At 42.0% G+C, this 67,290-nt stretch overlaps 1 non-coding gene across 1 annotated transcript; it reads left to right on the forward strand.

Moving 5' to 3' along the window:
- The first annotated feature begins 36,472 nt into the window (after positions 1–36,472).
- On the forward strand, positions 36,473–47,546 carry LOC100667580 (uncharacterized). The gene is made up of 3 exons (XR_010318820.1): positions 36,473–36,554; positions 37,869–38,589; positions 43,394–47,546. It is a non-coding gene; the product is annotated as an uncharacterized LOC100667580 (transcript).
- Positions 47,547–67,290: the final 19,744 nt, after the last annotated feature.

Below are 67,290 nucleotides of genomic sequence, written 5' to 3' on the forward strand. Positions count from 1 at the left end.
CCCTTCACTTGAAGATGGCCAAAATGAAACAGAGAATGATCCGTTTAATGTAATTAGTCCCGCAACCTGAGGTCCTTTTGGCTCCTCCTGACTTCATGGACACATGGACTGATACGTATTTTCATCACTATAGCACTTTATCCTGCTGTAGTATTTTACTGACATTTTCCCCGTCTCCTTCCCCCAGAACAGATTGCCGTAGGCATCACGTTTCACTTTAGCTCTTCAGAGATTCCTGGGTCAAAAGAGAACTAAAGTGAGGAAAGAAATTGGGAAACCTAAATTCTTGCCTGCATTCCAGTGTTAACTTGCTGTCTGCCTCATTTGTAAAATAGGCAAAATTATCCGTATGGGATTTTTAGACGCACATGAATTATTTGTCAAAATGCTCTGGAAAATATAAAATGGAAGAAAGTATTATCTGATGAATACGGATTTTTTTTAATCTTGAAGATAGATTTTCATTCTCTAACTTATTTTTTTTAAATCTCGTCCAGGCAAACAAACAGCCAAATTAAAAAAACAAAACAAAACAAAACAAAAACCTACTTCTTTAAATACTTACTAAAGTTTTTTCTTATATTTTATAGATCCCTATTTTTTTTTTTATTGTTATTCTTTAAACTCTCGTTAAGCTTTCTGTGCTTTTCTTAAAAAAAAAGAAAAACACTTGGTGAGACATTTACAACAGGACTCATTTAAGGCAGTGTAAACTAGAAGGAAGCATTTAGGAAGCTAGTGTCTTAAATGGAACTAATTTTCAATTTCCATTAGTTGCCAAGACAGAATTTAGGTTTCCCTGTAGAACTAGTGGATTCTTTAACCTTTTATGGATGGATTTCATTGTTAGAGAGAACATAGAGAAGCACCACATGGGATTTTATATACATCCACAGCTTCTTGTCTATCTGAGTTTCCTGATATAAGCGCCGTGGGGAGCCCTTACGTTTTATGATTTGCATTCCCCACTCTCATATTCTGTCTCTGGACCTCAGAGGCATTTCAGGAGACCATGGCACACTGCCGAGTCCTCAGAGGGAGGAATGGAAGGACAGGCCCTTTTCAGGAATAATTATCACCCAGTTCTTGTTCAGGAAGACCTGGAACCAGTGCCCCTCCATCACTTTAATGCTGCCTTAGGGGCTCCAAGAGGAGTCCCGAGGTGGTACAAATGGTTAAACGCTCAACTACTAGCTGAAAGGCTGGGGCTTCATACTCACCCAGAGGCACCTCGCAAGACAGACCTGGTGATCTGCTTTCTAAAGGTCGTAGCCTTGAATACCCTATGGAGCAGTTCTCCTCTGCACACGTGGAGTTGCCGTGAGCCATAATAGACTCAAAGGCAACTAACAACAGAGCTTTAAGGAGCCAAATTGATATGTGTTCATTGACCGCTTATTTCCGGCCCTAAGGTTTTGCCCCACTGTTGCCCTTTTCTTTGTGTTTCTCTCCTCCCAGTTCACTCTCAGATATCACCAGTCTGTGTCTCCCAATTTCTTTGCATATAGTTTCTCCTCAGATGGCGTCAAAGATTCTACTAATATCCTGCTTCTATAACTTGAGCATATCTTTTCTGTGGGGGAAGGAATGGTATACAGTTTACCTATCAGCTTTCTTTATCAATCTTTTCCCCTCTTATGGATCAGGGCAGGGAAAATAAAGTGTAACTTTTATAGACCACTTTCTAGTATTTTCCTAAGGCTTACATTAGAGTTAAACTCCCAGATAATTTGTTGGCAATTAGCATTACACAGCCAAGGAAATAAGGAGCCCTGGTGGTGCAGCAGTTAAGTACTCTGCTGCAAACCAAAAGGTTGGTGGTTCAAACCTACCAGCCATTCTTTAGGAGAAAGATGTGGCAGTCTGTTTCTGTAAAGATTTACAGCCTTGGTAACCCTATAAGGCAGTTCCACTCTGTCCCATAGGATCGCTATGAGTCGGAATCAACTTCATGGGTTTGGGGTAACCAAGGAAATTAAAAAATCATGATGAAAAGCAGGCACTTCCAAACTTTTCGTTTTCTCTGCAGTCTTTGTCACTGTCTTGGAAGCTACAATCATATCAATTAACCACCGATCTAGAAACCAGTAGAAAATACGGCATCTGGAAAAAGTCTCTCTTTTCTGATAAAATTGTTTTTGAACTGACTCATTCCGTTTTGAGGCTTAAAGATGTAAGCTTGGGAGCAATTCGACTTCAGGGCTGTGGGGCAGTGTTCAAATATTCTTGTTAGTATAAGCTGCTCAGAACTAGAGGCTGTTTTAGCAAGTCATTCAAATGTAGAGTCATTTGTCAGAAAATAATCGAATAAATGGTTTTCTAGATTTTTTTTCTCACTGAGTTGGTGTCATTCATTGCCATTTGCTCTTCCCAGTTATTTTTGTTCTAACATATCTTCCACGTTTGTACTGTGCCTTTTCCTAGTAGCCTCCCACTTCACATCTGCCAATTTCCTAATCTACCCAGTTGAAGAAGAAAATTAGGTGGCTTATTACCACTTGTCTCGAAGTCAAGTAATCTCCCCCATGGACTTTTGTCCATTCATTCAACAAATATTTGAGGCCCCACCAGGAGTAGTAAAGTACTGTGCTTACCAAATTTGGGGTTTAATATATCTGGGCTTTACTACCTTTTTTTGGGAAACTTAGCTCCTAGATTATAGTCAGATATACATTTCCTATATATTCTGTTCTTCTTTGAAGATTCTAGAAACTTATGAGTAATTAATAATTAGTGAGCCCCTGGGGAAAAGGAACACTGGTGGTACAATGGTTAAATGCTTGACCGTTAACTGAAATGTCAGTGGTGTGAACCTGCCAGACCTGGCGATCTGCTCTCATAAAGACTACAGCCTAGGAAACCCTATGGGGCAGTTCTGCTCTGTTCTATAGGGTCGCTATGAGTCGAAAGCAACTTGAAGGCATGCAGCAACAGTCAGCCGCAGGCAGTTGCAAACCGTCAAGTGCTCAACTACTAACGTAAAGGTAGGCAGTTCAAACCCCTCATAAGTGCCTCAGAAGAAAGGCCTGGTGATGTGTTTCTGAAAGGTCCCAGCCTTGAAAACCCCATGGAGTAAATTTCTGCTCTGCTCATATGGAATCACCATGTCAGAACTGACTCGACAGAAATGAATTTTTATTTTTTTAAGTATTGAATGGAGTTCCTGGGTGGTGGAAACGGTTAATGTGCTTGTCTGCTAAACCAAAGGTTGGAGGTTCAGGTCCATCCAGAGGTGCCTTAGGAGAAAAGCCTGGTGGCCTACTTCCCAAAAATCAGCCCTTGGAAACCCTACAGAACACAGCTCTAGTCTGACACACATGAGGCTGCCATGAGTTGGAATCGCCTTGGCGGTGACAGGTGGTGTGAGTGTTGAACAGGCAGCATAAAGTTTGAAATTACTATAGTATTGCTTTGTAGGGTGTAATTCTAAACTTATTGCCCTTCCTTATGTTTTTCCAATTAAGCTGTTCTTTCTGTAGTATGAAAGTGAAAAATATAAACATATATTTAAAAATATGTGTGTAGGAAGGCAGTGGGAGTACTGGAGAATCCTATCATTTCACTTCTTAGTGAGAAATCCTGATTCAGAGTCATTGTTGCCCAGAGATGGCGTGGAGACAGGCAGAGCAGAATGGTGGCAGATTGACAAGGCCAAGCAGGTGGTGTGTGGGTCCCTTGTCCCAGCTTTTAGCAAGCACAGACTCCCTTGGGATCAGGTTTAAATATGAAAGTTCTGAGTAAAGCTTCCCCTCCAAAAGGATTGAAAACCACAGATTTAGAGGTTTGTTATCTCTAGTTCAGGAAAATGAGTAACCAGAGAGGTATGTGTCCTATTCCTGTCAAGGTTGATTTGCATACATCTTGGGAGCCCTGGTGACACAGTGATTAAGAGCTAGGTTGCTAACCAAAAGATCGGCAGTTCAAATCCACCAGCCACTCCCTGGAAACCCTATGGGGCAGTTCTACTCTGTCCTATAGGGTCACTATAAGTGAAAATCAACTCGACAGCAATGATTTATGTGTGTGTGGTAGGGGAGATAATCACTCCGCACCTTTGCCTTGGTGTTATGGATTGAATTTTGTCCCCCCAAAATGTGTGTCAACTTGGCTAGGCCATGATTCCCAGTATTGAGTGATTGTCCACCATATTGTGATTTGATGTGATTATCCTATGTTTTGTAAATCCTAACATCTATGAGGCAGGATTAAGAGAGTTATGTAAATGAGGCAGGCCTCAATCTACAGGATCAGGTTGTATCTTGAGTCAGTCTCTTTTGAGATATAGAAGAGAAAATTGAGCAGAGAGGATAGGGATCTCATACCACCAAGAGAAAAGCACTTGGAGCAAAGTGTGTCCTTTGGACTGGGGTCCCTGTGCTGAGGAGCTCTTAGGCCAGGGGGGATTGATAACGAGAACATTGCCCCAGAACTGACAGAGAGAGAAGACCTCCCCCAGGAGCTAGTGCCCTGAATTTATACTTCTAGCCTCCTAGACTGTGAGAGAATAAATTTCTGTTTGTTAAAGCCATCCACTTGGGGTATTTCTGTTGCAGCAGCACTAGGTAACTAAGATACTTGGTTTGCCAGTTTGCAAAATGGCCCAAATCAAATCTAAGTCCACACCACGATAGAAATTAAATTCTTCGTCTTTTATTACCATAGAAGACAGAGTCAAATGCTTTTATTTTTTGAAAACCACTAGGTTAAACCTAGTCTCTTGTTTTTGAGCTTGAAACATTCTAAGCTGCTTCCTTATGAGCCCTTTGTTCTGGGTTTTAAAATTATTTACTTGGTTTTACTTTGCTCTGCAGTATTTCCACTTTCCTTTTAAAAACTCTGGCCATAGTTAGGAATACACTGTACTGATTAAAGTGAGAAAATTACTCTCATAATTCTCTTTACCCTCAAACTGTGTTTATTGAATCAGATTTTCCCAATGTCCTAGAGTTCCCTGGGCCATATGTAGTATATTACTAATTATTATCCTGCTCTCCTGAAAGAATGAAAGCAATTTCCAAATGCCTAAACTGTCAACAGGGATTAGTTTTATAGTGCTGGAGAATCTGATTTACTGCTTCACAGATAATTTCTGCGTCCTATGGTCTAGTCTTATTAATATGATTAGTTTGTTCTTACTGGAAACCTAAGTCCCAAGATCCCTGCCTCAACTGGTTGTTTGTATAGGTGGGAAACAATTTCTGACTCAGTACGGTAACCAGCTACTGTTTAAGGTGTTTTTCAGTCCAGCCCTCCCCAAGCCAGCTGGTACTAATTCACTGATAGTTTCTTTTTCTCAAGAGGCCGTGTGGCGTAGCACTTAAAAGCTTTGACTTTAGCCAAGACTGCCTGGGTTCAAATCCTGGACCTGCCACTTTCTAGCTGTGTGACTTCAGACAAGATACTTAAAATTTCTGTACCTTAACTGCCTCGTATGTAAAAAGGGAATAATAACAATAAAAATGGAAATAATAATGATGGTAAATAAGTTGCAGGATTGCTACTGAGGTAAATTAGATAATGAAGTGGTTATAGTATTACCTGGCATGTGGCAAGCTCTCCCTAAGTGTTAATTTAGTTATGACTCTCATTACCTCAAGTTGTTCACCAACCTGTGAGAAAATATTGACATTCCTAATCATGTATGAATGTGTCTGAGAAAAGCATCTTAATAAAATAATGATTGAAATATTCTCATCTCACAATAGCTTATCTAAGAGGGTTCTAACATCTTCGGTTGGTCATTGTTATGGGTTGAATTGTGTCCTACAAAAAGATACCTTGAAATCCTAACTCCAGTACTTATGAATGTGGCCTTATTTGGAAATAGGGTCTTTGCAGATGTCATTAAGTTAAAATGAGGCCATGCTGGATTAGGGTAGGTCCTAGCCTGATGGCTGGTGTCCTTCTAACAAGAGAAAATTGGGGCCCAGAGACACAGTAAGAAGGCCATTTGATGGTGGAGGCAGAGACTGAAGTAAGGCACCTATAAGCCAAGGATAGCTGGCAACCAGTAGAAGCTAGGAAGAGGCTAGGGAGTATCCTCCCCTAGAGCATTTATAGAGAGCATGGCCCTGCTGACAAATTAATTTCGAACTTCTGGCCTCCAGAACTGCGAGACAATAAATTTCTGTTGTTTTAAGGCACCTACTTTGTGGTATTTTGTTACAGAAGCCTAGGAAACCAATACAGTAATTTCGAGTTCCTAAGCATTTGCTAAGGAACCCTGTTGGCACAGTGGTTAAAGCGCTCAGCTGCTAACCAGAAGGTTGGCGATTGAACCTACCAGTCGCTCTGTGGGAGAAAGATGTAGCAGTCTGCTTCCATAAAGATTTACAGCCTTGGAAACCCAGTGGGGCAGCTCTACTCTGTCCTAGAGAGTCTCTATGAGTTGGAATCAACTCAGTGGTGGTGGGTTGGTTTGGAAGCATTTCCCAAGGAGCACTGGTGGCAAGAGCAGTTAAGGGCTTGGCTGCTAATTGGAAGATTGGTGGTTCAAGCCCATCCAGCGGCTCCATGGGAGGAAGACCTGGCACTTAGCTAACGACTGCCTTGCCTGCAGCCAGGAAAACCCTGTGAGGCAAACCATATAGGGAAGGTCTGCTCTGTCACATGAGTTACTACGAGTCAAAATTGACTCGATGGTGCCCTATAGAACAGAGTAAGTATAACTGCCCCATAGAGTTTCCAAGGCTGTAATCTTTACAGAAGCAGACTGCCACGCCTTTCTCCTATGGAGTGGCTGGTGGGTTCAAAAGGCCAACCTTTCAGTTAGCGGCTAAGCACTTAACTACTGTGCCACCAGGGCTCCTTTTTGGTTTATTTGTTTGTTTAAGCATTTGCTAGATGTCACACTCCATCCATCCCATGACAGTTGCTCTCTGCTTGAACTGTCACCTCTTTGCAAGTGGTTCCCAGACCTACATGCCAGGTCCAGCCCCTCTCCTAAGATTCATTCACATGTTGTCAAGCTCTCACCTGCCTTTGGCTAATGTGTCCATCTGCCTACCTGCCCAGACTTCTGTTTGCTGCTCTGCCTCTCCTCCAGAGCCTTATATAATAAGGTGCTCAGTAATTGTTGTAGAAAGAGAGATGTGGTCTCTTTTTTTAGAGATCGGAATGTAAAAATTTCACATTCGCTGGGCTCTCTCTCTTTGACAGCAGGTGGCTGGTTTTTTGTTTGTTTTTCCCAGTTTTCTCTCTCCTCATCTCTGCTTCATGAACTGAAAACAAAAATTAAGTTGCAATGATATGCCTCAGATTGCCTTGGGTGCCACAGGGTTTACTCATTTGAGAGCATGAAGCTTTGTGTAATAACCCTTCAGCAGTCAGTTCCCTACTCAGGGCCCTTCCCACTCTGCACTCAGTTTCCCAGGTTGGGCATAAAGGTGGGTGCTGACTCCCAAGAATCCATCTGACCTAGGAGTGCCATCTTGTGGACGCCTTGACTACTACCTCCAAGAAGGTGCTCGTCAGAGTACGTACTTGACGTACTCAGTAAGAGTGTTGCCTGAGTACTGTTGCCAGTAAAGTGTTTTTGCAAGATAGATGAAGAAAATGCACGTAAGCATCTTGTGACCATGACCTAAGCATCCTGTGAAACTATCTGTAATCACTAACTATACTATTAATCATCAGAAATCAATCAGATTGTTACAACATTCATTGATTTTCCTATAACTGCCCTCTCTGTAGTTTAGTACCTTATTTACCTCATAAAAATACTTATATGATGAAACTGCTCTGGACTACATGGTTCCTTTTCAGTGCGCTGTGTAGTTCCCCAAGTGCAATTGTTTTAAACCCTTAATAAACCTCTCAGCATTCAAGTTTTTCTCTACAACAAATATAGGGGGACATTAAGATCAATAACGCTTGCATTTTGTACTAGCTGTTATTAGACAATCTGCTTTATATTAACTAAATCATCAGCTGAGCAGATATTCAACTGTAACCATTTATTATGCTTCAGATAGTGTCTCGGGAGATTTCACCAAGTATTTCAGAGGTCTCTCTCAGGCTAGTCCAAAGCTCAGAATAATAAAATTATATCCTGTTTTCCTTAAAAAGACCTTTCAAAACAACGTGCCTTCCTGGAACCTCAAAAGTGTTTCACCTGTTGAGCCTAGTAGGTGCCTTATGGGGCACAGTAGGTGCTCAATGATGCTTGTTGATTAAACCGCTAATTAGCAGTCAGCAAGGTCCAAACACTATTCTGATGTCCTTCACGCTAATCCTGCCATTTATGATCGTCAGATTATTTACGGCGTTAGAAACTTGGCAGAACTACCCGAGGACTGTGTCTCACTATTATATATCAAATATTCACTAAGAAATAAGCTCCCACTGGCCGACAGATTCCTTGGTAGTACACACAGATTGAAGTATGTGAGTTCATTAACTGTTTTCAAGCATCTTTCCTTTACCGTGAAAGGAGGATGAGGGAACAACAACAATCAAAAAAAAAAAAAAAACAAAAAAACTGACGGCAAAATATTACTCTCTTCTCCTTGCATGCATTTTAAAAGAAAAAATCAACAGCAATAAAGTTATTAATAAGTAGCTGAATTTTTAAGAAAAATAGATTCTCTGAACTCCTAAAATTGAGAAGAGATATTAACACGTGTTGCCCTCCTGCCCCAGTGGCTCCTGTCCCTAAAGAAATAGGTATTGTTGTTGCTGTTAGCTACCATCCAGTTGGCCCTGACTCATGGCAGCCCCGTGCACAACAGAACAAAATGCTGCCTGGTCCTGCACCATCCCCACGATTGGTTGATCCATAGTGTTTTCATTGGCTGATTTTCAGAAGTAGATCACTAGGCCTTTCTTCCTAGTCTGTCTTAGTCCGGAAGCTCCACTGAAACCTGTTCAGCATCATAGCAACATGCACGCTTCCACTGACAGATGGGTGGTGGCTGTGCTTGCGGTGCATTGGCCGGGAATCGAACCCTGGTGTCCCACATGGAAGGCAAGAAGTCTGCCACTGAACCACCCCTGCTCCCATTGTAGTAATGGATACTGATTGTCAAATAGTGAACTGAAACATTGAGAAGAATGATGTATTTCCCCACCAATCTGAGGCACTAAAACATTGCATTCAACCTTTGCGTTGTCCACAGTTTGTGAAATTAGGGACTTTTTGTCCCTAATTTATTAAATACAGTGGAAGTATGCTACCTGTTTTCTTTTTATCTGTTTCATTGAAATTAGCAATGTTCTTTCCAATCGTTTAAAAATCTCAGAGTGTCAGTGCTTCAAAATTATTGTCCTTACTTAGTACTGAAGCTACTCCTGAGGTACACACTTTAGCCAGAGATTACAAACCCATTACTGTCAAGTCAATTCCAAGTCATAATTACCCCACAGGACTGAGTAGAATTGCCCCCTAGGGTTTCTAAGGAGCAGCTGGCAGATTCAAACTGCTGACCTTTTGATTAGCAGCCGAGCTCTTAACCACTGCGCCACCAGGGCTCCAGCCAAAGATTAGACAGGCCCATAAACAATAATACATGTAGCTCAACCATATATATAAGACTAAATGAGCACACCAGCCAAGGGGCAAGGACAAGAAGGCAGGAGAGGAAACAGAAAAGCTGGACGAATGGAAAAAGGTCGAGAAGGGAGAATGTTGACACACCACGGGGTTGGCAACCAATGTCACAAAACAATATGTATATTAATTATTTAATGAGGAACTGATTAGCTCTGTAAACCTTCACCTAAAGCACAATAAAAAAAAAATGTGCTGTCCTTAAAGTGAAAAGGCAGTTATAAAAAGTTTATGTAGGAGGGAAAATAAACACTCCCGCCTGCACACACACAGATAAAGTCTATCAGAGGAGGACCCTTGCAACCTGTTCAGTTCACTTCTAATACCTAACAATCCTAGTATGTTGCCTGTGTTTTATAAGAATGCATCTAATCAAAGCGTGTAATAGCCATAATTCTGCCTTTTTATTCTTTTTAACTTTTTATCTTGAAATTTCAAATCTAGAGAATCAAAACATTGTATATGGGGACACACCTAGAATCACTAATTGTTAACTTTTTTGCCACATTTATTCTATCTCTGCCCCCCCTTCTATCTTTCCCTCCCTCCCTCTTAAGAACAAGGAAGTGCTTTTACATAGTCACACCGAAATTATCAAATTCAGGAAAACTTAGCACTAGTAGAATACTGTCAACTGATACATAGACCTGATTCAGTTTTTGCCGCTTGTCCTAGTCGTGTCCCTTATAGCAGTTTTCCCTTGATTCCAGACACCATCCAGGATCATGTGTTGCATTTAGTTCTTGTCCCTTTGATGCACTTTGTCTTTCATGACATTGAAATTTTTTGAAGAGTACAGAGCAGTTGTTTTGTAGAATATCCCTCCACTGGGTTTGCCTGCTTCCCCACATTTAGATTAAGATTATGCATTTTTGGCAGAAATACTAAGTAAGTGATATTTTTTTCTCAGAGCATTACGGCAGTGGGTATATGATGTTGGTTTGTCCCACTATTGATGATGTATCTTTGGTCACTTGGTTGAGGTGATATCTGCTGGATTCTCTCTTTGTTAGTAAAAGTAATCTCTGGGTGGTGGGGGCGGGAGGTACTCTGAGACTATTAATGTTCTGTTTCTCAATAAATTTCACTCAGCCATTTCAGCACCCACTGGTCATTCTTGCCTGAATCAGTTATTACTGCTGTGGTTGAAGATGGCTTCTAATTCTTTTATTCGTTTGCATTTATTAGTTGGAATTCCACTGTAAACAATGGTCTTATCTTCTACTACCTCTGTGTACTTATCTATGCATTTGTTTGTGAGCATCAGTAGAGACGTGTGGACTCTTTTTATTCAATGGGTTATTACTCATTACCGTCATTATTCATTTTAATGCTCATATGGTCCCAAATTTGCCTAGTGGCTACTCCTTCAATCTTCCTCCTAAGTTTTTGACATATCCCCATCAGTTTGTGAATATCATTTGTTCTTTAGCCCTTAGCATATCTATTTTGTGGGTTTTCATTCAAGTCACTGCCCCAATGACAGATTTTATTCTTGCAACAAATATTTTTCGGGCCGTTGCTATGACCCAGCCACTGATGTTACTCATAGACCAATGGAAACCAGTCAATTCAATTGGCCCTTACAATACAGTGAGTTATGATAGTGGGCACCACGAAACATGAAAGAAATCTCCTAGCCACATTGGGTAAGTTGAGGGCTCCTGAGAGAATGTCTGTCACTTCCTAGACCTGAAAGATGAATAAACATGTGAGGAGGAGGCACAATGTTCCAGGCTAAAGGAACCACGTATTTCTTTGAGACACCAAATGTGTTAATTCTAGAATAGGATGAGTGTGTGATGTGTGGGGTGTGTTGGGGATTACAGGGGTGCAGCAGTGGGAGAGAAGAGTCTTGTAAGCTTCATTAAGGACCCTGCCAAATTCCTGCCCCTAGAAGAAGGAGCAGTTCTAACCCAGGCTACACATTAGTGTCATCTGAGCAGTTTATGAGAAATATCAAGAGGGCCGTATCCCAAACCAATTAAATAAGGCTCTGTGGGGTGACCCCTAGGGTCCATACATTTTAATTCCCACATGTAGCCTCTAGAGAATTTATCATAACAATGGTCTTAAGTGTCATAGAGCTAAACCCTTCAAAACCCAAATAAAAAAGTTTTGTTTTATTTTATAGGATTTTGAACTTGACAATGAATTAAAGATGAACGTCCTAAATTTACTAGAAGAAGTTTTGCGGGACCCAGACCTTCTTCCCCAGGAAAGGAAAGCCACTGCAAATATCCTGAGGTAAAAGCAATTGCAGATGCCTGTTGAATAACATTTATTTGTTCTTTTTTTGTATTAAATAAGATCCTATCAAACCAGAATGATAAATCCTAGACTCCTGGGGGTATCAGGGATACTAGGATCACTGGTAAGGTAAGATCATCTTCTTGGTCCTGAGGGCAGGTTGGGTCTGCTGCCTTGGAGAAGGCTTCTGCTTCAGAAGGTTCCCTGGACTTTAGGACTGAGTTACCTAAATTGCATGGAGTGCAATTGCGCCTACTTGTGTGGGAAACAGTAGCTTACTATAGCACCCAGAGTTAAGGCAGGAAGCTTAGGGAGCCTTCTCCTGGGAGTCCAGCAGGCATTGAAGACAACTTCTTTTTTTCCCTCCCTTATTTGGGTTCTAATTGTTTATTGTAAGCTGGTATTTATAAGCAAGGTGGTAGTTTTTCTGTGCTGCCACAAAGTAGTTAGTTACCTGGTCGTTTGCCTTACCTGTTTCTCTGGTCCTAGACCAATTTTTATGTCAGTTTTTTGGTTTAGGATTTCCACATCACAAAGGTTGTATAAATGTGGGTCCCACGCTTCTATGTGATAAAGGCTTGAACTTTTGCCTTCTCACGTTTGTTTGTGTCCATAGTTGTTATTCCCGGAATCCAGGCAGGTAACAAGATTTCTTATAGTTTCCTGAACTGGTGGGTGGATTTTCTTCTAGTCCATTCTATACGAGGAGGGCAGCCATCAATGTGCTGTGTGAAGACTGAAATGTCTGAAATGTTACAGTTTCCCATCTCATTCGTGGCTAAATTCTCTGTCCCTACTTGGGGGTAGAAAGTCTAGCATCTCTCTGCTAGGACCTGGTGCTCCTTTACCAGCTTGACTTCTAGTTCCCTCTTCATTTACAACCCCTGGGTTATCCCTTCTTTCTTCCAAGTTTGCTATATTGTTTTTTGTTCCGTGTTATCTAGAATGCCTGTGTATGGAGGGGAGTCAATTTTAGCTCAGTCCACTATGGATCTTAAAGCCCCTCCCTGATGCAACAGTGCCATATTTTGGACTGTAACTTTTTAGCAACCAGCCCATAAGCCCTTCTCAGCTCCTGTTAGCTCAAGATTCCATAGCCAGACCCTTCTTTGGTATAGGAGCCTTCTTTGCTTTTTCCGTTCCATGAAAAAATCTAGATAAACATGAAAAACAAAAATAAACGAAAAACTCTGGTGCTGTAGAGTTGATTCTGACTCATGGTGACCCCATGTGTTACAGAGTAGAACTTCCCATGGGATTTTCTTGGCTGTAATCTTTATGGAAGCAGATCACCAGGCCTTTCTTCTGTGGCACTAGTGGGTGGGTTCAAACTGTCAACCTTTAGGTTAGTTGTTTTTGTTAGTTGCTGTCGAGTTGAGTCCAGCTCATGGTGACCCCATGTGTGCAGAGGAAAACTGTTCCATAGTGTTTTCAAGGCTGTGACCTTTCAGAGGCAGGTCACCAGGCCTGTCTTCCCAGGAGTCTCTGAGTGGATTCAAACTGCCAACCTTTGAGCTTGTAGTTGAGCGCTTAACTGTTGTGACACCTAAATTACTGTGTCTGTTTTCAGATTTAAAAAATTTAAATACATATTCCGGGAAAACCTGGTTTCAGTGGTTGAATGATTATGTCTGTGAATGATGGCTGTTCCTTTTCTCTTCATGTAAACAGTGTATTTTTTATGTTCTTTGTATTTAAAACACTGATATTTAAAAACTACATTCTGGAAGTTTTTGCCAAGAGGGTCATTGTACTGATTAGCTGTTAGGGGAATGAGGGTGATCACACTGGGAAAGCCTGTCAGGATTGGCCCATATGAAGCCCTCTTGTTGCCAGTCCACTCGCAACATGTTAGACGTTACTAATCAATCCCGAGAGGCTTTCAGCCTGAGCCGAAAGCTGGCCTCAGAACTGAGTTATCTGGCACTACCAGCTAACTGGAACTGACGCAAGATGAATCCTATTTACCATCCCAGATCTTTATTATTCATCTGGCTTAAGTTGTGCCAATTCTCTTTGCTGAATAAATGACCCAAGAACTAGAGGTGTTAAGACTGTTAAGGAATCGAACTTTTAGTAAATGGTACAGTCTGGGGGTATAACATGAGCAGAATCTGATTCTAACTTTTACAGGATGACGCAGGTTTAAATCTGTGGCTGAGCCACTTATAGCTGTCAAGTTTCTTAACCAATCTGAACCCCAGTTTCTTCATCTATAAAATGAGGCTGACAATACCTGCCTTATTGGGTTGTTGTGATGATTATATGATCTAATATGTGTAAAGAAGTTATCATATAGCCTGAAACATAATTAGCACTCATATTGTCATTGCTATTATTAGTAGTAATAGTAGTAGCAGCAGTAGTAGCTTAGAAAGCACTGACAGTAGCTCTTGAGAGAAATGGTTTCTGCCACCAAAGCAAAATGGCCCAAGAGAAAACAGGCCTAGGTTTTAGTCAAACTCAGTTTTTCTTAGGCCTCATTACCTTCTATATACAAAAGAGATGATAATAAAAGTAAAACCTAATTCAAGGTTGCACAACTCTGTGAATATACTAACAATCATTGAATTGTACACTTTAAATGGGTGAATTATATGGTATATGAATTGTGTCTTAATAAAACTGTTACAAAAAAGAACGCACAGGCATAACCCACTTAATGCTATTTTTTAAAAGAAAAAGAAAATGATATATTGACTTGTTGCTCCCAGCTGCCCACAGAGGATTCTAGTCTCTTGCGAAGTCTTCCCAATGTATTCTCAAAGTACCAAGATGCATATACTCAGGAATACAGTCGTATTTCTGCCTCAGTGTCTTTATTCAAGCCCACTGCTCCCAGCCACTTCAGGGAGAGACCCTGTCAGGACCACTGAGGCCCGTGACCTCATTGTGAACACCAATGTTTTTGCAAGGACACTGTCTGCCAATCTTCTGAAGTCGCCATTGTTCTGTCAAAAAGCTGAGAAAGATACAGCTGCCCCATCCCTGTACCACCTGGGCCCAGAGCAGTCCTGTTCAGCCCAGAGTCTCAGTCTTTCATGAACACAGCTACTTCAGCTCCTGGTTCCATGTCTTGCACTATGTTGTTGTTCTTAGGGGCCATCAGGGATCCTTTATCTTTCACCGTAAGGATTCAAAATCCACACAAGGGGCCAAGCAGGGAAAACATGTTATACTACCCTGTCCATTTCCCATTCCTGATCATCTCTCTTCCCATGAGCCCAAAACAAGCCCTCATTTAGTCCAAAATAAACTTCCATGGGATAGCACCTAAAGCAATCAGACTCCCATGGGGGCCACCAGACTGTTAGCTGAGCCAGACCCTGAGTCCCAGTTTGGGTCATCTGGGTCCCAGGGTCACTGATTTGTCTTTCCAGTCTGCCAGTGAATAAATTTGGGCAAAAGTTACGGTGCAAGAAATTGATCCATGATTGAATTTTCCCTGCCAAGTAACTCACTCCCACTGAGCCATGTTTAAGGGATTCCTACCTGGACACATGAGATTGTGATTATAGGAGGAATAAGTGAAACTTCATGGGATACTACATGTTTTAAAGTCAGGAAAGGTGTGCATCAGGCTTGTATCCTTTCACCATACTTATTCAGTCTGTATGCTGAGGGAATAATCTGAGAAGCTGGACTATATAAAGAAGAACAGAGCATCAGGATTGGAGGAAGACTCATTAACAACCTGTGTTATGCAAATGCTTGCTGAAAGTTAAGAGGACTTGAAGCACTTACTAATGAAGATCAAAGACCACAGCCTTCAGTATGGATTATACCTCAACATAGAGAAAACAAAAATTCTCACAACTGGACCAATAAGCAACATTGTGCTAAATGGAGAAAAGATTGAAGTTGTCATGAATTTCATTTTACTTGGATCTGCAACCAATGCCCATGGAAGCAGCAGTCAAGAAATCAAATGACATATTGCATCAGGCCAATCTTCCGCAGAAGATGTCTTTAAAGTGTTCAAAACCAAAGATGTCACTTTGAGGATTAAGGCGCTCCTGACCCAAGTCATGGTATTTTCAATTGCCTCATATACATGTTAAAGCTGGGCAATGAATGAAGAGACGGAAGAAGAATGGACACCTTTGGTGTTGGCAAAGAATAAATATTGAGTATGTCATGGGCTGCCAGAAGAATGAACAAATCTGTCTTAGAAGAAGTACAGACAGAATGCTCCTTAGAAGCAAGGATAGTGAGACTCTGTCTCACGTACTTTGGACATGTTATCAGGATGGACCAGTCCCCCAAGAAGGACATCATGCTTGGTAAAGTAGAGGGTCAGTGAAAAAACAGAAGACCCTCAACAAGATGGATTGACATAGTGGCTGCAACGATGGGCTCAGCATAGCGACAGTTGTGAGGATGGTGCAAGATCGGGCAATGTTTCATTCTGTTGTACATGGGCTCATTATGAGTTGGAACTGACTCAATGGCACCTGACAGCAACAAGTGAAACATTTTTGTCACATGCCTTGATTTCTCTTAGGGCCTCTGATAACCTTTCATATCAGACATGTATGTTTATACATATGAAATTTATATATTTATATTTTTAAAAATCATGTCAGAATGATTAGAAAGTAGAATTACTGAGTAAGACCTGGGTGTAACCATCAACTGAAGAACTGTCATCATTCATGACACTTCTTTGTGAGAAAACATCATGTAGTATATGAGGGAAAAAAAAAAAGGGTTACTAAACAACCCTGAAACATAAAGATTTTCTTGTTAGTTCATTTTTTAAAATGGAAACAAACAGTACATTTCTTAATTGGGAAACAAACAGTAAATCACTTCTAGCCAAAGCCTGGAGCCTTTATTATTAAAGATTTTCATGTACTTAAGAACATGTTCCTTTTTTTTTTTGATGTTTTGTTTATTTTTGGTGGCAATATATACAACCAAACATACATCTATTCACAATTTCTACATGAACAGTTCAAGAACATTGGTTACATATTTCACATGGTATCACCATTCTCACTATCTCTACCCATATTGTTTTATCACCATTAATATAGGTTTCTGCCCCTTGAAGTTCTCATCTGTGCTTTAGATTAACTGTTGTCAGTTTATACTCATATAGATAATTATAAGAGCACAATGCTCAAGGCAAACATTCTGTATTAACTTGGTAAACTGTTGGAGTCATGTTCCTTTGTAACATGCCAGGGCATAAGTAGCCACGGGTCCGGGTAAGCCTGGAGAGAAGGAAAGACTTGCTTGAGACAGCATAGGAAGGGGGAGAGGGTCTGGCTGGTCCCAGGGGATGAGGCGAGTAGGGGGTTCAAACATTCACAAAGTCAGTGGAAGATGGTGGCACAGGGTCAATGGCCAGTTGTGCCATCGGCAGCAGGTCAGCAAGTACCAGTGACCAGTGAGCCACCCAGAACGTGTGGCCCATCCCCAAGCAAGGGCCATTTACTCTTAGCTCTGTTTTTAACTACTTGATCTCTACAATTGAATTTTTTGAAAGGAATCTTTCCATTTAGAGAACTTGTATAATCGCGTTTTCTTTTAGGATTCCCTGATGTTCCCCTATAAAGGCACAATTATTAAACTGATTATACTGTCTGATAGTTGTGGGGAGAACCCAGGGCCCTGGAGTGTTCATCAGAGCCTGAAGGTAGGCAGAAGATTAGAGGCAAATCTTTCCTCTGTGGCAACTGGACCGGGGTGCAGAGGCTTCCCCATCTGAAGGGCAAGACATTTCTGAACATACTACCAGCAAATGCAGGTTAGAATTGTGAGAGAAAACCCAGTCCTGTCTCAGTTAAATGTAGCTTTGACATTAGAGACTTAGATACAGTCTGTCAGAGAACTGGGAGATGTAAGCATATAAACGTGTGTTTAAACACTCATCAGGTGCTATCAAGTTGATTCCGACTTATGATGACCCCACCTGTGTCAGAGTAGAACTGTGCTCTGTCGGGTTTGCAGTGGCAGATTTTTCAGAAGTAGATCGCTAGGCTTTTCTTCTGAGGTGCCCCGGGTGGCCTCAAACTGCTAACCTTTCAGTAAGCAGCTGAGCGTGTTAACTGTTAGCATCACCCTGGGACTCCATATTTAAACATATATGACAGTAATACATCCCTGTGCACCTGTGTGGGTCCTGGGCTAAATCCTTCTGTGATGAACCATCCCTGACTCCGTCTCACAGGGGCTTACCTTATGGTGAACATGCTTAATTGCTGTAGTTTGTTGCCCTCCTTGTGAATAAAAACCTCTGCTCAACACTTTCATATTTCCAAAATACCATCCTCCAAAGTTGTCTCACCAGTTATCTTCTGAATCTGTAGAGATTCAGAATCGATACATTGTAAAGATTTTTTGTAGATACCAGACATGACAAGAGATTAAAAGAAACAGTGATTGGCCTCTTGGATGGTCCCTTTATTGGACTGAGGTCATGAAAAGGTCAATGCTGAACCTCACAGAACCCAAAGTCGCACCAACAAGGCCCTTTGGAAGATGGAATATGTCAGCTAACTTAGCAGAACCGGAGTTTATCTTGGAACATGAGGCTGAGATCACTGAGGGGAGGAAGAACATTTGATAGATGCTAACTTCTTGACCATTTCTTTCCAAGAGAAGGCTATTTTCTAGCCTAATAAAATTAAAAAAAAAAAGGAAGACCTTATCCACTGGTGCACATAGTTTAGGGTCATAGGACTCTTCCCAGCAGCCTAGAGTGGATAGAATGACGTACACTTCGGGAAAGAGTCATTGTTATCTTCAATGTATAGTTCTTAAACATGATTTAATAGTCTTTGGAGAAAGATTTGTGTTTACTTATTTTCCCTCTCAATCTGCCCTTTACCATATGAGCAGTACTTTTGTTGTGCTCACAAATGCAATGGCAAATTGCTGACAAGAATCTAGAAAGAGCCTGCTCCCTGGTAACCAGCGTTGAGCTTTTGAAAAACAAAACAGTTGATGTCAAGTCAACTGTGAGTTATGGCAACCTCATGTGTGTCAGAATAGAACTGTGCTCCACTGGGTTTTCAGTGGCTGATTTTTTTGAAGTAGATCACCAGGCCTTTCTTCCAAGTTATCTCTGGGTGGACTCAAACCACCAGCTTTTCGGTTAGTAGCTGAGTGTGTTAGCCATTTGCACCACCCAGGGACTGCTTTGAATGGGAAGGGAAAGGGAATTGATATTTATCGACTGTCTACTCTATGTGGAGTCCTTAGAAGGATGGTCCAGATGCCTGCTTATGAGGAGCATTGAGTAACAGGGAGAACACAGTAGAACTGAAACCCTGAGCTTTAGTTTCCTCATCTGTAAAATGGGGATAATAATGCCCACTCACAAGGGTTTTTCTATGGTATGGGAAATAAGAAACATGAAGTGCTCAACACATGCCCAGCGCATAGCGGGCATAACAATAACAAATCTCTGTTGATTTGGTGTTTTTGAGGGTGGCTGTAGTGATTTTAATCACTTCAGAACACAATTCCTTTAAAACTAACTTCATCTGGCAGACAGCGGACATGGTTTTGGACCGTTTAAATATTTTAATACTTTTAATATGTGACTGTGCCTTCATTTTGGAAAATTGTAAATGCTTGGCCCAGATGGCAAGTTGTAGAGTTGGATGCCTACTCAGTCTAATTCTTCTGGAGTTGAACTTCCTGTTGGATAGAAAATGTCACTCCCACCCTAAAAACAGTATCCACTTACGTATTCACTTACGTATGTGTTTATTCATTTGTCATTTATCAAAAAAATATTTGTTGAGTGCTGAAAAATACTGTGCGTGGGGTTACGGGACCAAATGTGTCTGGGGGAAAGTCCATCTGGGAAGAAAAACAGAAAAATTTTATCTGCTGGCTTCTCTCTCGTATTGTTCAAACTTTGCCACATCAGAACTCCTCTGAGCTCCTGGTCTGCATGGATGGGAAGGTGGCTCCTAGCAGGTTCCTCTGCCTCTATATCAGTGGCAAAGGCCCAGGGTAGGAGCTAGAAGAGAGTGGAAGGAGGCACACAGGCCTATGAAGGAAGTCAGCAGAAGCTCAGACTGACTTTGCTTCTGAGGAAAGCCTGTTGTATTATTAGTCACTGGTATTATTACAAGAAGCCCACACTGACATCACAGATCCTCTCGGTAATGCAGAGCACATCCACTTACCTTCAGGTTCACTTTGACAGTGATTGTTTTATTTAACAAGCGAAGTCCCTGAATGGTACAAACAGTTAACATGATCAGCTGCTAACTGAAAGGGTGGCTTTACAAGTCTCCCCAAAGGTGTGTGAAGAAAGGCCTGGCAATGTATTCCCCCAAAAATCACCATTGAAAAACCTATGGAGCACAGTTCTACTGTGACACACTTGAGGTTGCCATGAGTCAGAATCAACTCCACGGATACTGGTTTTTATGTCACAAGTTGTCTCCTCGTTACAAATCAGCGCTCTTGATTATTCTCTTGTGTCTTTTATATGTGTCTTCGGTTTCGTCAATGACCTGGGAGAATCATACCTGTCTCCACAGCCTCCAGCTTAGCATCCCTTTGTGTGCAAAGCTCACAGCCTCACTGACTCGGACCCTCAGAGCGGCTAAACTGCATTTTTTTTTTCGGGGAGTGGGGGGAGCTGTATCCTTTCTCACTTTTCTTTTTAAATAGGCTTTATTTTTTAGAGTAATTTCAGGTTTACGGAAAAATTGTACAGGAAGTACAGAGCTTCCGTATACCCTTCCCCTCCCCTGCACACTGTTTCTCCTGTTATTAAGATTTCTTGCATTTCAAACTGCATTTTGTAGTTCATTCCCAGCTTAAGCAGCTTGCCTTTTTCTTCATGAGGACTGTTTTTTTTTTTTTTAGGGCCCTTTCACAAGATGATCAAGATGACATCCACCTAAAATTAGAGGATATCATTCAAATGGTGAGTTCAGCTACAGTTTTATCCAGCACAATGATGTGCAAGTTATCTCTCGAAGGCAAGTGATACACTTATAATTGATAACAGACTATTGACAATATGCTCGATCACTGAGATAATCCACATTTGTTTTGGTGTTTAGCAGTTAGTCCATGATCTGAATGTTGGCTTTCATGTTTTTTAGCTGTTAGCCATGTCCTTTCATAGCTAGAATCCACTGACAGATTCTGTCCTTCAGCAGATGCAGCTGTCTGCCTCGCCTCTCGGCCAGTGAGATGGCAGATGCATTGCTCCCAGCCTATGTTTCACCTCCCTCCCTCCTCTCTTGCAGACCGACTATCTGAAGGCTGAATGCTTTGAGACCTTGTCAGCCATGGAGCTGGCTGAGCAGATCACCCTCCTGGACCACATCGTGTTCAGAAGCATCCCCTATGAGTGAGTGCTGCCCTTCCCTGAGGCAGAGCTCCAGCAGGACTAGCTGGCTAAGAAGTTGACATTATTCCTCAGGCAGATCATACATGCAGGGGAGTGAGTCTTAATCCGTTCTGGTCCCACTTGAATGTCTTTTGGATCTGGTTGGTGTTGGAAATCTTTATTTGGGGACTCTCAACTCTGTCACTCTGTGCTTCTATATGTACTGCAGTTACCGTCAAACCAATTTCTCTGTAGTCTCATGCCTTTGAATTATAGGAGCCTTAATACAGAAAGCAGTTGCCATTGAGTCTATTCCAGCTCACAGCAACCCCATGTGTGTTAGAGTAGAACTGTGCTCCACTGGGTTTTCAACAGCTGATTTTTTAGAAGTAGATTGCCAGGCCTTTCTTCCAAGGCTCCTCTGGGTGGACTTGAACCTCCAACTTTTTGGTTAGCAGCTGAGCATATTAACTGTTTGGACCTCCCAAGGAACTATTTGGGAAGTTCGTTAAAAATGCAGATTTCTAGATGCACACATGCACTTGCCCCCTCAGAGATTCTGATTGGAGTAGATTTGAGTGAGGCCCAGAACACTCTTCTTTTACGCATTTTGTCATCTTTCCCTTCCCTTCCCTTCTTGCGGCACTCTTAGACCTATATGTAAACAAGGCAGAAAAAAAAATCAAAACAGGAATGTGGTCCCATTGGGCACAAAAATGAACCCTGTAAGAGCTTGCCTGCTAACCAAAAGGTCAGCAGTTCTAATCCACCAGTGGCTCCTTGGAAACTCATCCCATAGGGTTGCTGTGAACCGGAATTGACTCGACAGCAACGTTTTTTTTTTGTGTGTGTGTGTGTGATTATTTGAATACCCGGTTAGGAACCAGGGTGCTTCATCCAATCCTCTTCTGCTACTACCTCCACCTCACCCAAACTCCCTACAACCTACCAGTCAGGAGGGGAAGGGGAAGAGGAGGGGAAGAAGCAAAGCCAGAACTGTCCTGTGTGGCTTGGCACGGTCTCTTCCTGGGACCCTTCCTACCTCTCCTCCCTGTCCCTTCCTCTGTACTTGTGCGAACACCTATCAGGTATTTTCATCTGTGGAATTGAATACTTTTATGCCCACAGCTCTGCAGGATGGGAGCACTATCAACAACAGCAAGGGACAGAGTATGCCCAGGGATTCAGTCCACATTTCTGTATTAACAACCTGTCAGAATGATTTCATTTCGAATTGCTTTTTTTATGTTCTTACAAAATAATTCCTACATGCTTCATCTTAATTGTCCGTTGCTTGTGGAACAAGCATGTATTCTGCCTTTCCCATATACCGACACTGTTCTGGGCTCTGGGGAGAAAGACCCTACATTTAGAACCTGCATGTTCCCGGGGAATGTCAGCACAAAGTGGAGGAAAAACTGCTGTTTTTGATTAACGTGTTTAGCAGTGATAGGTTTTTTGGATCCTCTGCGAAGCCTTAGTGTTTTTTAAAGTTAATTCATGGAAAGTAGTCGATTTCTGAGTTAGTACTTAACGTCTTTCTCTTGTGCTGGTCATTATTTTCCAAGTTCAAAGAAACTGTTATTTATTTTCATTGTGCTTTAAGTGAAAGTTTACAGTTCAAGTCAGTTTCTCATACAAAAACTTATATACACATTGTTATGTGACCCTAGTTGCTCTCCCTACAATGTGACAGCACACTCCCTCTCTCTGCCCTATATTCCCTGTGTCCATTCAACCAGCTCCTGTCTCCCTCTGCCTTCACGTCTCACCTCCAGGCAGGATCTGCCCGCATAGTCTCATGTGCCTACTTGAAAAGAAACTTTTATAATTATCCTAATAGGGAGAAAGTTCCAAACAATTATAAGAGAAAGCTGGAAACAGAAAGGAAAAAAAAAAAAACTTTTTGGCATGAGTAGTGGAATGCTAGTGTTGAGCTAAAGCTTCTTGGAGATGATCAGTAGCAGCAGGTGCCAGGTGACATTCTGGACAGGGTCACATCACATCTGATATTCATGCTAATTATGCAGGATCATAACCGCATTTAAGGAAAAGTTAATTGGTTTTGTGTTTTGTTTCGAACTTTCAGAGAGTTTCTTGGGCAGGGGTGGATGAAGCTGGATAAAAATGAAAGAACACCTTACATCATGAAAACCAGCCAACACTTTAATGATGTGAGTAGCCTTCAGAAACATAAAACCTTGGGCTCATTACAGGAAGGTGAACATCAGGGTCTTAAGACTCCTTCTCTAAAATAAAGCAACCCTGCCACATGCTTTTTTAACGAACTGATGGAATATTAAAGACAAGATTAAATCTGTTCTAAGTGCCCACAGTGATTTCATAATTTTTAGTTAACTTCTAGATGTAAGAGGTTCACCTTTGATGGTACCCAAGTCTGTTAGGTGCTCGATAATGTATAGGTTGCTGTTATTGTCCTTATCATATCCATAATTACTTCATGGTCATAAATTGACCAGTTCTAACAGAAGCACATGTGGCCCCTGGTGATAGCTGGTGACAGTAAGGTTGGGTTGGTGCAACGTCTCATCATTACTGAACATTCAGCCCAAATGATATCTCCAAGTTGGAAGGGGCTTCTTTGTGCATAATTGCATTGTTGTTGTCGGTCTCTGCAATGGTGACTGGCTGTTGGTCTGTCTCCCAACTTTGCTTTTGTCCAGCAGTAAGACTAGGAGTTGCTTTTATATCCACAAACTCTTAATTGGTTCTGTCCTGATGGTCTTAGTCCTTTGGTGGAACTAGTAACAGATATGGAATTGTCTTCAGGCTTAGCCATTCAAAGGGAAGGCTCCCTTTCCAGGTCCACTAAATGACAGTAAAAGGAACAAAGGTATATTTATTAAAAAAAAAAAAGATTACCAGGAACCCAGTAGGTAAAGTAAGAAGTCATCCAGAATCAAAATACAAAAACAACAGTGCAGATTCCTAAGACAGTGCTTTGCACAGGGCCCATGCGCAGCACGTAAACGCTGAGTGAACCCTGTCACTTAATGGGTGTCCATGCCCACGAGCTGTCTAGGCTAGTCCCTGAGCAGCAGAGCCTCTGCTGTGAAAAATAAACCTCTATTGCCTGTGCCATATATACACTTGGGACATAAAATGGACACTCAAATCAGAGGCTTGATTCCAACCTCCATACCCTCAGACCTCCACTGGGATGACTGCTTGGCACTTTGCCCTCAATGTGTTGCAAATGGAACTTACCATCTGCATCCCTGACCTGCCAAGCCTGTTTCTTGGCCTTATTCTCTGTTCTCAGTCCTGATTAATGGCCTCACCACACACTCACTCTCCAAAGCACAAAATCTTGAGGTCATTTTTGATTCCTTCATCTTCCTTACCCATCCCACCCTCACCCCCAACGCACCAGGGAACCTTAAATCTGCATATGGTTCCTCTCCCCTTCTTCCCCACTGCCACACCTTGATTTGACCTTTTGCCCTTTGTCTCCTGGAGCACCTAACTGGTCTTTCCCCATCATCTCACAGCCCTCCAGTCTATTCTTTGCTCAGTACCATAAGGATAGCTTTTCTGAAAGACCAATCTAATTGTGTCACTCCTTTTTACAAAAATCTGTCAGTGACTTCCCCTCACCTTTAGGACACTGTCCAAACTGCTCAACCTGACATACAAGAGTCCTTGCCACCTGTCAGCCTCCCTCTCACTCCCATGCTCCTCGGACAACTGTCAAGTCCTTCATTCTGCCTTGCTTTCCACCTCTCTCCCTTGCAAATGCTCTTCCATTGATGGAAAAACCAAAAAGCCAGTTGCAGTTGAGTTGATTCTGATTCATAGCGACCCCACGTGTGTCAGCATGAAACAGAGCTCCGAAGAGTTTCCCATGGCTGATTTTTTGGCAGATTGCCAGGGCTTTCTTCTGAGGCACCTCTGGGTGGACTTTAACTGCCAACCTTTTGGTTAGCAGCTGAGCGTGTTAACCTTTGCACCTACTCATCCTTTAAGACTTAACATAGGCATTACTTTTTTCCAGAAGCCTCTTCTGTTCTTGGCCAGATGCCACACCCTGCCTCCATGTCCTCCAAGCCATCTGTGCATAGACTTAGCTTTGCATTTCACTGTGTGACGTTTATTTCTCTAACTAGACTCACAGTGCCTGAAGGTCAGGGACATTTATTTATTTGTGTTTCTGCTCCCAAACCTAAAAGAATGCCTGGCCTATAGTAGGTAATCAACACAAAATATGCATTTAATGAATAAGGTTTTTATTCATTTAATGAAAATATGTCCATAATGAATATCCACAGTGATAATTCTGAGGCACTGTGAAATCTTAAGTACCTTCAGAATCGTCAAAGAACAGGTGCACCCATCAGATTTAGTGTGTGGATACAAAGATGACAAGCCCATATTCCCTTTCTTTGTTAATAATTCTACCTTTCGTTTTCGTTTCCATTATTGCAAGTGTTGAGTTTCTTAAGACAACTCTTTTGCTCTTGGCTTCAACTAATGTTGTTAGGTGCCGTCCAGTCTGTTACTACTCATAGTGACCCTGTGCACAACAGAATGAAACACTGCCAGGTCCTGTGCCATCCTCACAATTGTTGTTATACTTGAACCCATTGTTATAGCCACTGTGTCAATCCATCTCGTTGACGGTCTTCCTCTTTTTCTCTCACTCTGTACCAAACATGATGTCTTTCTTCAGGGACTGATCCCTCCTGCCGATATGTCCAAAGTATGTGAGACGTAGTCTTGCCATCCTTGCTTCTAAGCAGCATTCTGGTTGTACTTCTTCCAAGTCAGATTTGTTCATTCTTTTGGCAGTCCGTGGTGTATTCAATATTCTTCGCCAACACCACAATTCAAAGGCATCAGTTCTTCTTCGGTCTTGCTTATTCATCATCCAGCTTTTGCGTGCATATGAGGCGATTGAAAACACCATAGCTTGGGTCAGGTGCACCTTAGTCTTCAAGGTGACATCTTTGCTTTTCAACAATTTAAAGATGTCTTTTGCAGCAGATTTGCCCAATGCAACGCATCTTTTGATTTCTCAACTGATGCTTCATCATGGGTGTTGATTGCGGATCCAAGTAAAATGAAATCCTTGACAACTTCAGTCTTTTCTCCATTTATCATGATGTTGCTTATTGGTCCAGTTGTGAGGATTTTCATTTTCTTTATATGGAGGTGTAATCCGTACTGAAGGGTGTAGTCTTTGATCTTCATCAGTAAGTGCTTCAAGTCCTTTTCACTTTCAGTAAGCAAGGTTGTGTTATCTATGTATCACACGTTGTTAATGAGTCTTCCTCCAATCCTGATGCCCCGTTCTTCTTCATATAGTCCAGTTTCTTGGATTATTTGCTCAGCATACAGACTGAATAGGTATGGTGAAAGGATACAATTCCGATGCACAGCCTTCCTGACTTTAAACCACGAAGTATCCCCTTGTTCTGTTTGAATGACTGCCTCTTGATCTATGTTCAGGTTCCTCATAAGCACAAATGAGTGTTCTGGAATTCCCATTCTCCTTTTTTACAATGTTATACACAATTTGTTATGATCCACACAGTTGAATGCCTTTGCACAGTCAATAAAACACAAGTAAATATCTTTTCAGTATTCTCTGCTTTCAGCCATGATCCATCTGACATCAGCAATGATATCCCTGGTTCCACATTCTCTTCTGAATCTGGCTTGAATTTCTGGCAGTTCCCTGTTGATATACTGCCGCAGCCGCTTTTGAATGATCTTCAGCAAAATTTTGCTTGTGTGTGGTATTAATGATATTGTTCAATAATTTGCACATTCAGTTGGATCACCATTCTTGGGAATGGGCAAAAATATGGATCTCTTCCTGTCTATTGGCCAGGTAGCTATCTTACGAATTTCTTGACATAGACAAGGACAGGTAGCTATCTTACGAATTTCTTGACATAGACAAGTGAGCACTTCAAGCGCTGTGTCCATTTGTTGAAACATCTCAATTGGTATTCCATTAATTCCTGGAGCCTCCTTTTTCACCAGTCCCTTCAGTGCAGCTTGGACTTCTTCCTTTAGTACCATCAGTTCCTGATCGCATACTACCTGTTGAAAGGGTTGAATGTCGACCAATTCCTTTTGGTATAGTGACTCCGTATATTCTTTCCATCTTTTTTTGCTGCTTCCTGTGTTGCTTAATATTTTCCCTGTAGAATCAACTCAAGGCTTGAATTTTTTTCTTTAGCTTGAGAAATGCTGAGCGTGTTCTTCCCTTTTGATTTCCTATCTTCAGGTCTTTACACATATCACTATAATACTTTGTCTTCTCGAGCTGCCCTTCGAAATCTTCTATTCAGCTCTTTTACTTCTTCAGTTCTTCCTTTCGCTTTAGTCACTTGACCTTCAAGAGCAAGTTTCAGAGTCTCTTCTGACATCCATTTTGGTCTTTTCTTTCTTTCCTGTCTTTTTGATGACCTCTTGCTTTCTTTATGTATGATGTCCTTGATGTCTTCAGTCATTAGTGTTCAATGCATCAAATCTATTCTTGAGATGGTCTCTAAATTCAGGTGAGATATACTCAAGTTCGCACTTTGGCTCTCGTGGACTTGTTCTAATTTTCTTCAGTTTCAACTTGAACTTGCATATGAGCAATCGATGGTCTGTTCTGAAGTTGGCCCCTGGCCCTGTTCTGACCGATGAAATTGAGCTTCTCCATTGTCTCTTTCCACAGATGTAGTCAGCTTGATTTCTGTGTATTCCATCTGGCGAGGTTCACATGTATAGTTGTCGTTTATGTTGTTGAAAAAAGGTATTTGCAAGGAAGAAGTCGTTGGTCTTGCAAAATTATATCATGCGACCTCAGGTGTCGTTTCTATCACCAAGGCCATATTTTCCAGCTACCAGTTCTTCTTCTTTGTTTCCAACTGTTTTCTTCCAGTCACCAGAAATTATCAATGCATCCTGACTGCATGTTCAATCAATTTCAGGCTGCGGAAGTTGGTAAACATCTTCAATTTCTTCACCTTTGGGCTTAGTGGTTGATGTGTAAATTTGAGTAATAGTTGTATTAATTGATCTTCCATGTAGGCATATGGATATTATCCTATCACTGACAGCATTATACTTCAAGATAGATCTTGAAATGTTCTTTTTGATGATGAACACCATGCCATTCCTCTTCAAGTTGTTCCCGCAATAGTAAACCATATGATTGTCCGATTCAAAATGGCCAGTGCCAGTGCATTTCAGCTCACTAATGCCTAGCATATTGGTGTTTATGTGTTCTATTTCATTTTTGATGATTTCCAATTTCCTAGATTCATACTTCATACATTCCATGTTCGATTATTAATGGATGTTTGCAGCTATTTCTTCTTGTTTTGAGTTGTGCCACATCAGAAAATGAAGGTCCTATCCAGCTCATTTAGGTTGACTCTACTTCGAGGAGGCAGCTCTTCCCCAGTCTTCTTTTGAGTGCCTTCCAACCTGAGGGTCTTATCTTCTGCCATTATATCAGACAGTGTTCTGCAGCTATTCATAAGGTTTTCACTGGCTAATGCTTTTCAGAAGTAGACCACTGGGTCTTTCTTCCTAGTCTGTCTTAGTCTGGAAGCTCAGCTGAAACCTGTCACCATGGGTGACTTTGCTGGAATTTGAATACCAGTGGTATAGCTTCTAGCATCAAAGCAACACACAAACTCCCACAGTATGACAAACTGACATATGTGAGGAGGCTTAACTAATAGAATAACAGTATTTAGCCTTGAAACAGCAGGTCGTTTTAACTGCTGGTAGAAAAAAATAAAATCAGCAAGGAGAAAATGTTCTCCCTTGCCCTGCAGTTAAGTGTTTGTGGTTTGAATGCTGGTCAGGTTAGAATATGGTGGGACTGGGGCACATGTGTTTTCTCTCTGTGTAAGAACCAGGCTTCCCACAGTGATTCTGTCCATGCTGCTGGGGGCCAAGGACCATGTGGGGAGCTGCCAGGAAGTGAAGCCCATGGTCTGCAAAGATTGCTTCTCCTCAGGGTTTGGTTAATTCTATTCCATTTTCTCAATAATTATTGACAATAATTCATCAAAATTATTGGTTAACAAAATCATGTTTTCCAAGCAGTTCCTGTCTTCACGCTAAGGATGAACAGGTGCTCATCCACCCATTTGTTGTTATTATTATTATCACGGACCTTAGTCTCTTCAGAAAATTGATGCATAAAATATGGAATCTGACCTCCATGTCAGCCAACACCCTGTTTTCCTGATGGTTCTGAAGGTAATTCAGGTGTTTTATCTTAACGCATTGTTTGGCTCTTAGCCTGCCTCTTTGGCTTTCTGATTGCCTCAGATGAGTAACCTGGTGGCTTCCCAGATAATGAATTATGCTGATGTCAGCTCCCGTGCCAACGCGATTGAGAAGTGGGTGGCAGTGGCCGACATTTGCCGGTGCCTGCACAACTACAATGGCGTGCTGGAGATCACCTCGGCCTTAAACAGAAGTGCCATCTACAGGCTGAAGAAAACCTGGGCCAAGGTGTCCAAGCAGGTGAGCGTCAGCATGCGACACATCCCGCTGCCGAGAGGAGAGGTTGGGAGGCGAGAGCCAAGATAAATATTACTAATTAGGAAATCATTAACTGAAATGAGCCACTCAGTTGCTAAAGAAAGGTGCCAACGTGGGGTAATTACTATGTTCTTACCACTTAATTGATCCCACTCATGTGCATTTTTAAATGTTTAATTTAGAAAATAAGATACAAACCAAAACAATCATTAAAATATTTTGGGGGGTAACCTTAAACAGTGTGGTTGTCAGTCAGGAAATGTTTTCTGACTTACTTGGGCAGGGCAGATTAATGCCATATTTGGCATTCTTTCTCCCCCAGAGTAAGGGTACAAATATCTTAGGGCCAAAAACCAGGGACAAAGGACCCCAGCATTCACTTTTTGGTCATGTATGAAGATTTCAAGTTCTGGCATAATAACATGGGTGTGCGAGGACATAACTGTTTTAATTTTTTTCAGTTGATTCAGCTTGCCCATGCTTATCTTTTTGGTTCAGATAATTTCAAGATTCAAACTAAATTACCCAGGGGGACCTGGTTGTCAGTGGGTGTTGGGGAGGGCTTCACTGGGCTTCTTGGTGGGATGTCTGCATCCCACTGGTCCCCTGTTGTAGTCTATTGGTGAGTGGTCATTGGGTGCAGGCCACTGTGAATTATCTGCGCCTGAGGTACACATAGGTCCCCGGGTGCTGCAAATGGTTTGACCTCAACTACTAGCCTAGAGGTTGGTGATTCAAACCTACCCAGTGGCACTACAGAAGAAAGGCCTGGTGATCTTCTTCTGTAAAGATTATAGCCAAGAACACTTCACGGAGCAATTCTACTCTCTGACACATGGGTTTGGAATTGACTTGATGGCAGTAGAATCGTGGGATGTTTTTGGTTTGGTGTACACATGGTCTGTCTACCCTACCCAGGAGTGGTGCATGGTGATTGAACTAGGGAGCTTGGCCGGCCTCACCTCCTCAGCAATCAACAGCTCTGCTGATCCTTTGAGACTGGAGTATGTCTTACCTCCAGCCCACACCAACCTAACAGCCACTACTATGGGCTATCCTGCCCCGTGGTGATCCCTGGTGGGCATACTGACTCTTCATTATTAGATAAGTACCTTGGCTCTCTCAAAGGGCCTTGGGGAACTTTCCAGACTCCTCCATGTCTCATTGGTGCCAGAGAGTGAAGGGTCTTCTTCAGGCCCTCTTTGTCTAACCCTCCCACATACACCACTATGCCTACCTTGCTGTGACCACCCAAAGTTGGTGAAGGTCATCTGCATGGGTCCCCACCTTCATGGTTCCAGGTGGGAAAAAGAGCATAAATACATTCTGCTCTCATGTTCTCAAAACTATCTGGTTTCTATTGCCTGTTCTGAGAATTTAAGCTCCCCTCACGGACTCTCACCATTTCCTGTTCTTTTCTACTTTTCTCTCTCCAAGTCTCTCTTTAAGGCTTTAACTCCTCCCTATATGGCCCCAAACCAAGCTTAAATCATGTCCTTCATCCCACCGTCTCTATTCCTTAGTAAAAAGAACCTCAAATTTGGCCCCTGAGAACATGCAAATCTTTTTTTCTGTCAACAAAGCATGGCTTTTGCAAATAAAAGCCACAACTTTCAAAACTTTTTATTTCGAGATGGTCGTAGATTCACATTCAGATGTCACAAATGATACAGAGATTTACTACACCCCATGCCCAGTTTTCCCCAATAATAATATCTTACATAAATGACAGACAATATCACAACCAGGAACTTGACATTGGTACAATCCACCAACCTTACTTAGATTTCACCGGTGTTACATGCACTCCTTGTGTCTATCTGTATTCCATTCTGTGCACTTTTATTACGTGGATATATTGGTGTGATCAACACCACAGTCAAGATACAGAGCAATTCCATCATAGGGATCCCTCGTGCTACCCTTTAATAGCCACAGCCACCCCTCGTCCCCGCTCCCTAGCTCCTGACAACCACTAATCTGTTCTCTATCACTTTAATTTTGTCATTTCCAGAATGTTATGTAAATGGAACTATGTGGTATGTGAGGTGTCTAGGTGGAGCAATAGGCTGCTAACCTAAAGGTTGGCACTTGGAATCCACCTAGCAGCTCCATGGAAGAAAGGCCTGGCAATCTGTTTCCTTAAAAGATTACACCAAGAAAACCCTATGGAGCAGTTCTACTCTGTAACACAGGGGGTCACCATGAGTCAGGGGCCAATTCCATGGCAGCTAGCAACAACATACAGTATGTGACTTTGAAATTGCCTTTTTTTTTTTCATTCAGCGTGACTACCTTGAGAACCACTCAGGTTGTTAAATGTCTCAAAAGCTAGTTCCTTTTCGATGTTGAGTAGTCTTCCACGAGTATGGATGCACCACCTTTTGTTTAAACATTACCACTTGGAAGACATTTGGGTTGTTTCCAGTTCTGAGCCATTGCAAATAAATCTTCTCTGAACATTCATGTACAGATTTTGTGTGAACATAAAATTTCATTTCTCAGGATAAATGACTAAGTGAATTGCTGGGTCATAAGGTAATCACGTGTTCAGTTTTATAAAAAACTGCAATAATCTTTTCCAGAACTGCTGTACCATTTTATATTCCCACCAGCAACTTATGAGTGACCCGCTTTCTCTACATCTTCACCAGCATTTTGTGTTATCATTATTTTTTAGTTTAGCTATTCTGGTATCACATTGTGGCTTTAATTTGCATTTTCTTAATGGTTAATGATGCTAAACATCTTTCCCTGTGCTTATTTACCGTCTGTGTATCTGCTTCAATGAATGTCTGTTCATATCTTTGGTGCGTTTAAAAAAAAATTTTTTTTTAATGTTTTAGGTGAAAGTTTACAGTGCAAATTAGTTTCTCATTCAAAAATTTATACACAAATTGTTTTGTGACTTTGGTTGCAGTTCCCCAATGTGTCAGCACTCTCCCCCTTTCCCTTTACACTATGGGTTCCTGTATCCATTCATCAGGTTTCCTGTCCCTTCCTGCCTTTTCGTCTTTGTTTTTGGGCAGGTGTTGTCCATTTGGCCTCCTATACTTGACTGAACTAAGAAGCACATTTTTCATGTGTGTTGTTGTTTGTTTTATAGGCCTGTCTAATCTTTGGTTGACAGATGGACTTCAGGAGTGGCTTCAGTTCTGAGTTAGCAGGGTGTCCAGTGGCCATAGTCTCAGGGCTTCCTCTAGTTTTTGTCAAACCAGTAAGTTTGGTCTTTTTTTGTGAATTTAAATTTTGTTCTACACTTTTTTCCCACTCTGTCCAGAACCCCCTATTGCAATCCCTATCAGAGTGGTTGGTGGTGGTACCCAGGCACCATCTAGTTCTTCTGGGCTCAGGCTGGTGGAGGCTGTGGCTCATGTGGTCCATTAGTCCTTTGGGCTGATATTTTTCCTTGCACCTTTGGTTTTCTTCATTCTCCTTTGCTCTGAACGTGGTGGGACCAATAGATGCATTTTAGATTGCCACTCACAAGCTTTTCAAGACGTAGAACATTTTCTTTATGAACTATGTTATGCCAGTTGACCTAGATGTCCTCCGAGACCATGGTCCCTAGCCCTCAACTTGGTCCCTTAAGGTGTTTGGATGTGTCCAGGAAGCTTCCATGACTTTGTCCTGATCAAGTTGTGCTGACTTTCCCTATATTATGTGTCGTCTTTCCTTTCACCAAAGTTAACCTTTGTCTACTATCTAGTTAGCGATTTCCTCTCCCCATCTGCCCCTCCCTCGTAATCATCAAAGATTATATTTTTCTGTGTGTAAACCTTTTCTTGAGATTTTATAGTAATGGTCTCATACGATATTTGCCCTTTGTGACTGACTTATTTCATTCAGCATAATGCCTTCCAGATTCATCCATGCTGCAAATGTTTTTGCAGATTCATCGTTGCTCGTTATCATTGTATAGTATTCCATTGTGTGTATGTGCCATGATTTGTTTACCCATTCATCTGTCGATGGGTCCTAAGGCTGTTTTCATCTTTTTGCTGTTGTGAATAATGCTGCAATGAACATAGATGTGCATGTGTCTGTTCATGTGACAGCTGTCATTTCTCTAGGGTATGTTCCTAGAAGTGGGATTGCTGGATCATATGGTATTTCTATTTCTAACTTTTTAAGGAGGTGCCATATCATTTTCAATAGTGCTTGCACCATGTTGCAGTCCCACCAACAGTGCATAGGAGTTCCAATTTCCCCACAGCCTCTCCAGCATTTGTTATTTTCTGTTTTTTTTGATTCGTGCCAGTAATGTCAGGGTGAGATGGTATCTCATTGTAGTTTTGATTTGCATTTCTCTAATGGCTAATGATTGTGAGCATTTCCTCATGTGTCTGTTGGCCCCCTGAATGTCTTCTTTGGTGAAGTGTCTGTTCGTGTCCTTTGCCCATTTTTTAATTGGATTATTTGTCTTTTTGTTATTGAGGTGTTAAAGTATTTTATAGATTTTAGAGATTAGACCCTTGTCATATATGTCATAGTCAAATTTTTTTTCCAGTCTGTAGGTTCTCTTTTTACTGTTTTGGTAAAGTCTTTTTATGTGTATGTGTTTAATTTTTAGGAACTCCAAGTTATCTAGTTTCTCTTCTGATGTTTGTGCATTGTTTGTTATGGTTTGTATTGAATGTATGTCATGTATTAGGGCCCCTAGGATTGTCTCTATTTTTCTTCCATGATCTTTATTGTTTTAGGTTTTATATTTAGGTCTTTGATCCATTTTGAGTTAGTTTTTGTGTATGATGTGAGGTATGGGTCCTATTTTCTTTTTTTACTAATGGACATCCAGTTTTGCTGGCACGATTTGTTAAAAGACTGTCTTTTCACCATTTAATGGACTTTGGTCCTTTCTCAAAGCTAAGCTGACCATAGGTGAATGGGTATATATCTGCATTCTCAATTCTGGGGGCAGAGGTAGCGATGTGTTCAGTCTTTTACCATTAAGTATGGTGTTAGCTGTAGGTTTTTTTAAATAAATGCTTTTTATAAAGGTGAGTTGATTCCCCTCTACTACTAGTTTTCTGGGGGTTTTCTATCATGAATGAGTCTTAGCATATGTTTTCAAAATGGGCTTCAACAGCTATATCAGAATCCAAAAGCTGGGCACTGACCCTTTGTTTTGGCTAAGTTTTGCCTTCCCCTAAGGCAGTCGAGCCCTGGTGGCACAGTTGATAAAGGATCAGCTGGTAACCAAAGGGTCAGCAGTTTGACTGTGCCAGCTGCTTCTTGGGGTATAGGGTAGCCTATAGGGTAGCCATGAGTTGAAATTAACTTGACAGCAATAGGTATTAAGGTGGTGGCTTCAGCCATTGGGCACCGGGTACAAAGAACATACTATCCTGTCACATACTGCAGTTCATCAGGGCCAGTAGTTGCTCCTCTGCCTTCACTTTTCTTTGCCTTCCCTGTTTTTTTGTTTTTTTCTCTGAAACAGAAATCTTCTTTAAGAAAGCATCTACATCTCTCCTGTACTTGACTTAAGGGATATTCATGGCTTTAATGGGATGCAGGTGTAGGAATAACTGACTTTGAAATAGAGATGCTAAGGCTAGTGTTGAAATTATTATTTTAAATTTTGAATATATCACCTGTAGAGGCATTAAATAGAATATACATACCATTTTGGCCACATGTATGGGTCACTCAGAGTGGCTTTAGCATGGACTGATAGACTGTCCTCCTGGGAGACTGTCCAGCGTCCAGTGCCTCGCTCCAGGCATGGTAGGTAAAGCCTGGTTGAAATATGCCCTGCTTCAGGTACCTTTGTGTAACATCATCTGCTCTGCAGCTGTCCCTTCCCAGGATCTGGTTCCAATCTGGGAGAGGATCAGAAGGCCTGGTAGAATTTACACTATGGAACCCACCAGATTCAGTCAGTGGCTGTGGGATAGATTGTATTCTGTAGCTTCTTTGAGTGAAGGCCATCCCTGGGGAGGCAGGAGACCTACCCGAACCCATCGTCACCCCCTATCCAGTTCTTGCTGGCTGCCTTCTTCCCAGAGACCTCAGAAACCAGGGTGAGGCAGAGCAGCCCTTCTGAGACCTTCTGAAAGCTTTCACGAAGCTGTACAGCTCCTTTCGAGGCCAAGACACAGTAACCTAAGGTGCCTCACTGCTGGGCGTAACCTAAGGAGCCTTACTGCTGGGGATCCCAGGTGTTTTTCCTGTGAGACTTGGAGAATCAGGGCCCAGCCAGGCTGCCTGGTATGGGTATTACCGGGAGTGAGTCATCATCCCCAAGGGACCATCCTACCATTCTCCCATTTCCATGGGAAAAACTCCAGATCACTGTCAACAATAATTTTATTTCTTGATAAATATTTCAGTTATATTTTTCTAACAAATTGTTGAAGATCACAAATGGAAAGGATCTGGTGTAGAGAATGTTGCTAGGTCAGTAGCAAAGCAACCAAACATGTGATTAGATAGTTTGGAGATTATCTCAAAAAGATTTATCATGAAAACTCCCCGGCACGAGACTTCTTTAAGATCCTGTATTCAACATGTGGTTTTCAGTTCTTTGGGTCCCTAAATTTCTTGTGCATTACAACTTTTCTACAGATTTTCCCTCCTTTTCTGGCTAAATGTGTAGATGTGGGCACTTTCTCTTCTCCATGCATTCTTCCTTTTTTTTTTTTTAAGCTAAATTTAAACATAATGCCTTATCTCTATGCTGTGAGAATCATATTACATAATGACCTTTATTATGGAAAGGTAACAGCACCTGCCACCATAGATACGAACTGAGCATTTTTTGGTAACTCACTCTTATCAAACCACGGAAGTATTTTCATGACCTACTAAGTCGTTTTGATTTGTTTTGTTTTCCTAGACAAAAGCTCTAATGGACAAACTTCAGAAGACTATTTCATCTGAAGGAAGATTTAAAAGTCTCAGAGAAACCCTTAAAAAGTATGTCTATCTTAATTATTAAGAATATTCCTAATTCAGAAATATATTTAAATAATTCATCTTGTATACAAATAGTGACCTCTCTTTACTTTTCTTTGAAAAGAAGAAGAAACGGGAAACTACTTTCACCATCTAGGTGTTTTTCTAATTTTCCTTTTCATTTGGAATACTGTGCGTACACTAAGTGTCCTATGGATATACTCACTATACGCAGAGTATTCCAAATAAGAAAATATCACCATGATAAATCAAACCACCTGTAGCATAAAAGGTTTCTTGATTAGGTATTTCCTAATCTAAGAACAATGACTTCCCATGATTATTTTGTTTAAATATTCCAGCATCTGTTTATTATGTTTTATTTATAGCCTATTATTATTTCTGGATCATTCACTCTTTCTATCCTGTGGAATTTATTCTCTTGTAACTGGTTTCTCATGATCTACCATAGGCACTTGACTTACTCTGAAAAAGCATTACTCCTGTGATAACTTGAGTGAAAGAGAGACTTGTAATAATAATAATATTATTAATAGAACCACTTGCTGAATAATTACTAAATGCCAAGCTCCATGCTAAGTGCTTGATATGTCTTATTTAAGCCTCACAACCAACTAAGAGATAAGCTTTATTATCTCCATTTTACAGATGAAGAAATGGTGGTTCAGAAAGTTTACACAGTGTAACTTAGTAAGTGGTCAAGCTGGGATTCAAACTCAGTTCTCTCTGGATCGGAAGCCCATGATCTCAACCTCTAGCCTATTTGTGGAGACCAACCATAACCTCCCCCCCCCAAAAAAACACTCTTTAGCATGCAGTTGTGATGTTAAGTCTTAACCATCTAAAATATTTAAGTATCAATGAAACAGAAATTAAGTTTTAGGTTTTACTATGGTGCAAAGCTCTAATCACATTGATTATTCTATTCAGTTCTTTAAGATTGCGTGTTTGTATTTTAATGAAGTCAGGGAAAAAGGGGTTTTCAACAAGCTTTTACCCCTCCAAGAAGCGTGGCCCAATTACAAGTATTGCAAACAGGGGACTACCAAATATTGTGCACTTGTCCATAAAGCATCCTGTTGTTTACAGATACCATTGTTTCAAACACGGAGAAAAACACGCGCTGTAATTTTGTATTGTATTCTGTTGTGAAATGTGGTTAGGATTGCATATCATAAGTGTGCTTCTGGAATACAATAAAAAGAAAATATTCTTCAGGACTGAAGCAGCATAGTTACTTCCTGTTTACATTGGGGAGGGAAAAATAGACATCTGTCCTACCAAGTATGAGAACAATGCCTCTTTGTCTTGCAGTTGTAACCCCCCAGCAGTTCCTTACCTTGGAATGTACTTGACAGACCTGGCATTTATTGAAGAAGGAACACCAAACTTTACCGAGGAAGGCCTTGTCAACTTTTCCAAAATGAGAATGGTAGGTGATAATTTCATACTCAGCCTTTTACAGTTGACTTCAGTGGTTTGTAGAGAAGGGGTGAATGAGTTGTGAAGTCACTGTTTGCTTTTTAGTCCCATGGTGGAGACAATGGTGAACAGGTACTAGGTCTAGCACCTGATTCTGCTGATGGAGGAAAAATTGGCAGGACAATTACAGCTTGTAATATGGACAAAGGGGTTGGGGAATAAAGCTCCAGGGTTGACTTTTTAAGACTAACCAGTGATAGACCGATACTAAAGGCTTCCTGATAGACAACCAGGGTCTGAGCACCAAGTTAGAAACAAGAAGCCTATGGACAATGACACCCAGAGCTTGCCACTACCAAGCCTGTGTCTACCCAATGCCAGATGTTCCCCTGACTGTGAATCCAGTATCTTCTTGCTGTTGGCGTGCCACGTGGTGTGTTAAAGGGCAAGAAAGCACTGGGCATTGAGGATGATTGTGCTGTAGATATGGGGCCTGTAATACAAGGAAATAACTTTGCTTTGCTTTTGTTGTTATTCTTCGTAGATATCACACATCATCAGAGAGATTCGCCAGTTCCAGCAGACTTCCTACCGAATAGACCATCAGCCAAAGGTAATATTATGAGGATCTAAAGGAATTAATTAGATTAATTAAATCTGTCTTGGAAAAGTCAGCCAGAATACTCCTTAGAAGCGAGGATGGTGAGACTTTGTCTCACGTACTTTGGACATGTTATTAGGAGGGATCAGTCCCTGGAGAAGGATATCATGCTTGGTGAAGTTAGAGGGTCAGTGAAAAAGGGGAAGACTCTCAACAAGATGGACCGATACAGTGGCTGCAACACTGGGCTCAAACACAGCAACAATTTTGAGGATGGCGCCGGACTAGGTAGTGTTTCACTCTGTTGTACATAGGGTTGCTGTGAGTCTGAACTGACTAGACAGCACCTAATAACTAACAACAACTAAAGGAATTAATAAGTAAAAAATCAGAAATTAATGAACTAGAAAGCAAGAGTTGCTCAATGATACCAAAAGCTGGCTCATGGAAAAGATCAATTAAATAGTAAAATCTTTGGAAAGTCTGATCAAGGGGGAAAAAAAGGCCCAAAGAATTTCAAGAATGACAAAGGAGACAAAGTTATAGAGTTATAGATAAAGATGATACCTTAATAATGTAAGAAATGCAATGTAACTTTATAACAACAAATCTGGGTTCATAGACAAATCAGGTGCTTTCTAGAAAGTAGAAATTATAAAAATTAACAAAAGAATATAGGCAAATAACCACAGAAATCACTATTAGATAACCATAAGAAAGCTGGATAAAGATCCATACCTTTAAAAAAGGCACCAGGCCATGATAATTTTAAGGACAAATTATACCAAATCCTCAATAAACAGATTATTTTTATGTTTTATAAACTGTACCAGAGCATGAAAAATATAGGAAGCTACGCTGCTCATTGTTTTAAACTAGTATAATCCCTTCATACCACTAGACAAGGAAGAACAGACTAAAAGAAAATTATAGGCTGATGTCAGTTGGAAAAAAAAAAAAGATTGAAGTTGTCAAGGATTTCATTTTACTTGGATCCACAATCAACACCCATGGGAGTAGCAGTCAAGAAATCAAAAGACTCACTGCATTGGGCAAGTCCACTGCAAAAGACCTCTCCGAAGTGTTGAAAAGCAAAGATATCACCTTGAAGACTAAGGTACGCCTGACCCAAGCCATGATGTTTTCAGTTGCCTCATATGCATGTGAAAGCTGAACAATGAATAAGGAAGACTGAAGAACTGACACCTTTCAATTGTGGTATTGGAGAAGAACACTGAATGTACCGTGGACTGGCAAAAGAAGGAACAAATCTGCCTTGGAACAAGTACAACAAGAATGGTCGTTAGAAGCAAGAATGGTAAGACTGTGTCTCACATACTTTGGACGTGTTATCAGGAGGGATCAGTCCTTGGAGAAGGACATCGTGCTAGGTAAAGTAGAGGGCCAGCAAAAAAGAGGAAGACCCTCAATGAGATGCCTTGACACAGTGGCTGCAACAATGGGCTCAAGCATAATAATGATTGTGACGATGGTGCAGGACCGGCAGTGTTTTGTTCAGTTGTACACAGGGTCACCATGAGGCGGAACCAACTTGATGGCACCTAACAACACAACATCAGTTATGAAGATAAATGTAAATATCCTAAAATTTCATGTTAGCAGATCAAATGCAGCCTCGCAGTAAAAGAATTCATTCATTGAAGACTAAATCAGATTCCTTTTAGGAATGCAAGTTTGGCTTAACACTATAAAATCTCTCACTGTAATTCATTACATTGAATAATGAATGGGAAAAATAACTATGATCATGATACAGAATCAAACCTGCTGTTGTTGAGTCAATTCTGACTCATAGCGACCCTATAAGACAGAGTAGAACTGCTCCATAGGGTTTCCAAGGAGCGGCTGGAGTCCAACTGCTGACCTTTTGATTAGCAGCCAAGTTCTTAACCACTGCACCTCTAGGGTCCCGTGATCATGATAGATGCTGAAAAAAAAATTGGATAAAACTGTAATTTTTTTCCTGATTAAAATCTTCTAGTAGACTAGGAATAGATGGAAACCTCTTTAACATGGTAAGGGTATCGACCAGAAACAAACAGAATGTGTTTGGGCGAAATATTGGGAGCATTACTGTTTATCTTCTCCTTGAAACTTCTCTTGCTTTGATTCCATCATATAACCTTCTCCTGGTTTTCCTACTGCTTCTCTGGCTCTTTCTCCTTTGGGGCTTGTGGGGACTTGGCCTCTTCCTCCCGGTGGTTTCTAAGCTCTGCCCTAGAGCATCGCCTCTCCTGACTCTGCACCCCTCTCCATAGGTGGTCTCACCCACACCCAAATCTTCCATTACGTGACAAAGAACAATTATTTTAAGAAGTTAAAATACAAGCGGTAGACTAGGAGACAATATTTTCAACATATAAAGCAAAGATACAGAATTTGTAAAGCACTCCTATAAAGCTATTTTTAAAAAGTATAAATATAATCCAATAGAAAAATAAATAAAGCTCCCAACAGGTAATTGACAGAAAAAAATGAAAATGGTCAATAAATATTTGAAAAATGCCCAACTTCACTAGTAAAAAGAAAAATTCAAATTATAATGAGAGTTCATTTTCACCAGTCAGATTGGCAACAAAGAAATAGATTGATAATTTCCAACATTGGCTAGGGTATAGGGAAACAGGCACTCTTGTGTGCTACAGGTATAGCAGTTTAGGAGACAAACTGACATCATCTTTTAAGATTAGAAATGGCTGTACTAAGCCACTGAAATGCTTATTCACTGCTGGTGAGAGTGTAAGATAGTACAGCCATTGTGGAAAACTGGTGATTTCTTAAAATATTAAACACACATCTACCTGATAACCTAGCAATTTCTATCCTAGGTATTTACCCAAGAAAAGTGAAATTAAGCTCACTAAAGCCTTGTACAAACATGTTTATAGCATTTTTAAAATAATAGCCAAAAATTGGGAACAGCCCACATGTCCATCAATAGATGAATAGAGAAACAAAAATGGATACAACTGAACACCAAAAAACCAGTTGTGAGTCAATTAGACTCATGGCAACCCCATGTGTGTCAGAGTAGAACTGTGCTCCACAGGGTTTTCAATGACTGATTTTTTTAAAGTACAGGCAGTCCCTGAATTACAAATGAGTTCCGTTCCTAAATCTGTCTTTAAATCGAATTTGTATGTAAGTTAAAATGGTTAGGTACAGTTCATACCTAACATCAGTAAGTCAAATGTTTATCTGAGCATTTTTTTTATAGTACATAGTGTACTTTTCTATGCACAAAAACATTAAAGAAACACTTTCAGATACACCAAAATATCTTGAACATAATAAAAAAAACATAATACAGCAGTAATAATAATGTTTGATGCAAGTTGAAAAGTAGCACCCATTTTTATTATGAACCATTGTATGTACCTGGAATTTTTAATATAATAGGCTTTACGGAGCTGGTTCATAACTACAGGTTGTACGTAAGCCAGACGTTCGTAACTAGATAACAGGCCTTTCTTCCAAGGCACCTCTGGGTGAACTCACACATCCAGCCTTTCAGTTATCAGGCAAGCGTGTTAATCATTTGTACCACCCAGGGACTCCATACAATGGAATACTACTCAGCAATAAAAAAGGAGCAAACTACTGATACATGCCACAACATGGATAAATCTCAGAACATTATGCTGAGTGAAAGAAGCCAGACAGGAGTACATTCTGCATGACTCCATTTATGTGATGTTCTAGAATAGACAAAACTAATATTTGGTGAAAGGAATCAGAGCAGTGGTTGCTTCTGGGCAGCTGATGACTGGAAAGATGCATGGGGGAGCATTCTGGGTGATAAATTGTTCTGTGTCATGATATGGTATGAGTTACGTGGATGTATACATTTGTCAAAACTGATTGAGCTGTTCATTTCACTTATGTAAGTTATGTCTCATTAAAAATATTTTCATAGAAATGTGCCATGCCCCCAAATTTTCATTTCCAGCGTCATTTCCTTTCTACCCTAGAGGAGCATACACATGTGCACACTAGGGAGTATGATAACAAGGATCTCACTGTAACTTTCTATAATAGTGAAATATTATCAGCAACTAAATATCCATCAATACAGGGAATTGTTAAGGACGCTGTAGTGCATCATACTATTGAATACTGCACAGCAGGTAGATTTCTATGAACTGACATGGGGAGCTCTCTAACGACTTAGAGTTAAGACGTGAAAGCAGAATACAATGAACAGAATGATACCATTTATGTTTAAAAGAAAAGGATGATTTCTATAAGTACATCTCATGTCTATAATGACATAGTAAAACATCTGGGAGGATACAAACCAAATGATAACAATGGTTCCTCTTGATGGAGGTGCCTGGGTTTTGGGGGTTCAGAGGAGACTAAAACAAACCCATTGCCGTTGAGTCATTCCAAACTCATAGCGACCCTATAGGACAGAGTAGGGATGTTTGATTCAGGGCTTTGAACTGGTTCGTTCCAGTTTGAACCCCTGCTGAAAATTTGCATTTCTAACAAATTCCCAGGAAAATATATATAATAATCCCTTGGGGATCTTGTTAAAATGTAGATTCTGATTTAGTATATCTGGGGTGGAAATGCAAAATCTCAGCAGAGAAGTTGTCAGAAATGCAAATTCGCAGCAGGAGTTCAGAGCCCAGGTTGGGTTCTTTTACAATGTGGACATATTCATAATTTTTTTAGTTATATAAAATTTTAAAATATTTATGAGACAATGTTGAATTAAAAGAGATGGTCAGATTTCATTCAGATAGAAGTGTTCTCAAAGAAATGAGCTGAAGTTTCCTTTTCTTTTCAGGTTACTCAGTACTTGCTTGACAAAACTCTCATCATAGATGAAGACACTTTATATGAGCTGTCACTAAAAATTGAACCTCGACTCCCGGCTTGAAGACTGGCCTTGCCCTGCGTCCACAGGATTTTCACGGGAAGCAGGACGGACAGAAATTGCGTGCCATGCCTCCCATGGTGCAGGGAGAGGACGGAGGAGACGATCCAGTCTCCTTTCTCCACCAAAGAAGGCAAAACCAGTTGTGAATTGTCTCCCATAAGGGAGGCACAACTGTTTGGGATGAAAGACAAATGCTTCAGACTTGGGTGGGCAGGTGAACAGATTGATATTTGGTAAAGCTGATGGCACATTGTGTGTTAAGGGAATGTAAGGTGGGAGGTGCTAGTAGCCATTTTAATGAAGCAAGTAAGAAAACAAATTGTAAACTCTGTCCCACGTTCTGTTAGAACCTGGGACAAGGATTTGTAGAAGAGACCTGTGATGGTTCTCTGGCACTTTACAGGCCTGGACACACCTACCAACCCTCCTAGGATTTAATGGCATCTATTACATTGCCTTTTGTTATAAGCTTCACAGAAAAGCCTAGGCTTCCCCTGTAGGGATGGGCCAACACATAAGCAATTTCAATTTCCAGCATGTGCATGGTTTTCAATGCATTATAAATATTTACATTTGAGGAATGCTATGTTCTGAAATGGCCTTTTCAATATCTAGGCAAGTGGACAGGAAAAAAATGATGAAAGGCATATGGATTTGTACATAACATTTCCTTAATTAAGAATCAGTAGGCTGTGCTGCAGAGAATTCCAGCCAGTGGGTGTCTGGAGAGGAGGGAGGCTTTCTCCTGGTGCCCAAGAAGCCAGCTCCCTGGAGAGACAGGTGCTGAGTGTACAGAAGATGGCTCATTAAGGTGCACGCTCCCTTACCACCAAAACCCGAGAACAAGATAAAAGGCCACAAGTGCTATAGTGGGCCTCAATGTTATGTGAAAATATATACTTAAAAATTATCTCTGCACCTGGCTTTGCTTTTTCTTTTTTTTTTAAACCCCTCTCATTGTTATGTGGGAATCGTTTCTGATTTACACAAAACTTTTTTAGACTCACTATGAATATTGGTTTTTTTTTTTAAGGAAAGTTATTTAATAGGATTTTCCTTTTTAAAACCATACTGTCATGAGCTGTTGGTAGACAGTTCTCCCCCAGCCATCTTTAAAACAAAAACAAAAACAAATTTTTTGAGATATTTCCAAGTGAAAATATTGTAAGTGCATAGGAAATGGACCCAACCACCCAATAGCTCTTGTATCAGAAAACCAAATGCAGGGTTAGTCCTGCTACTCTAGGCTGGGGAAGTGACCTCGCTTTTCCCAAGATTGTAACCTGTTGAAGAAACAGTGCTATCTTGTTGTTTACCTCCCTCTTCTTTTCTCAGGGAGAATGCTGCTTTAAAGGAAGGACAAGAACAAAATATAGAGATACCATTACCTGAGCCTATGGCACTGACATTTTCTTAGAGGCATGAAGCTTATCGATGCTGACAATGAAAAATTGACCTGTCTGGCTGTTTTCCTTCTTTCTTTGCACTTTAATTATGTTGTTAGAGCTAACAGCTGACCAATAAATTCCACTTGTGGGCTCTTAAGACCCATGAAAGTGCTGGCATTGATAATGTACCATAGAGATGGAGAATGTTCATTTTCTGCACCATAACAGCCATCTCTGTACCTAACTATATAGTGAAATATCAACTAAGAAAATACTTATAGTATTTGGAGACCATTCCAAAAATATTTTCAGTAGCTCATATTAGCCAACTGTGTAGCGCTAAACTCGAGAAGGGTTATTTATGGATGCTTTATTTTTCTTTTTTTAAAAAAAGTTGCTTGTTTGTTCCTTTTAATATCAAATAAGAGGTTGACACATATTTATGCATGATAGGAAGCATGGGTTGTTTGGATCCTAACAATGCGTAACTTGCAATTTATGTGTTCAGAATGCAGGGTTTCAAATAATATACATAGGTTGCTCCAAACACATCAAGGTTTTAAAGAAGAAAAGGAAAGTAAAGATTAGTTCAAAAACATAGTCTTGCAAGTGAACTAAAACCAGGATAAATCAATGAAAGGACCACACACATTCTAGCGTCATGCAAAACAACACACGGGAAAGTCAATGCCTTCTACTTCAACTTGGAGTCCCCAAAATCCCTCAGAGGGAAGGAGATGGTTGAGTGTGTCCTTTCCACAGTCCAGCTTTTGAGTTTGTCTCTATTGTTGGAGTGTGCACTCCTGGCTGTCTCTGCCTGGATTCCATTATGTGAGATTCCATTTCTAAAAGTAGATGGAAGGTCAGCCCTCAACAACCAAGTAGCGAACACTTATGCTGCAAAATTAACCTAGAAAATCAGAAGTAAAATCCAATTTTATGCTTACAGATGAATACGCACATTTTTTCATCGTCAATGAACTTATCTTGGGGCTTTTAGGGGTTGCCTTTGGATATTAACTAAGAAGTCCAGTTTCGCTGCAGGGACACATCTCTTACCTGAGCCAGAACGTTATTGGACAGAATCAGACATGAAGTAGAACTTTGTCACTTTTCCTTAGTGTTTCCCCAAAGGAATTGAAAGAGGGATTTTTAAACTGCTGCTGTAATATTTCCAAGCGGCTTTATGGTTTGGGTTTATTACACAAAGTCGCTGATAGTGGTTGTTAAATTTTAATATACCTTACAATGCTGCTTGACATGTGTGATAGACCAGCACCTCTGTCTCACAGTATTACGTGAGACAAAACGTTGGACCAGCAAAGACTGAGTGGCTTTTAAATTCTTAACTAAAAATAATAATGCAATAGAGGAGTTACTCCCCATAAAATTAACTTTTGTTTATTTGAAAACAAAAATTTTATTTAGCTTTTCTTTTCCAAGTTGGAAAATGTTGATCCAACCTGCAAAATTAAGCATTTTTACTAGAAATGAAATGGGATAAAAGATAACGTTATTTATGGCCAAAGAGCAGAGCCAGACTAATGTCCAGAGCAAGAAGGCATAAACAGATGAGATTGATTTTCATTTTCGTATCGGTTAGAGACGAGGTGAAAGTTTGAAGAATGAGTTGATTGAGGTGCCACCATGTGGTTCCTGGTAATAAGACTCGAGTCGGTGAAATATAATCAGAGTGTCATTCTCAGTGGCTGCTGGTGACTGAGGCAGAGCAGAGGTAAAGTAGAAAACAATCGTTTTGTCCCAGGTATAAATACTTGAATGATTCAGCAAATTATTCATCCCAGCTACCACCAGCATGACATTAACATCAGGTTTGATTGTATTTGTTCTGATTTGTTCATGGAAAATAACACTTCTGCTTCGTGATGTTGAGCCACTATCCTTTAACAACCCATTTCATTTTTTATTAGAAAGGCAGTTGTGAAAGGGCACTGAACTGGGATCCCCAGCCCTGAATCCAAGGCCTGGATCTACATCTACTAGCTGGGAAACCTTAGGCCAGTGCTTAAGCCTCTCTGAGCCTCAGTTTCCTCTTCTTCAAAATATAATAGTAATTCCTGTGCTGTCTACCTCACAGGGCTGTCGTTAGCACTAAATGGGTTAGACTGTAAACTGTAAAGTACTGTTCAAATGTGAGGTAACATGATTACCATCCTCGGCTCTCTTTTGCAAAGGATTTAAATGTATTTTTTTCTTACTTGTGTGTGTGTATGTGATGGTCTCTATTCTCTCCTATAGGGTCACTTTGAGTTGAAATCAATTCCACAGCAAGTTTGGTTTCTTTTTTTTTGTTTTTGTGATGGACAAACCCATGCATTACTTTGAGAAACATATTGTTTGTGTCCAGTTACTTTGCCAACCCACCAACATTTGTGATTCTGACAGAGAGGGATTTGTGCTGTGGCCTAACACTTTGGGTGAGGTATGGGTTATGCCTTTATGCAAATTAAACTTAGTCTTTCTTGAATTCTCAAAAATCTCATTAGTTTTTCATTTAACTCTTGCATTTTTCTACCTTGTTGTCTTCATTGCAGTGAGCTACCTTGGTGTTCAGGTATTCTTTAACCTCTAAAACTTTGGAGAAAAAAAACAACAAAAGAACAGTTTAGAAGTAGTCCATGTTGCAGGCACTAAAATATTAGATAATTTGGGGGACCACAGAAAGTAGACCTAGTGATCTACTTCCAAAAAATCAGCCATTGAAAACCCAATGGAGAACAGCTCTCCTCTGACACACATGGGGTCACCCCGAGTCGGAGTGAACTCGATGACAACTGCTTTCTTCCTGGAAAGGGGAGACTCTGGAGGAAAATGCTATAGGTAGGAAAGCAGCCCACTAACCTGTGAACAGTATCTGAAGGTTCCTGTCTAATGAGGAGTCACCTGGTGAATTGAAATGAAGATTTTATCCTTTCAGAGGCTATAGGGAGAGATCTACCTGTTGAGGCAATGCTTTGATTTGTCTTCTTAGAGAGTAGAATATGATCTCTTCGGGCCTGAGATGAAGAAAGTCATACTAGAGGAAGAACTAGGAGTTCATGAGAGAGTTGCAAGGAGCAGAGAGAGAGGGGTGAGGAAAGAAGAGGGTGAGCCCCATGGTGGAATTTTCTGGGGTGTCATGTGTGACCTACCACACTTCCTAAACTGTACATAAATACAACAGCAAGCACATACGCACAAAATGCTCAGGATAACTGAGTTTCCTGTGGAAATTAGCAGAGGAGTCAAGCTCTACATACACACTGGTGTGTGGTGGAAACATTTAGCTTGCATGGATAATGGAAGAGCTGACATGTGGGGAATATTTGGTTGTAGGGTTTTCTTGTCAACGTTACTTAGTGCTGGTTGCCCTCACTATTGGCCTAGTCTTCATGGTGGCAAAGCTACAGAGTGTCCACTACATACACAGCATGGGAATCTGCTTGTGCGGTCACAGCTGATTGGTCGGGGTAGTCACCTGACTCAAAGGCAGTAGTTTACAGGCTGACCAGCAGCCGGTGAGTAGTACAAAGTGCTCTGCCCAACAGGCTGGTAGTGGCTAAATGAACCATGAGCCATGGGAAGAGAATCGAGCACCTGGTAGTTGAGGAAGAAGCCGTAAGACACAGAGTCGTTGAGACTAAAGAGCAGCTGGTAACAGTAAAGCCTGGTTCTCAACCCTGGCTGCACATTAAGTCACCTGGGAAGCCAGATCCCAGGCGACACCCCAGGCCAATTAAATCAGAATTTCTGGAGAGCAGGACTCAGGCTTAACTTAGGTACTTTTTTAAAGCTCCTGGATTATTAGAATTTGTAGCCAGCTTTGAGAATTATTGCAGTCCTGTTGAGTTGATCAACACTTTCTGAGGTTTGAGATGATTGCCAGATGCTAAAGCAGCTTTGGATTCTGAACAACATTCCTTCCACTGAAATATATTCCACTCTCTGTGAAGCTTCTGAAGCTGCTCCTCACTTCCCATGAAGCCTGGCCATGAGGTTGAGTTTCCCGTCTTTGTTATTTGCACTGTATCCTTACAGTCACACCCTGTGCTTTGTTGGTGAATGTTCAAAAACTGACTCTCCGTGAAAACAATGATCTGATTTGTAGCATTTTCAGATTTTTGTGTTTAAATATTCCCACTGTGGCTGATTTCAAGCTACCACATGACGTCACTACGTTGGGAGGAGATGCTCAGTAGCACGCCATTATATGGTATTTCCACCATAGACAAAGTAGATGTAAATAACTCTAAGAGAATATACTATAGTAAAATAATTAGAAATTGAAGGGCTTTGGGATTTATTATCTTCATTTTGAACATAATTTATTGTAACTTTACATAATTTAACTTTTAATAGTGGCTGTGTTTAACTGCTGGCCTGAAAAATCTCTGAAAATTCAACAATTGGCTCAATGAGCCAATTAACCAGCTGGCTCCAGCACACCCAAACACACTTGATATGGTGGCTTCAATGAAGTAGACATTTCTTTCTCCCCTGAAATGAGCAATCTGGGCTGTCTATTCCATAAGGCCTCATCTGCAAGGTCAAGTCTGAGTCACTTCTACAGCCAGGTTCCAGCTGCTCCTTGGAAATCCTCTGGGACAGCTCTGTTCTGTCCTATAGGGTTTCTATGAGTCAGAATCGACTTGATGGCAACAGGTTTAAGTTTTTTTGGTTGGATGTATTTCAGGTTATTTAAGCACCTGAACTGGACTTGAAACTCTGTGTGTGAAATAGCTATTTTGGGAAGAAGTACACCTAAATGCCTTCCCCTCCCCACTGCCCCAAAAAAACCCCAAACCCTGCAGATACCAGTTTGCCTCCTGAGCAGTTCTTCAGTGCCCTAGATCCCGGGCCTGCTGCCTGTTCTACCTGCTAGGCCCTCAGGGGCCAGAAGTTGCAAACGTGGGGGGTGGAGGGGAGGCTCTGATGCTTTAGAGGATTATGAAATATGGTTGGTTGGTCCCAATCTGCAATTAATGAAATAAAACAGAAAAGCACAGAAAATATCTGAATAAATCATATGTAGAAAGAGTATTATTTTTTTTTAAATTATGATTCAGTGTAAGCTGGGTCATTGTGGTAGCGTATATATTAAACAGTCAAGCACTCGGCTTTCTGTCAGAAAGGTCAGTGGTTTGAACCCACTCAGTGGCCCCATGGAAGAAAGACCTGGCAATCTACTTCCATAAAGATTACAGCCAAGAAAATCCTATGGGGCAGTTCTACTCTGTCATATGGGGCTAATATGATTCAAAATACACTCGACGGCACCTAATGACAACAACATAACCAACATCCAGTAAAGTGAGTGAATATTAAATATATAACTTGGGGAATTTTTACACATGTATGCCCCCATATAAAATCTCACTGAATTATATACATGAAGATTGTTGAAATGGCAAATGCTTTGTTACATATATATTTATCACAATAAAAAAATCAAGAACATTTCCAGCACCCGGAAGACTCCTTGTTTGCTTTCCCAGTCAGAACCCCACCCACAGACAAAATATGATTTTTATGGGCCATGTTTTTTAAACTGGGGAAACACTACTAGAGGACCACGGTAGGTGGAAGGTTGCTCCTGGGGCACTGCCCCTGCTCCATCATCTCCTCCAGCCCAGGCTGGGCCTTTGAGGAGGAAGGCAAAGGCATCCTCTTGCTGGTGGTGTTTGCGTGGCTGTGGAAGCTGATACGTGAGCGTCATCCGAAGCTGAGGCAGGCTCCCTCTGAAATGGCAAAGCTGCTGTCCAAAATCCTGGTGGGTCATTACTATTTACAGCTAACCTTTCTGGTTTGGAGTGGATGTCTCAAGAAGGGCTATTTTTAAGCAGGGATATGGCCTGCTGGGGTTTTGGGCAATATAGTAAAACGGTGTGGAATAGAAAGGTGAGATTCTCTAGCGATCGACTTCAGATAGCCCCATCCTGAAGAGAGACATGATTGTTATTGTTCTGGACTCCAGGCCCCAGACAACAAGTTGGGTGGAGTCCTCCAAACCTTGGCTCAGGGCCAGATTAACAGCAGGAGAGAGGGCGCTTTAGACACCTTCCTCCCCTAAGACCTTGGCTGGGGGCTGGGGGGTTAATCCTGCAGAGTCTGGGAGTACCAGGGATGATGCTCCTGAGGGAGTGAGGAACAAATTCCCTAACATACTTGGCAGTTTCCCTGCTGGCCCTTCCACCCAGAGGTCTGCTCCTGCAGAGCTGGGCAGCCCTTCGGCCAGGCTGTGGGCCCCAGAACCCTTCTCAGAGCCCTGAAATGGGCTGTGCTCAGGAGCAGGCTTGGGGAGCAAGGTGGGCTATACCTTTTCCCTTCAAGTGGGATGGAGGAGTGAATTATACAACAGCAAGGTAATCACCAGTGAACAATTTCACATTTTTTCACTGCATCAAAGATTCTTCTCCTAGGTACGACTGGCATCATTCTTTCTCTGAATCGCCTCAGCACTTTCCCACAGAATCAAAGTCTCTTTTTAAGTTTACAACCCCTGACAGGGACATCTTTGATGTGGTGAAAAACATGTGAAATTGTTCACTACAGATGAGGAAGTAAGCACCAGTAAGCCCTTGCTTATCTTGCTTATTGCATAATCTGTCCTGAGTGGATGGGAGGCATTTGGGGGAAAGGCAGGTGCTGGGAAAAGCCCAGGGCCCAGTGGCAGAAGAGTCACTGGCTGTCCTACAAGGGCACAGCTGAGGGAGCAAATGTTCCAGGAAGTCCCAGACAGGATTGGCCGAGAGGGACCCTCCAGCCCCGCCCAGCTCCGGAGCCTTTTCCCAGCCAGGCCCCTGCCAGCTCCCATGACACTCCTTGGCTCTCTGCGTGTAGCAGGACGTGGGAGACTCCTGCTTCAAGGTCAGTGAAACTGTGAAACTCGGCTTTATCTCTCCAAAGCTGGGGCATTTTTGAGAGGGAACGTGAGGGGCTTTGTGAGTAGTGAACCCCAGGGATGGGCTGGGACTGGATAGAGGACCTTCGGTATGGGGAACCACAGGGCTTGAGGAGGCAGTGGGAGTTCTCTAAAAAAGCCTGCAGTTATCTGCCCTAGGCTAAAGCTTCCCTCTTTTCACCACATATAGGCTCCAGTGATGGTCTGTGGAGCCCAGCCCAGCACGAGGTGCCGGAACCCTATCAGCACCCTGCTTGCAGCCCCTGTTTTTGATAGTGAATAAGGAATTTTTGTTGATGGAAAAAAATCTAAATGCCACTGAATTTGGGGCAACTTTATTGCTCAAATTCCTCTCCCTTGTAATTTACAAGACTAATCCATTCGTTTCTGGGAATGTTACCACTCAGCAGTATCAAAGGGGTGCAAATCAGTGACTTGGGATGAAATAATGAAAAATAATATGTTCTGAGGCCCTTAAAAGGAGCTGGAGCCCTGGTGGAGCAATGGTTAAGAGCTCGGCTGCTAACCAAAAGGTCAGTTGTTTGAATCCACCAGCTGCTCCTTGGAAACCCTAGGAGGCAGTTCTACTCTGTCCTATAGGGTCACAACGAGTAGGAATCTACTCAATGGCAATTTTTTTTTTTTTTTTTTTTTTTTTGGTAAAAGGAGCTAATGACTAAGCTTGGCCCAATTTCAACTGATTAATATTATCACCATAGGTTCCTCGGTGGTGCAAATGGTTTGCTCTCTGCTACTAACCAAAGGTTGGTGGTTAGAACCCACCCATTGGCACTGCAGAAGAAAGGCCTGGAAATCTGCTTCTGTATAAAGATTACAGCCAAGAAAACCCTATGGAGCAGTTCTACTCTGTAATACATGGGATTGTCATGAGTTGGAATGAAATCAATAGCAACAGGGTTTTTTTAAAAAATATTATTGCTTGAGATGCTAGAGATTCATTATTCACTGATAAACAGAATAATCATTTTTTCCCTCTCATCAGAGGTGAAAAGCTGCAGAATCTGCCTAAATGTGTTTCATCTCTGCTTGGTTGGTTGATTGTCTCCTAAGGGATTACTGTCAGCCTTGTTTCTGCCCCTTGAGTTTTACATACTTGGCTCGGTAGCATCTCTGCCTTTGACCAACCTTCTGCTCTTCTCAGTACTCTCCTTTAAACCTTCATGCACGCTTTGCTGTGGCTCTGCAACCCTCCAGCGTCAGCTGGCATCACGTGAGATGGCAGTTGGTGCCCTCATGCCAGGCTTACTCTTGCTAAACTGGCGTGCGGTTTCCACAGGTGCTGGTTCTCCAGTCTACAGCTCTCACATTTTCTCTCCTTCCAAACCAGCGTCCTTGGTCTAGTCTGTCATGGAGAAGCAAGCAGCGACCTCCAGAACTTGGCAAGAGGGCTTCTGGGCTGAGCAGACTCTTATAGGAGGATTTGGACATTATTTGGCTGGTTAAGCACTGGACTTGCTCCTTAGCATTTATAAGTGCCTTTCCCAAACACCCTGCCTTTGGAGTTAATCACTTCTGCGTGTTAAGGCACAGTTTAACAAAGCTATCCATAAAAAGCACACTCACTCCATGGACTCTGCCAGCTACATGGTCAAATCATGTCCTTGGAGCATGGGTCGTAGGTCAGGTCAATTTTCCTAAAGGAGTGGCTGAAAATGATCCAGGAAACAATGGATTGGGGGTGGGGGGTAAATGAGGAAGGGGGAGTCCTGGGCTTTCAGGGACAGGAGGGGGACTAATAGTCAGATAGATTTTGCCCACTGCTCAAAGCCCCTGGGTCTCCATCTCTGCCACAGCCTAGAGAGCGATCCATTTGTCTTCCCAGAGGAAATCACATGGGACCTTACATAGAGCATGCTGGGAGTTCCTGCGCACTGAGCCAGGATCGTGCAGGGAGCCAAATGCCAAAGGTGACCCTTGAAGGTGACACCCACCCCTGCCTGGAGAGGCACCGAGAATCTGCAGAGCTTTTCCTTGGGCAAGGAAGAAGGCAGCCCACTCCTTTATGCCGTTTCAAAGGACTGGAGGACTCCTAGCTTCCTATTTTCTTGAAAACAGTTTATCTTTGGGAGACTTGTCTGGTAATGGTCCCATGTCTTTATCACAAGGAGATTAGGAAAGCCCTCTCTTACACAGGGAGGGGCTTAAAACATCTGCTTGTGACTTTACTTGCTGAATACAATAGAGATTCCCAAAGGTTCTGGTTAAGGTTGACTGTGTGTCTGATGGTCATGAGGTAGCATGAATACTTTGTTCTCTGAATTCAGAGGGAATAGACTTTTTCTGCTGGCCTAGGAGATTGGCTTCATGAGATTGGTTCAGAGCATTCTGTAGAGCTGGGCCAGCCCTGGGGTTGTCCTCTGTTTTGGGTGGCTCTCTCTGGATGGAAAGCTGACACATGTTCCTCCCCTTGGCCCTCTGCCTGCTCTCTAGCCCAGAGGAGCTCAGACACACAGACGCCATGCACAGCTGGACCAGAAATAATTCTGGGCCAGCAGAAAGGCACACTTTGTGTCACCATCGAGAATATTTAGAACGACCAGGAGGCTCAGAATTGAGGCAGCAACATAATCTAAGGCTCCCCGCTTCCAAGGTGTCCCTGAACCACACGAAAGCTTTCAGCCAGGACCCAGATTCCTAGCACATCTGCCTGGGACAGAGATGTTTGGCCCTTGGGCACTTTGACAAAAATGCTTAATGTTGTTATTGGTTTTTAATGGAGAGGGCAAGTATAGGAATAAACATAATCTCGTCACCTTTGGCTCTGTCAGGCTGTGCTCCTGAATCCCATCAAGAAAGACCCTTGGCTTGGGGTCCCAGGAACTCTGCCTGATTTTAGCCCTGATGCTGTAAACAATGCTTTTCAAATCAAGAACCGTAAAGGTGTTCCAGGTCAGGGAAACCAAGGCAGACAACAATAGGGTGAGGGTTGGAGACTATTTCCCTCCTTACCCCCTGCAGTCCTTACTTCTACATAAAGGAGGGTAGAGAGGGAAGAAGGAAAGAGAAAGCAAGCCCCTGCCTATTACCTTTGAGAAAGCCAGGCTGCCTCAGCACTCCCAGCATGGCTTAACAGCCACCTTGGGCACCTAGCATCAGAGTGGACTGGGCAAAGGCATCCCTGGCATCTTGACCACTTCAGCAAAAGCCCAAGGACAGGGAAAGGGAACAGACATAATATTCTGGGACTCCAGTGGAGTCACATGCTCTAAGGTGACAACCATGTGCCTGGCTAGAAACTGCTGTGGCTTTTTCATGGCTTTCATGGGCTTGGGGTTTAACCTAGTGGAGTGGTCTGAGGCACTCCTAGGCCTATATGGTTGTTCCTCTCCAACTGCTGGTCACTGCAGGGCTGCTTGTGAAGTGCTGTGGTTCACAAGGACCCTGAATCTGGGGCCAAAGGCAAACCTGGGCTCAAATCCCAGCTCAACCAATGTGCAGGCTACTTAATCTCTCTTGAGTATTCTTTCCCCATTGACAAAATAATGCCTACTTCGCAGGATTGGTGCAAAAACTGTTGTTAATGTTTTAAGACCCTTTATGCGTGCGTGGCTCATGGTAGGAGCACAATATTAGTTAAAGGAAAAAAAAAAGATAATAAGGTTTGACTAGGGGAGGGGTGGGCAGTAGAAAGGGCAGACATTCCAAGTCAAAAGAGAAGCCAGAGCAAAGAGGCAGAGGTGGGGAAGTGCAAGGCTTGTCTGGTGAAGCCCATAGATGAGGGGCTGTCACTGGATTCACTGTTATGAGGAGTCTGAAATGAGAGCCCAGAAGCCATCTGGTTAAATCTATTTTGTGAACAAAGGCATCGGTTTCCAAAGGATCATCAGTGGATCTGCAAATACGTGCTGGGGTCCTCCTGGACTAACATCTCATCCTTAGAAAGATGACAAAATAAAACAATTAAATAAAATACTTTAAATGCAAAAAATGTAACCTAAAATCAACAAACAATCCAAGAAGGGGCAGACCAGTGCCAAGATGATCAGGGGTGGCGTTGGGAAGGAAAGGACCTAGTGAGAACCATCCCATAGCTTTAAGGGTCATTACGAGGAAGGGACTCAAATGTTAACAATTGCTGAATCTAGGTGGAGGATATAAGAACGTCACTATACTATTTTTTTCAACTTTAAGTTTGAAATTTTTTAAATAAAAAATTAAAAGTAAACTGCACAAAATAATGAAGCTATTTGTGCCCCCCAAAAAGACATAAAAAATACAAGGTCAAATTTTTAAAAATAGATTAACAGACATAAAATTACTCTATCAAATTGCTTTAAAAGTTGTAAAGACTTACTCTCAATTTCTAAACTTATCTCACCATAGTGTGCTAACAGTCAACAGACCACACTTTGGTAGCATTGGTCTGGTGTGGTCAATATTCCATAATCTAGTAAAATTAATACTGTGGTAAAAATTTTATCATCCCTTTTCACTGCCTCTGGAATCAAGTCTTAGGACTTACAGTGATTTTCTTCTTGAAAAAAATTTTTTTTTTTTTTTATGGCTACAAATCCTGTTATGACCCAAGTCTTGCTTACATCAACTGTCTCTTCTCTTGCCTTTCACTTCCCTAGATGCTCAGCTGCCTCTCATGGCTCCTTACCTCTGCTCATTCTGTCCCCTCTGCCTGGATTGTCTTCCCCTTGTCCATCTGGCAAACTGAGATCCTCAAAGATTTTTTCCAGAATGACCTCCACCAGGCAGATTTGGGTCTTCTCTCATCTTAGTTCTCTTTGCCCTTGTCACTTTGGATTATAACCTGTTTTTAGAATGATCTGTCTCCCCCACCAAACTCTGAGCCCCTTAAGGGCAGCCCCATTATCTGGCACAGGGATTGATTCTCTAATGTTTGTTGGATGAATCATTGGATGGGTGGATGGGTGGGTGGACAGACAGACGGACAGACGGATGGGCGGGCGGGCGGATGGACAGGTGGATGGATTGATGGGTAGATGAGTGGATGGGTGGGTCAGTGGGTGGATGGATGCGTAGATGAATGCAGGCATGCATGGATGGATGGGTGAATGGATGAGTGAGATTTGAGGCTTCACTCTTGGGTTGTCAGGTGATCTCTGCCATGGAGGCTACAGTCGCACTGCACACAGCGTGGCTGATCTATCCATCCGTGGTAGCTGCAGATGTTCTGGACCCTAAAATAAGTCCAGATTGTCCCAAATCATGAGTTTTCCCTGGGGCCTTTTGTCATAGGCAGCCACCATAAATCCTAGGCAGATTCAGTCTAATTTAATGCAATTCTCCAAATGTTAGGAGATTTATCTTCTGTAGAGTGCGTGAAGAACCAAATCTGGAGTAGTGAAAGTGGCCCAGGATGCTGTGTCCTCATCCTTGAGGCTCTGGACCTAACAAGGGAGGGACATATTTAGTCCTTCATTCTTCTTTTCTGCAGCATTCAAATGTAGGTTGAGTCTGGTATAGGCTGAGGTGATGGCCATTCCCCTAACTGGAACATGCACAAAAAGATGTCTAGAGAGAGGCAATGCATGTAGGCAGGCATCTATGGTCATCCGTTTGTGCATGTGGGTGTGAGTGTATCCATTCATTGTTTCACTTTGAATCCTTTGCAGTTTGTGATCTGGTACTAGTCCCAGGGCCGGTGGAAAGAAGCAATAACTTGATTTAATTAAGGCCAGACAAGGTCCATCATATGGTACAGTTGAATGGCCTGGTTCGTCATCAGGCTATGCCCTCCTGGGAACAGGTCTTTGAACCGGTTTTTTCCGGTTCAAACCCTGCTGAGAATTTGTACTTCCACCCTAGATATACTGACACAGAACCTACAGTTTACCAAAATCCCCAGGTGTTTATGTATACGTAAGAATCACCTGGGGATCATGTTAAACTGTAGGTCTGATTCAGTATACCTGGGGTGGAATAGCAAATTCTCAGCAGTGGTTTGAACTGGAACAAACTGGTTTGAAGCCCTACCCGGAAGCTTCCAGGGGGCTCTACTTTCTTTAGTACAGCACTTTACCACATGACTTCCAGCTGCCCAGGTTAGTGCATTGGTCTGAGCACAGGCTGCTGGTCTTGAATCCCAGCCTTGCCACCCACTGTGTGATTTTGGACAAATTAATCTTTCTCTTCTTCCATTTGCTCATTGGTAAAACAGGGATAAAAGTAGTCCTGGTGGCACAAACAATTAAGTGTTCAGCTGCTAACCAAAAGGTTGGCGGTTCAAACCCACCCAGCAACTCAAGCAAAAGATCTGGCAATTGGCTCCCATAAAGATTACAGCTAGTTAAACATTATGGGGCAGCTCTACTCTCACATGGGGTTGCTATGAGTCAGAATTGACTCAATGGCACCCAACCACAACAGCAAAATGGGAATTACAAGAACATCTACCTCATGGGTCTGTAAACTCTTAGGACTATGTGCTTGGCATATAGTTAAGTACTACACAAGTCAAAATGTCCTTTAGAAGCAAGAATGGTGAGACTTTGTCTCAGGTACTTCAGCATGTTATCAGGAGGGACCAATCCCCAGAGAAGGATATCATGCTTGGTAAAGCAGAGGGTCAGTGAAAAAGAGGAAGGCTTTCAACGAGATAGATTGACACAGTGGCTGCAACAGTGGGCTCAAGCATAATAACAACTGTGAGGACGGCGCAGGACCGGGCAGCATTTCATTCTGTTGTACGTAGGGTCACCATGAATTGGAACAAACTCGACGGCACCTAACAACATAACAACAACAACTGGTGCAGACCAGATGCTCAATACATGTGATTTCCTTTCAGCTATGTGACCTTGGGTTGTTACTTAAACTTTCTGTTTTTGAGTCCCCTCATCCATGACATGGTTGCTGTTGTTGTTGTTGTGTGTCATTGAGTCAATTCCACCTCACACTTGCTAGCCAAAATGTCGGCAGCTTTAATCCACCAGCCATTCCTTAGAAACCCTATGGGGCAGTTTTACTCTGCCCAGTACAGTTGCTGTGAGTCAGAGTCCACTCGATGGCCATGAGTCTGGTTTTTCTTTCTCTCTCTCTCTCTCTTTCTTTCTAGAAAAAGGAGCTCTCGTGGTACAGTCGTTAAGAACTCGGCTGCTAAACAAAAGGTTGGCAGTTCGAATCCACCAGCCACTCCTTGGAAACCCTATGGGGCAGTTCTACTCTGTCCTATAGGGTTGCTGTGGGTCAGAATAGATTTGATGGCAATGAGTTTTGTTTTTAGGGGAAAAAGGAGCTCTGGTGGTACAGTGGTTAAGTGCTTGGCTGTTAACTGAAAGCTGCTCTGTGGGAGAAAGATGTGGCAGTCTGCTTCCATAAAGGTCACAACCGTGGAAACCCTCTGGGTGGTTCTGCTCTGTCCAATAGAGTCACTAGTAGTCAGAAACGACGCCATCACCATGGATTTTGTTTTTGGTTTAGAGAGAAGAAATTCCTGCACTTAAGCTGAGAGTTAAATGACCTCTAAAGTCCTTTCCAACTCTCGAGTTTTTATGACTGTTCATTCACGTAACAGGCATTTACTGAGAACATGTCACATGCTGGCCAATGGGCTGGAGAGCCAAAAAAAACTGTGACTGAATCTTGCCTCTTGCTCTTTGAGCATGAAATTGGTTAAGAGTGATCGTTTGCCCTTGAGTAGAGCCCTCCCAAGGTGAGGGAAGGGGTCTCACTGGGGTATCCTGAGCCCTTGTTCCTGATCTGATTTCTCCTTCCCCATCTGTCTGCTCAGTCTGAGAAGGATCCCGGAAGGAAGGAAGTGTGTACACACAGATGCACTGTGTTGGGTGTTCTGCTGGGACACTTTCATCTGTTCCTATGGACTAGTCTGGAGGATTTATCCCTGAACCCCCTGAGAATGGTCTCAGTGGGCTCCTGGGGTCGCACAGCCTGTCATGGATCAGAAGTCCGGAGCTTGTCTGGGCCATTACTGGCTCATCAGCAGATCTCAGAGACCAGGAACCTGAGCAGGGAGAGTCTGAAAACCAAACATGCCAGCCATGCCTGTTTGCTTTATTAGGATTTCAAAATCAGTGGTTAAAAGGGATGTGTTTCATGTAATGTAAGTAGATTTTTTTTCCCCTTAACTTTGATCCAACAAGCTAGCTCACAAAATTGAGTCTAAACTGACTTGGATACCAGGACAGGGACTTGGAAGCACATTAAACTGAAAATCAAACCTGTTGCCGTTGAGTCGATTCTGACTCATAGAGACCCTATAGAACAGAGTAGAACTGCCCCATAGGGTGTCCAAGGAGCGCTGGTGGATTTGAACTGCCAACCTTTTTTGTTTAGTAGCCATAGCTCTTAACCACTATGCCACCAGGGCTCCAGGAGCATGTGAAAAGGTGAGAAATGCTCAGGGGAGGCTGTAGGCAGAAGTGCCTTGGGGAATGACCCAAGGAGAAGGACAGTGCATTGTCTGAAAAGGGAATACACAGGAGGCTGGGAAGATGTCCTCTTTCTGGAAATCAGTCAAGGCACTGCCCACAAATATTTATATGAAGTCAGGGGAAAATACTTATTGAGTAGCTACCGTGTACAAGGAACTGGCAGATAGAAATTCCTGTCCTTGAAGAATTACCGATCACCTGGAAGACAATACAAAGAGCAGGAAGTTCATTAGCATTACAGGAGATACATGGCAGCTCAGTTCACCAACAGATGTCAAAAAACTGCACAGCACAAACGCAAATGATGAGCAGCTAGTGAGTGCTTTGGAAACTCAGCGAGAAAGCGATCACCTTGGGCTAGAAAAGAGCAGAGAGATTTTGTGAAGATTGAGGCACTAGGCTGTAGGACCAGTCAGACAGAGAAAGATGGACAGTAAAGTCCAAATTTGAGAGAGTAAAAATAAAGAAACAGCACTTTTACTAGAACTAATTAGTATGATTTATTTATTCATTAGCACAAAAAGTATAGACAGCAAACTATATATAAAATATATACATGATATTGGAATATAGACTATAAATACATACAAGCATATTTTTAAGCATATTTTCAGAATATATTCAAATATATATATTTTTTTTATTTTATGTTTTTGAGATCATCTGAGTGTCAGTCTGACCACTGTGTTTCGAATGTTCTAGGCCCTCATGATAGTCCCTGGAAATATGTGGGTATGTGTTTGCATATGCTTTCACGAAATTTCTCACATGAGCTTATCTAGTTGATATTTGCTCTTTCCCCACCAAAAAAGATTAAAGAAAAATGCTTCCCTTTGCCTTAGCTTACGCTCTAAATGAACTAGGGAGGGACTAGGGAGGAGGTGTGGACCTTCAGCCAGATCTGATGAAGTTTTCTGCAAGTCCTCCACAGGATAGGCCAGGCCTGCCACTTTTCATTAGCAAAAGTCACAAGTAAAATGAGATAAAGTTACTTAGTGTAATGTATCATAAAAAAAACCCACTGCCGTCAAGTCAATTCTGACTCATAGAGACCCTATGAGACAGAGTAGAACTGCCTAGTAGAGTTTCCAAGGAGCACCTGGTGGATTCAAACTGCCGACCTCTTGGTTAGCAGGTGTAGCGCTTAACCACTACGCCATCAGGGTTTCCAATGTATCATAGCTTATGGAAATCACAAGAGACTGCCAGACCTAATTAATTGTCTGCTTCACATCATTTATGTTACCTGCTGCTCCGGCGACTTTTGGGGTTCCCTGGTGCAGGCCTCAGAGATGCGCGGGGGGAATGGACACATCATCGAGTCCCCGGCTCTTCTTCCCCAGAGCTTGATCTTTCCTATCTACCTGCCTGCCCTGACCTGCTCAGGTGCAGATAATGTGATGCTGAAGTCTTCAGCAAGACAATGTAGAATCGGCACAGATGTCATCTGCCCAGAATTTCCAGAAAGATCTCTCAGAATGTCTTGAAAACACACTGGAAACTTTACACTACATGTACAGTAAAACCTGTGAGCCGGAACCTGTAAAAGGTGAAAACCTGTCAGAGAAGGAAAACTCAAATATTTCCCATTAAAACAAGGGATAGAAAAGTGGTAGGACAGCATGCTGTGAAAGGCGAAAAACTCACAAGACCTAGAAAAACAGGGCGGTCTGTCAAGTTCCAGTTCTCACAGGTTTCACAGTACTATATAAACCTTATACACTGCAGTCTCAGGAATCAGCTTCACCTTAGGCTGTGCTCAAGGGAAGTTAAATTTTAAAAAGCAGAATTTTCAATACAATAGTCTCTCTTATCCAGCATGAACAGTAGCATGCTCCAAAGGATGCCACTCTAGTGTGGTACCAGTGTATCAGCAGCCTGTCCTCAAACACTGTCACCTCCCCTCCCACCCACTGGGTTCTCCTAACACTCGAATAAACTCAGCCTCCATGTGCACACCTGAAAGGTGTTCTGTTATCACAGCGCTAGAGACGAGATGATCGAGATCATGTGATTCTTCTTGTAATCATTCTTTTGTGAGGAGATGCATCCCTTTTCACGAAAACCCACCTACTGCCTTCCTCACCCTGCCTCCTACCCCTCAAACAACACTTTTAGAAAATCTATTACTTACATCCTCGCCGCACATTGTGTCTTCATCCACCTTATGGCTATCAGGAAAACTCATCCTTCTTCCTGAGCTTGGGATCAAGGAGTCAATGTCAGGTCCGGCATCACTCACATCAGTGAATGATGGAGGTCCAAAGACCTGTGCCAAGGCTCTCCTATCACTGCCCCCCGACCCCAGCTTTGCCATCTAGACCAGGCTGGTTTGGTCAGGACCACTCATGGAGAACAGAGGAGGGGATAGAGAGGGGACCTGGCAAAAGCTGAGACCACAGAGGTTGCTGATGGTGGGAAAGGAACATGTGATGTGAAATCAAACAGACATGCATTCATATTCCGTCTTTGCCATGTCTTAGCAGTATGACCCTGGACAAGTCATTTAACTTTATAGAGGAGTGTGTTCTCATCTATTAAACAGGGACAACAGCATGTAATGTGCCTGGCACATAGCAGGTACACAGTGATTTCCCATTCCTTTTTCCTTTCCCTTTCCTAAAGAAAGTATTACTTGTTTGGGTGGAGACATAAACTGAAAGTCCAAGACAGCAGATAAGCTGAAGTTCTCTAGAGCTTGAAAAGCACCTGGGTACAAGATCACAAGCATTTATAGCAATCTGTATGGTGGTGCTGGGCAGAAACAAGCTGCCCAGTAGCCAGGCCTTAGCTCTAGGTCTTATGAAGACTCTGAAAGAGTCCTAGGGTCCCTCAGGCATAATAAAGTAGAGGCAGGACAGCCAGCTAAGAGGGAGGAGGAGTCCTAAGACTTGGCAGGAAGTGCGCAGGCAGGGAGCCCCCACAAGGTTGGAGCCCAGGGAGGAGACAAACCAACAGCAGATACGAGGAGCCAGGCCTGGAGAACTGACATAACATCTACCTGTACTGTAAGCTTGTCCAGAATGATCCTCTGGATTTCCTCACAAATCTGCTCTTCTCCCAGACCTCCCTGCCATATTAACAGTCTCACCATTTATCCAGACACTGCATTCATCCTTGGTTTTTTTCTTATCTTTCATTTCCAAACCATTAGCAAGACCCATCAGTTCTACTCCAGAATAGATCGCAAATTCATTCCCCTTCTTCATCCTCATGGATACCACCTGGGCCTGGACCACCTCATTACTCACCTGGACCACCTCTGTGGCTTTCTAGTTGATCTCTCTGCTTCCACCCTTACCACACTGCTGTAAGCCATTCTCCACACAGCAACCACAGTGGTATTGGTAAATAATACATCAGATCAGCTGACTCTACTACTTGCAGGCAGACCCATGATTCCCTTCTGCATGGAGGGAGGATAAAATCCAGACTGCTTACCGTGACCTCAAGGTCCTGTAGGTCCTGGCTCCTGCCCACCTCTCCAACCTTCCCTCAGTCCACTTTCCCTTTGCTCACTGTGCTTCAGCCCCATTGACCTCCTTTCTGTTCTAGAACAAGTCAAAGTCTGTTCAGCTTTAAGGCTTTTGCTGATCTTTTCGCTTGTCGAATCTATTTAAAGGTAGGCATAACTCCAAGTTTCTCTGAATAATAAATACCCTGTTCGCTTCCTTCTTTGCACTCACCCCACCTATAATTATTTTGTTTTCTTGTTTATTGACCATCGACCCAAAATAGATTACGAGCCCAAAAAGAAGGAACTGTGTTTCTTTTGCTCACTGTTTTATCACCATTGCCTAGCACAGTGCCTGACACATGGTAGGTTTTTTGTAAACAGTTTATGAATGAATTCTATGCTTCCTATTGGGATTGGAAGACAATCTTGGATTGTAACTGACCTAAGGCTTGCAGGGAGTCATGTGAGCAAGTAGGTGTCAACTCAGAGGATATTGGGTGGGGGGGTTTGTGTGTGAGCCCAGGAAGCAGGCCAACTATTACTTGTTTGGATAGAGACATAAACTGAAGATCCCAGAGAGCAGATACATCTGAGGTTCTCTGGAGCTTGAAAAGCATCTAGGGAAGTTCTTAGGGCACAGGCTCATGAGCATTTATAGCAATCTTTATGGTGGTGCTGAGCAGAGAACTGAGCAGAGTAATGGTAAGGACATGGGCAACAGAGAAGGTTAGAAGCCAGCTTCTCTTAGCCTTGTGATACCCAGCAACTACTGTTACCTGGGAGAAGAACCCTGGGGGGGTCAGAAGTTCTGTCCTTTTCCCGAATTGCTCACCATGTGCAAATGGGGAAGCTGGGTCACCCAGTAAAGAACAACTCTAAACAGAAACATTTTAAAAACAGAGATGTCTGCTTTCTGCAAGATGTTTGTGAACTGCTCTCACTGTTTGCAAACCCTCCTGGCTACAGAAGTAGAGCCCACCATGAGGCTGTCTGGTTGCTAAGGTTTTTATACCAGGGAGAAATGCCATGGCTGCTCTGCCCCTTCATTTCCCCTCCTCAGTGATCTCTTAACAGAACTGTTCAGTAAGTTACACTAATGCCCAGGGGAGTGGAGGGCACTGAAAAAAATAAAATAGCGTTGCAAGTGAGCCTCAGATTTCTTTTTGCTCCAAACTTTTGTCCCAGTGGCTTCACAAGATATTCTGCCTTATAAAACCACTGTGTTTGAAAACTAGGCAAAGCCAAACACTGACTGCTTCGGTGGACCACAGATTACCTCTTACAAACAAATGTCTTCCCAGCTTTACTAATTTATGCCACATGTTACCATCTGTGCAAAAAAATAAATCAAGCCTCTTCTGTGCAAAGGCTGCAGCTGCAGATAGTAGTTATATAATATTTGGAGCCTGCCAGGTAATAGGGAAATCTGTAGACGAAGCAATGTTCTGCCTGTGCAGCTTTTCCAAGACTGATTTTAACATGCAATCGAGATTTCATTTAGTCATGAGGAGAAGTGGTTTCATTGTAAGCCTGGCTCTGGGCCGTTGCGGAACATGGAGCACGCATTCCCAGGATCACTAGCCTGTTCAATAAGACCCTTGTTTCAACCTCACTCCCAAGTTTACTGACTGGGACACTAATAGCAACATTCAATGTCTCTGGGTGTGTTGGTGAGAGAGATTCAGAGTCAAGGAAGCAAGAATTCTTCACCAAAACTTTAATTGCAAAAACAAACAAGCAAACAACTCTGAATCTATGTCAATTCTCTACAAGGAACAGAAACAGAGGCACTTGAAGAATTTCAGTTCCAGGATTGTGTTGCCTGCTAGAATGAAAGCCTACCCAGGTTTATTGACATGAATCATACAGGACTGCAGTGTCGGAACTCTTGGAAGTAAATTACTATTATTATTCAAGAAACTAAAATATGGACGTGGTAGCATTTCAAGCATTAATATTTTGAGCCTGACACCCACCCACAGCTCACCCTTGCAGGGAGGAAGGCCTTGAAGACCACCAGCGATATGCCACCTGGCTGTAGATGGAGACCATCCCCTCCCTTTCCTCTTGACTCTACTTCTTAAAATTTATGTTCTAAGACTCTGGTGTGAGCAGATAGCAGTGGTCGGGCAATGTAAGAAAAGAAAAATAAACAGCAAGACATCTGGGTCAACCTCAGAAATGAATTCACTACCCGTTAGCTTAGGAAGACCATGTTATGATGCAGGTGTGCGTGCACACGCGTGCCCGTGTGTATGTGGTAAAATATGCATAACATAAAATTTATCATCTTAACCACATTTAAGCGTATAATTCAGTGCCGCTAAGCACATTCATAATGTCGTGTAACCATTGTCAATATCTATTTCCAGAACATTATCATCGTCACAAAGAGAAAATCTGTATCCATTAAGCAAAAACTCCCCATTCCTCTCTCCCATGAGCCCCTGATAAACTCTAAACTACTTTCTGTCTCTATGAATTTACCTATTCTAGACATTTCACATAAATGGAATAATAAAATATTCATCCTTTTGTATCTGGCTTATTTCATGTGATATAACGTTTTCAAGATTCATCTGTGCTATAGCATGTTTACGACACTGGGGCACGGGGTTATAGCATGTATCAGAGCTTCATTCTTTTTAATGACTAAATAGTCATTCATTGTATGGATATATCACACTTTATCCGTTCATCTGTTGATGGACATTTGGGTTGTTTCCAGCTTTTGGCTATTGTGAATAGTGCTGCAATGAACATTGCTATACAGGTATCTGTTTGAGTTCCCATTTTCAATTCTTTCGGGTATATGCCCATGAATTTTTTTTTTTTTTTTTTTTTTTGCCAATACTGCCTAGAAAGAATTTGGGCAAAGCTGATTTAACTTTGGTGAGTTCTATGGTAAACCTAAGAGGTGACAGCATTGCCTCTCTGGTCAGGAATCAGAAGGTATGGATGCAGATAAGACAGGCCCAAAGGATGTGAGTTAGTGTCACTTGCTACATATGATGGCCACGGAGAGTCAATGAAGATCTTTGAGGAGCCCTTTCTCACTCTTGGAAGGGGATTGAAATAGCCCAATATCTGGTATTGGTCATTCTTAATAGTCTCTTGTTCCTTGCTGATCATTATGATTCCATTCTTTACTTCTTTGAATATTCCACATAAAGCTATATATTCTTGTCTGCCAATTCCATATCTTCCGTCTTTGAAAGTCTAAATCTGTGGTCATTTCTTCTGTTTACTCTCACTCATAGTACCTCCTGTGTGTGTAGTAATCTTTGTTGGGAGCTTGTTGCTTGATTTTAATTTATAGGAAATCATGACCTAACCTGTATACCTTCCTCAGAGGGGATTTGAGTCAGCTTCACTGGGACTAGGGGATAGGGACCCAATGACCTTGAACCAGCCTCCATCAATGCTCCAGTCCCAAGCTCAGTTCCCTCATTTTGCTGTCAGCATCCTGACCTCAGAGCTCATGTGGTCATCCACCCTTAGACAACCCCAACCTTCTGGCTTATTACTCTGAGCTCCAATGTCAGCTCGTTTTGGGGAGAGTAGCATAGGAGGATGGTCTTCAGAAACTCTACCTCTTAGAGCCCATAAAACTATCCTATTCAAGATACAGTTGTCATGAAGTGGCAGTGTCCAAAAGAGCACCTCATCTCTCA

This window comes from Loxodonta africana, chromosome 2 (genome assembly GCF_030014295.1).
Source record: "Loxodonta africana isolate mLoxAfr1 chromosome 2, mLoxAfr1.hap2, whole genome shotgun sequence".
Lineage (NCBI taxonomy): Eukaryota > Metazoa > Chordata > Mammalia > Proboscidea > Elephantidae > Loxodonta > Loxodonta africana.